Source organism: Gorilla gorilla, chromosome 23 (assembly GCF_029281585.2).
Source record: "Gorilla gorilla gorilla isolate KB3781 chromosome 23, NHGRI_mGorGor1-v2.1_pri, whole genome shotgun sequence".
In the NCBI taxonomy this organism is placed as follows: Eukaryota; Metazoa; Chordata; class Mammalia; order Primates; family Hominidae; genus Gorilla; species Gorilla gorilla.
In genome coordinates, this window is record NC_086018.1 from 6,558,840 (window position 1) to 6,630,928 (window position 72,089).

The 72,089-nt window shown below is 39.7% G+C and overlaps 1 protein-coding gene and 1 pseudogene across 1 annotated transcript; both read left to right on the forward strand.

Annotated features, from left to right (window-relative positions):
• The first annotated feature begins 25,570 nt into the window (after positions 1-25,570).
• On the forward strand, positions 25,571-48,742 carry LOC109028198 (C-terminal-binding protein 2-like; annotated as a pseudogene).
• Positions 48,743-53,116: 4,374 nt separating this feature from the next.
• Positions 53,117-53,668, forward strand: LOC109024802 (protein VCF2-like). The gene has a single exon (XM_055374511.2). The coding sequence runs from the start codon at positions 53,117-53,119 to the stop codon at positions 53,441-53,443; it is 327 nt and encodes a 108-aa protein (XP_055230486.1). The 3' UTR covers positions 53,444-53,668.
• Positions 53,669-72,089: the final 18,421 nt, after the last annotated feature.

Sequence of the window (72,089 nt, forward strand, 5' to 3'; positions counted from 1 at the left end):
CACATTTTTTATTTGCTTATTTATTTAGAGACAGGGTCTCCCTCTGTCACCCAAGCTGGAGTACAGTGGTAGAGTGGTGTGATCATGGCTCATTGCAGCCTCAAACTCTTGTGCTCAAATGATTCTCTCACCTCAGCCTCCTGTGCCACCATGCCCTGCTAGTTGATTTTAATTTGTTATAAAGAAAGTGTCTCATTATGCTGCCCAGGCTGGTCTCAAACTCCTGGGCCCAAGCAATTCTCTCATCTCAGCCTCCCAAAGCACTGGGATTAAAAACATGAGCCACTGTACTGCACTGTGCCTACTTCAAAGGACTGAAAATAAAAACTAAATAAATCTTTGTCAAATTAAAAAACAAAGAAATAGTTTCCAGGTCTTAGATAAAGACAATTCTCTGTCATGAAGAATGACAAAAGGCTTATTTAGCTGTTAAAATGATTTGCTTATATTTCAAAGAAGCAGAGAAAAAAAGGTACATGTAAAAGTTTTCCAGGCTAGGCATGGTGGTTCATGTCTGTAATCTGAACATTTGGGGAGGCCAAGGCAGGAGGATCCCTTGAAGCCAAATGTTTGAGTCCAGTACAGGCAACATGGTGAAATTCTGTCACTACAAAAAAATAAAATAAATATGTCTGGGCATGATGGCTCACACCTGTAATCCCAGCACTTTGGGAGTCGGAGGCAGGTGGATAATGACCAGCCTGGCCAAAATGGTGAAACCTATTCTCTACTAAAAATAATAACAACAAAAATTTAGCCAGGCATGGTGGTGTGCGCCTGTAATCCCAGCTACTCAAAAGGTTGAGAGAGGAGAATTGCTTGAACCTGTGAGGTGGAGGTTGCATTGAGCTAAGATCATGCCACTACACTCCAGCCTGGCCCACAGAGCAAGACACTGTCTTGAAAAAAAAACAAAAATAAATAAAGCTAGCCAGGCATGGTGGTTCATGCCTATAGTCCTAGGTAATTAAGAGGTTGACGCAGGAGGACTGCTCAAACCCAAGAGGTTAAGGTTACAGTGAGCTATGATTATGCCATTGCACTTCAGGCTAAGTAAAAGGTAAGATTCTGTCTCAAAAAATTAATAATAAAAGTTTTCTAGATTGCATTCTTTAAGAAAAGGGAAAAGAAAAAAATATTTTTTTATTTTCAAATGGGAGAATAGAGCCTCTCATTTCTAATTTGTATTTCCTTCTGCAAAAACTTAGTCTAGACCCATGGTCTTGAACTACTTGATATCTGAATTTTGGTAGGTGCTGGATTCAGGCAACTGAGGGGTGGCCTTGGGCACACTGTGTGCACATAAAAGGGTTTGAGGTGTACTAAAAGGTAAAAGAGTGGAAGGTGCTATTAAGGAACCACAAGTGAGAGACAGTACAGGGTTGGTGGAAGGACTGGTTCGTGCTACAGACACCGACCCAGGTGAACCTTTGCTCTGAGTTATTTCTATGTTCATGCAGGAAGACGAGATTATGATCAGGTGGCACGGAAATCTGGGATGGTGAAAAAACCATGTTGCCACTGCAGATTAGGTATCTGAGGTAGAACATATGCCAGGGGTCTTGTAGGCACGTGTGTGGGTTTTTGGTGGGAAAGTCTATGAGGAAAGATAGGATGGGCAACAATCTTGATGCCGAAGCCTTGTCCTGAGAGGGGCTTGACCACATCAACACGCAGTGCGTATGTTCAGTGGGTGAAAAACATGCGGTGGTCTCAGGTTGGCAGGAGGGTAGAAGGCATCTGTTCTGAGAACTTCTTCCCTCAGAGTCGTCGGTCCTTCTTACCATGGGAGGATGCCTGGAACCACAGGGCAGTGCATGGTGTAGCAGCCTGTGTGCAGAGCACAGCCTACCTTCCCCGAGACACCTGGAGTCTCTCTCCAGCAAAGGCCCCCACATTGTCTTTCTCCTTACAAAACTTTTGATCCTAAATGTGTAAAGTTCCCTGAAAACCCACTGATTCTCCAACACCCATTTGTTGCCCAAAAATTTAATTCTGACACAACTTAGAGTTCGCACAGACCCCACAAATTCAGGGCTCAGTCCCACATCACCCCTCTCACTGCAGAAGTTAGTCACGTGTCCCAGAAGCCCATCTATACTTCTGAGCTACCTCCTATAAATCTGTGACTCCCATAAACCCCTTTTCAAGTTAAATAATTTGATAGAATTACTCAAAAAATCTCAACAAATAAGTCTAATTATATTTAGCACTTTATTATAAAAATACAACTCAGAAACTGACAAATGGAAGAGATGTCTAGGACAAGGAACAGTTGTGGGTGAAGGTAATCCTGGAAATAGCTATATTTAAAGAAATTCCCCCATTCTTTGTGTTCTCAAAGAACAGCTTAGTGAAGAGAAACGTGCTTCCCATTATGACTTTGTGGATGTTCCCCCCATTTTTTTAAACCTATCACAAAGATGGACACAGATTACTAATTCCTATTTTTAAAAATGAACAACCATTCTGTAATTTAGACTTCAGTGGTCAAAACAGAGTACTTGTTAACAAAACTTTGCTTGTTCCCCTTCTTCCCTCAGCCCCTGAACTCTGACTCACCCACAGCCTCAGAGAACCTACAACCCATATTTATACATATCCCTCCTAAGAACAGGCTGACTTCAAGATGAAACATTATCTTATCTGGGATCTGATTTTGCTACACTTCATCCTGTGTTTCCTTTCCAACCTTCTTTGTAAACTTGTTTTCTCCTCCCTATGAAATAAAGCCCTTTTCCACCTAACCTTTGAGATCCTCAAAGATCTAATCATTTGTACTTTTTCCTTGTTACAACACTTCTTAAGTAACTTATTAGACAAAGTCTATAAACAGTCTCAGGACAATAACAATTCCATTCTAGAAAGAATATCCCAACATTTCTTCTATCTCAACCTCAACTGCATCTGCCTGTCAACTTCCAGCTTACCAAAGCTCTGTACCTTCTGACAGTGACAAAGGCTCCTTCCATGGTTGGTGTGAGCAGGCTTCGATGCCTGCAGGGCAGACACCCAGGAATAATCAACTGGGCCTTCAGTGGCCCCCTTTTGCAGGGTCAACGTTAGCCTTAGCTTTTAGTCAATGGTCTAAGGCTTCTACTTACCAGTTAAAGTCATTCAGTTAGTTTTCAATTTAAAAAATACCTCATGTTTGAAGAATCCAGCAAAAATCATTCAAATCTAAGGTTTAAAAGGAGGAAATGTTGGCCCGGCATGGTGACTCATGCCTGTAATCCCTGCATTTTGGGAGGCCGAGGCGGGCAGATTACCTGAGGTCAGGAGTTCGAGACCAGCCTCACCAACATGAAGAAACACAGTCTCTACTAAAAATACAAACTTAAACGGGGGTGGTGGTGTATTCCTGTAATCCCAGCTACTTGGGAGGCTGAGGCAGGAGAATTGCTTGAACCCGGGAGGTGGAGGTTGCAGTGAGCCAATATCTTGCCATTGCACTCCAGACTGGGCAACAAGAGTGAAACTAAGTCTAAAAAATAAAATTAAAATTAAAAAAGAAAGTTATAAGGGGCTTACATTTTATAACTCAACAAGAAAAGCCAAAATATCTATCCCTTTCAGAAAATAAACATGTAATTTAATTATGTTCATAACAAATCATTTAGTAAACAATTAATCATATGTGAACACTTCGAGAAGGTGCCAAGTCCCAGCTCCTAAAACTTAGCATTACCCTCAAACACCCAGATAGCAGCATATGGAACAGAGATACTTTCACAAGTTCTCTGTTTTGAAAAAAAGAATAACTGATGTGATAAATTTATGTAATTTAACAATCAATCTACCTCACGTGCTTGTAGGTATGTATTCATTTCCTACCACTGTAGTGGAAGAGAGACTGTCCCTGTCTTTACACCTGGTAACATTTCCAACAGTAAGCTGTGAGATTCTGCTTGAAATCACCTCTCAAACAAATAAAAAACAGTCCTGGGAAATGTGCTAAACTCATTCTGTTAAAGAAATAGGCAAGTAACAATTGTTAACAAGTGAAATATATTACTACTTAGTTTTATTCAAAATTCACCAACTTAATGTGCTTTGTAAATATTTTCATACCTTTCAAGCTCTACTGATAAAACAATTTACAGTTAATTAAAAAGTGAAGTTAAAGTAAGTACAAAAACATTTTCAAGGTGACAAAATTAGAAGGTGACAATTCCGATTGAAACACAGACATATCTGACCCAAGGGTCAAGTCAAGCCATTCTATTACTTGGGATATTTTCCCCAATCACATCTGGTTCAGTGAAGTGGGTCATGACCATCCTACCAAGAGCAGCTACGCTGTGCTCCACCGTGTCTGTGAGGTGCATTTTACTTTGCAGGTTTTTGCACTGCCTCACTAGGTTGGGTTTCTTTGTCCTTTGAAATATTTTCTCTACCTTCACTAATCTGAGAACATTTTTTCCTCAATATCAGCATCCATTTGCCTGGCCTGCAATGTGTCTCTAAGGAATGGAAACTAAGCTTTGGGGTAAGACAATCTTAATGTCCTAAGGAGTTTGCTTTTAGCGCAAGGGTATACCTAGAGATTCCTTCCGGGCACAGATCATCCAACCACTCCACAGGGAGGCTGCATTCCCATACCTTGGGCTGTTCCCTGAGAGGAGATGACACAAGAGATGCTATTTACTAGACACTTCAAGAGTCATGGCCACTGTTGACATCTTGGGGAGTCCTCAAACAGTTTTGAAACTCAAAACCAAGAAAATAACAAGATGGCTGAGGATGTATTGCCCTGTGAAGTTTCCAAAATGAAACCTCAACCCAAAGGCTTTCTGATGGGGTGTCTGTGCCAAGAGAAGTTTAAAGAAAGGAGCACAAAGGTTTTCTGCTTTTTATTTATTTTTTTTACAGTGAGGTGTCAGGGGATTATTCTCTGCTTTCATCTCCTGTAAAATGTTTACAAATGAAAAAAATATTTTTTAAATGACATCCACTGCTTTTTGACAAAAAGAAGAATTGAAATACTGTGTCTGAAATGTATAATAAAGAACAGTTGATAATGTTGTGAATTATGGAAGATTAGTTAGTGTTGGTGAGTGTCAGGAAAGAACTGGAAATTTAAAATCTTATTGCAAGCCAGAGTTAGGCTGGGGCAACAGGGAGGTAGATTTGAGTCTCTGCCTGCCACACATTTGGAAAATGCATGAGAAAACTAGTTCCCTTTTGGAGTGTTAAAATAACTAAAAAACAGGTGATTATGTTGAGGTGGCTCTAGTGTCCTGAGCTCTGAGTGGAGAGACAGGCCAAGGACCCCGTAGTTCCAAAAAGCTGCCCATTCTTCTCCAGCTGTGCACCTGATTAGATAGTTTCCACTCCAACACCCATGATTAGATGTAGTTCAATTCCCTACCCTGCCCCCTCAGGCCATGAGTGACATATGTTATTTGACAATGGGTTGAATAAAGCAAGAATTATAGGTTTTTCCTGGATCCTTTTCTGGCAGGGCTTCCTCTGTGAACTAGAAACTGGCCCTGCTTGTAAAATATTTGCATTTACATTTGTATGTAAGATTATTTGTATTAATGAATAATATATATGTGTTATTCATATATGGAAGCAATATAATGACAATTATTTTAAAATTTCAGATGTTTTACTTTCCTGGCATATCCAGGTTTTAGAGCAGGCAGCCTGAGATTTCAAAAGGGAGGCAATTCTCTAAGAAATAATATGTGAGGCACATGTGAATTTTAAATATTCTAGTAGCTACATTTTAATAAATACACCAGGCATGCTTTCCTTTGCCTGTAGGTCGAACTATTAGGGAGACTGAGGTGGGAGGATCACTTGAGACCAGGAGTTTGAGACCAGCCCAGGCAGCATAGAGAAAGCCATCTCTACAAAAAAACAAAACAAAACAAAAAAATTGAAAAATTAGCCAGGCCTAGTGCTGCATGCCTTCAGTCCCAGCTACTCAGAAGGCTGGAGGTGGAGGATCACTTGAGCCTGGGAGGTCAAGGCTTCAATGAACCATGATCACACAACTGTACTCCAGCCTGGCTGACAGAGCAAAACCCTGTCTCAAAAAACTGATCTCTGGAAAGGCATTTTCTTGTTCTGCAATGTAGCCAAACAGCTAAGTATGTATTGAAGACATCCTTTAATTTTTAACAGTGCAAGAACTTTTTCTAAGACCTCGAACTCCAGATATGCGATGGGGCAAATCCTGAAGTGCACATGGCTATCTCTCACAGCTAAAGCATCGCTCACCCCTATCCAGCACTTCTTACCCCTGGTGAAATAGAATCACTGGCAGGGAGGAAAACTTTCAAAATCCCTTAAACCCAAGTTGTAATCGATCAATTAAATCAGAATTCTCGGAGCTGGATCTGAAAAAAATATGGTTGAAAGTTGTGCAGGTGATTACAGTGTGTAGGCAAGCCACAAAACCATGGCTTTAACCAGCAGCTTTAGTTAGAAATGATTTCTCAAATGAATGTAAAAACGTTTACTGCTGAATTGTGACCTTTCAATTTTACCTGCGTTTCCTGCAAAGTATATTTTGCAGACCCAGGCAGTGCTGCTCGCTCTGTTCCTGATTCATCCAGTGCCATGTGTGCTCAGTGCATCCTGTGCACGGATCACTGTGTGCCCTGGCTTGGGTGAGCATCATTCTTCGGTGAGAACCTTTCTGAAAACAAAGCTGCATTCCAAAAAGTTGAAACCATGCTACTTACTGTGTTGAAGTAAAAGCTGGGGGGCTCACCCAAAAGTTAAAACATAAATAAATAACTTGGAACATTAACATACACCCTATGATGTCCTGAGTGCACACGCCCCACTTTAAAACAAAACAAAACATTGCTATTATTCTAAAATATTAATTTAGGATTGTTATGCAAATATGCACTCTTTACATTTTTATTGATGTATAACATGCATACAGCAATATAGGCACAAAACATTTATGGAATGCTTGATTTTTTATTACTAAATAAGTACACTTGTGTATCTAAGAATCAGATTTGTTCATGCCCCTGACACTTTCTCCTTCCCAAAGGTAACCAAGACCTTAAGAGCTAAGTGTAGATAAACTTTGTCATTTTGTACAAGTGTTTTATTACAGATCATTAAAAACGTATACACAATACAAAAAAAGTATAACAGACCAGTCACCCAGCTTTAACAGCTACTAGTCATGTGTCATTTTTGTTTTATCTATACTTCCAGCCATGCCCGCACCCCCAATTTCATTATTTTTTAGGCTTTTTGGATAAAATGTATATTCATTGCAAGGTACAATGTGAACTGTAAATATTAGAGAGATGGGGTTTTGCCATGTTGGTCAATCTGGACTTGAACTCCTGACCTCAGGTGATCCACTCTCTTCAGCCTTGCAAACTGCTGGGATTACAGGCGTGAGCCAATATACTCGGCTTGAGAATTCATACTTCTAACAAAGTACAAATCCATAGGGCACATGACAACTGCAATGTCTATCTACAGTAAAAACAGTTTGATGAATAAAATGAAAGACAATTGACTTAAGGTGGGAAAAAAACAATCAAAGCATGGGTACTATGTGCCATCTGTAGGAGCATTTGGTTAAGAATAACAAACAAATCAATTTTATTGTTTTAATAACCGAAATTGGCAAAATTTCTAGTTTTTCTTTCATAGGAATGCTCTTAGCAAGAAAAAATCTTCATATGGTGAGAGCAAAAATGGCAACCATTTGCAAGTAAATGTCTTATGAAATTAAGTAGCAGATATCAAGCTCATGACCTTCAGATAGTTACCCCTGACTCAATCATTTACATAGCAAGTGCAGATAATTTTCACAGCTCCCTACTAAAATTATATTTTACCCCCCTTAAAAATTGTGACTGTTTTTAAATCAAGTTCACTAATTAAAATTTTGTATATTACATATGATAAATTCCCCTTCAAGTCACCTTACATTTACTTAATTTTATTAGTCAGTGTCTGTCTACCACCCAATAATACTTGGGGATTCTCCCTCCATTTGCACAGGCATCATACATGGGGAAACAGGGATTCACAAGACCCAGGCTGTTCCCTACATATGTTTCCTCCTCCGACATCAGTTCATCAGTCAATCAAGTCATGTGAGAGTGGAGGCCATGTATTCCCTCTTATTCTTGGGCACTCTCCTCCAAGGAGGAAAATGTCAGGAGGTCCTGTTAGAGGATGCACTCTGAGAGCCCGGGCTCCCTAAGGTGTGAGAGTTCTAACCAGCAGGTGTAGACTTTTCAGGACTGAAGAATGAGGCAGGCAATCCAAACCTGGAGCTTCATCACCTTTTTTTTCATCTCAAGACAATTCTGAGGGGCTGTTTTGGAGCGTGTCTGGAAGGTGAACGTTGAAGAAGAGTGTGGGCTTTGATGTGACTCAGATGAGATCTTTCATGGGGAGTCATGAATTCAATGCCCAGAATCTGGGCTGTTGTCTTTGAGATCAGTAGGTTGCGTCTTTGTATCCAAGTCCATTGTTACTAGGTTGGAGGCTGGAGATTCTAAATGGCTTCCAGACCCTCACTCTGATTCTCTTTGGGAGATGGGGTCTGAAAAAGACAATGTCAGTATTTTTAGGAAATTCTAGAAAGTCTGCTTGGAAACCTGGGAAGACCTCTTGCCTAGTGCCTAAATGCTCAACGTGCAGCTCTAGCCATGTAGATGCTTGGTAGGTATAGAGCTGGGTTTGCATTTATATCAGCAAAACCTATGTCAGAGTTGAAGAAGTATTCAAGACAAAGTGTCTGGGTTGTAGGCCGGGGAACATCTTAAAAGCAAACTTCTAGCCTGCTCACTCTTGGCAATGAGTGTTGGGTCCTGGCCAAAGCGCCTTGAATGCAGCATGAGGCCAATCCATGAATCCAATCTCTAATGGAGAAATGTTAATATTTTTTCAGTTTGAATCAATCAGGGTGAAATTACCTTGCTATTGGTTTGCTTACTTTTTATTATTTTATATAAAATCTAAGACAAAGTACATTAAATGCTTATTGATATATGTATTTATTCTTCACCTGGCTCATAATATTTGCCTAATTTTAAACTTTCTTCTATTTTGTAGGTTTCAACTTATTTCATTGTAAGATATTGTTAAATCTAATACGGCATTGTCACTTATACAAATAATTTTATTTTATTTCATATATTTCCTATTCACTTTTTACATTTAAATTATGGACCATTTCATCACATAAAAAGCTCAATTTCTATTTTAAAAATAAGTCTTTGGGTTTTTTGGCCTTGTAATTTCCATATTACATAGTAATGAGATAAACGTTCATGTTTTCAGGGTATTTTAAATTTTAAATAATTACTCATTGTATCCACGTGAAATTTGTTTTTACTGCATGTGTGAGTTGGAGAACCGTTTTCACTTCTGACTCATCTTTACTGTGATCTCCTCAGAACTCATACCTCTTGTAGTTGGGAGATTGCAGTATATAATTCCAATAAATGGGGCAAATTCAATAATAACATAATACAAATGAGTTTGAAAGCAGGACATGTCTTCAAAGCATACACAACATGGGCCTACATATGTACAACAATAATAATTTATAAGTTACAGTTTGGATGGGAAGCAAAAGTACAGAAAATTTGTTAAAATAAATTAAAATGGAGATCACGTCTCAATAATCTCTGAGCAGACAAAATTAGTTAGGTCTCATAAGTGATCTCAACTTTGCTTGATTTGCAAATACAAGCAAAACTTAAATTATTTCTTGTAGCTGCCTATTTAAAAAAGAGAAATGAAGCTCAACCAATCAGAAGTAGCCAACAACCTTATATAAATAGAAACTGTCCAACAAGGTAAACAGGCGAACAAAAAACAATAAAAAAGTTGTGCTACCACCAATCAAATGATTTCTTTGTTTCTACATTTTTCCAATAAATACTTGCTTTTTACTCTGTCAGTGAAGCACTTAATATCTTTTGGTCTGATATTTTATAATTTATCAATTGCTCTTACTCAAATAAACACTTTACAATTTCATTGTGTCTCAAATCACTTTTTAGCAGAATAAACTAGGAATAAATATTACAAAAATGTGTACAGAGTATGAGAAAAAACATAGAAAGTTCGTGAAATATATGAATGTAGACATAAGCAAATAGACAATTTGTATCATATTTTTAGGCAGAAAAACTCAATATTATCAACATCAATTGTCCTTAAGTTTATTTATGAATTCAATTTTGTTCCTATACAGATACTATTAAATATTGGAAGTACACGTTACTATAAAATATTATATAGATGAAAACACAAATAAGAATAGACAAGAAAACTCTGAAAAAAAAAAGCAAAAAACAAGACTGGCAAGCTCTGTGAAAAATCTTGATTGATTAAAAACTCATATGTCACTGAAACTAAAAATTCAGAAACAGACCAAAGTGCCTAAGAAGGTGTCACAGTGCATCCAGGCTGCTATAACAAAATAACTCAGACTGGGTAAAGGATAAACAACAGAAATGTATTTTTCACAGTCATGGAGGCTGGAAAGTGCAAGATCAAGGCAGCAGCAAATTTAGTATATGGTGAGAGGCCTGTTCCCCATAGATGGTACCATCTCTCACACAGGACAAGGGCATTCCCTTCAACTTCCTTTGAAAGAGCACTGATTCCATTCATGAAGATGAAGAACTCTTGGCTTCACCACTTCCCCAAAGGCCACAGGCCTAAAATTATCCACATAGGAATTTGCAAAGGGACATAAACATTCATGCCATAGCAACAAAAACTACATGGTGGATGGCATCATTAATACTTGAGCTGTAAAAATGTGATGTTCTTAACACAAAGGAAATAAATGATTTATTCTTCATGGCATATAACAAAATAAAGGCCCAAAGAAAATATTTTTTATAAAGATAAATCTATATGGTAAAAAACTATGTTGATAAGGTTAACCCTACAGGCTGCATCAGGATTTTCAAGGTTTCTGGGGATGAGCAAATGTCACTGGAGTTTCGTCCTGTGACATTTTCTTGGAAGTTGCTCATGCTGTTATTCCATGTGAAAGTAGATAATATTGTTTGTTTCTGTTACAATGTTTACTAAATTCAAAATAATATAGGGCTCTTTACTCGTAATTCTCAAACAATCGTTCAGTCAATGGTGCTCTGCTGAGGAAGAGTACAGATACATCCACACACGTATGATGTTCCTCAAATCGAGGACTTCTCCCTGTGAGGGAGCCACCTATGTTGCACGTGATCAGAGTCTTTTCCAGGCGAGCATTTCTCTGCAGCCCTACCACAGACTTAACCCTGAAAATCTGACTCAGAAGGTGAAGGATGAACACCCACGCTAGCGTTCCAATCTAATGGATCCTCTCTTAATCCTTCCAGGGATCTGGGATCTTTCCTGGATTTGTCTGCCACACGCAGCTAGGCTAAAAATTTGGACAGAAGCTTTGATCCTCACTGGCTCTCGTGCCCTGTTCTACCAGCTTCTCTAGAAGTATGCTTCTCTAACTGATCCTGAGAGACCCCATCTAAGGGTATCTCTCTGTGTCAATATAATTGATCTCATAAAGTGAGAAGAGAAATAGGCGAGTGCACCTATGCTAGAAGCTGCGTCTAGGATTCCTTATCTGATTTATGTCTCTGATTTACCTAAATATTGACAAATACAGATTCACCTCTAGGTAGTAGAAAAACTGAAGGAGAAATCCGAGTTCATAGAGGAAGAAGAAAATGCAATCAATGCTGCCTAGAGTCCCCCTTAAGCTCAGCCACAGGGTACTAATTCTCTTCAGGAAAAAACAATGGTTGTCCATCATCTGAAAAACTGTGGCCTTGAACCATGGGCACCGAGAGTGCACACTGCCCACTAGAGTTCCACACCTACATCACAGACAGATAGAATAGTCCCAAAGGATTCTTAAGGGTAATGTGGGGACCAAAAGGAGCTGAATCCACAGCCTCTGCCTTACCATCTGGTCTTACTAGTAGTATTTCCAGACTCTTGTGGGCTGCACCAGGAGTTATTCAGAAAGAAAAAATGTTGTTAATGTCCCACCGTTCCCCGTAGCTACCGAGGTCTAAGTTGTTCACTCCCCAGGTTCCAGGTTGTTGTTCTCCCTCTACCTCCACAGAATCAGTGTGTCTCATTCTGGTACCTATAATCTCACCTTTATTCTAGTCGCCCTCTACTTTTTTCTAGACATTTTATCTAGTAGAGCCAGGTAAAATAGAGAAAAGAATATTTACATAAAACTTAACTAGAACTAAGTTGGAGTCCCATAAATGCTACTAGGCTGGGATGCAACTCAGAGGGTACAAAAGCCAGGCTGGCCTAGAATTGCAGTTATGGGAAAGAAAGACATTTCACCCAGGAATTATTAGCATGAAAGTCCAAGTTTGTGAAATAGATTCCTAGATCCCCCAACCATTTCATCCTTATCTTGGAGGCAATCTGGAAGAGATAGTCCCCTTTTAGAGAAAAACATACCTAATCAACGAATTATCTAACCAACATGTGTGGAAAAGGAGGGAACATCATAGAGTTGGCTCATTTTAGTACATGTGGTGAAAAATGCCACGAAGTCAGAGCTCAATTGGTCTCAAAAGCCTAAAAGATGGCACAGATTAGCTAGATTAGCTTCAAGGGACACATGGTATGGCTGGAGTCAGATGACTATTATGCTGAAGACGTCAAAAGTGGTGACTGATATCTCAAGAAGTGGGCTAAAAGTCCACTTCTGGTTATTCTGCTAGGTATGGTCCAGGAATTGTTCAACCATGAGACAAATAGGTCAACTTTCACCAGCAACCCCGAGTCTGGCTTGCAGTATCAGACTCTGCATTAGACACAAATTTAGGCTCAATCTGCAGCTTGATAGTGGTCACTCTAGAAAACAAACCCTTACCATGGACTTCTAGATGAGTGATCCAGTTAGATCAGCATCTGAGATTGTTTCCGGTTTGCAACCCAAAAGACATTCAGACAGTCTACAGTTTCCATTTTAGATAACCAAACAGATAGAATATGGGCAATTACCCCAAACCCTGAGTTCTGTCCATTGAGAGGAGCAACCACTCATTTCAGGTTCTGTATGGCTGGCACAGGTTGAACAGCCACAGCAGTCCAGTTGACATCATGAGGTTTCAGCTTCCCTGACTCATCTATGAACCAGGACCAGTCATATAGGAAATACCCAGTCAATTGGGGGCCCCAGAGAGACAGTAGCTTTGCTTCAGAGGATAGAAGGAGGCACAAAATTTCAACCGGCTGGGGATGCCCTAGCCCTCTATAGTCAAACTTACTTTGTCAGGAGTTCTGTAGCAAGCTCTTAGCTGACTTTCAAATCAATGTAATGAGTAGTAGTGGCAAGATGGCTCTGAGTCCAGAAGGCCAAAGAACACCTCTAGGAGGAGGCTAGTACTTTACTGGAGGCTCCAAATGTCAAAATCAAGATTTTCTTGACCTCAGGATGAATTGATCAATGCAAATCTCCCCAAATATTTTCACTAAACCTTATTTGGATAGTAAGACTCCAGATTTTTTAACCCTCACTAAAAATAAATATCTGATTTTTTCACCTGGGGTTTATATATGTGCGTTGGAGCATGCCTTTACCAATCAGCATAAAGTTACAACTCTCCTTGCGCCTCTACTTTCTACTTGTGCAGAGTTTAAAATACAGAGGTGAGAGCTTAGGGTTTTCTGGGTCTTTTGCTAAGCATGTATGTGACCCTGAGCATCCCCATTTCCCCATTTCCTTCTTGATCCTGAAGACCATTATCACAGTCCTAATTCCCAGCAGCTTTTCCTCCTAGAGCTTTTTGGTATGATTATTCTTAGACCCAACTGATATCCTTTGCTCCTGGTGGACTGGGTAGTTCATTTCCATTTAAATGCTTTTACAAACAGTAAGCCATTGATTTAAGATGTCTCTGCTTTTTAAATTAAGTAATGCTGCTGTCAGCTTTCCACAGGACTTGAGGGTTATAGAAAAAGGAAGAAAATGATTATTTTACACCAATAGTATGAAAAAGAGACTGGGGATGACTATATTAATAGCAGACAAAATAGACTCTAAAAAGTTACAAGAGACAATAAGACATTATATAGCCATAGAATGTCCATTTGGCAAGAAGATAGACATAGTTTAAACAGATACCTAATAATAAAGCATTTAGATATAGAAAGCATAAGTTGACAGAATTAAAGGGACAAATAGGCTGTTCTAAAATAATAGTTGAAGATGTTAATACTCCACTCTAAGTAATGAATAGAAAAATGAGATAGATGATAAATTAGGAAATAGAGGACTTGACTAACTCAATGAACCAAATTGATCTAACAGATATATACAATATACTCCATCCAACAAAACAGAATACACGCTATTCTCAAATGCACATGGGGAATTCTCCAGGATGGGCTGTATAGTAGATCTCAAATTAAATCAATAACAGATGAAATGCTAGAAAGTTTACAATATTGTATAAATTAAACAACATACCTTTAAACAACAAATAAGTAAAGGAAGAAATCACGGAGGAAATAGGAACATACTACAGAGGAAGAAAAATGAAAACAAAACATATCAAAAGTTATGGGAAACAGCAAAAACAGTGCTAAGATGAAAAGTTTGCAGCTAAAACACATGTAAAAAGAACAAAGATCTCAAATAAATAATAACTTTATCACCAGTAAATTAGAAAAATAACACCAAATTAGATGCAAAGCAAAGAGAAAGAAGAAAATATCAAAAATTTTAGCAGAGACAAATACAATAGAGATTATACAAACAACAGAATTCCAAAAAACCAAAAGTTCATTCTCAGTTCTTCAAAAAATTAACAATTGGCAAACCTTCAGCTACACACACGAGAAATTAACAGCATATTCACATACTAAAATGAGAAATGAAAGTGGGACATTACTACTAATTCAAAGAAACAAAATGTTTAAAAAAGTGTACTGTGAACCATGATAGGATGATAAATTGGAAAACCTAGATAAAGTGGGCAGATAAAGTGGGCAGACTTGATTACAAAGAAATACAAAATCTGAATAGATACAAAACTACTAAGGAAATGGAATCAGTAACTAAAAACCTCTTCATGAAGAAAAGCCCTTGTCTTGTTGGCTTCACTAGTGATTTAGATCAATCATTTATAGAACAAAAATCCTTTCCAAAGTCTACCAAAAAACTGAAGAGAGCAGTTCCAAACTTATTCCATGATGCCAGCATTAGCTCATATCAAAGCCAGAAAAAGAGACTACAAAAACCCATAGACTAAAATCCCTTATGAACACGGATGCAAAACTACTCAGCAACATCCTAGCTAACTACATTCAGCAGCATACTAGCAAGATTACAACCCATGAGCAAGGGGAGTTTATTATTGGAATGCAAGGAAGTTTTAGCATATGGCTGGTTTCAGTGCAGTGGGGTTTAGAACTAATTGATCACAACCAGTATAGATTTCTGTATTCTTTTTCCAGTCTCACTGGTTCACTTAGCTAGCCTTTCTTAACAAAAGTTTTAGCATACGAAAATTAATCAATGCATATGTCACATTAACAACATTTTTAGAAAACATTATCTCGTTAATACGGAAAATGTATTTTACAAAATTCAAAATATTTTATAATAAAACACAATAAATTAGGAATAAAGAAAAACCAACTTTGTAAAATTCACATATAAAAACCCACAGCAAACAACATGTTCTAGAGGAAAAGACCAAAAGTCTTTCCTCCAAACTCTGAAGACAGACAGAATGTCTGCTCTTGCCAACCACTTTTATTCAACACAGTATTACAAGTTTCATTCAGAGAAATTAAAAAAGACAGTGATATAAACTGCATCAAAGTGTGTACAGAAAATATATTCTTATATGTAGAAAATCTTAAAGATTCCACCCAAAAAATGTTAAAACCAATAAATTCAGCAGAGTAGTAGCATACAAAATCAACATAGAAAAATAAACTGTATTTTATGTAGTAATATGAATAATCTGAGAAGAAAACTATGAAAACAATTCAGTTTACAATAGCATCAAAAGAATAAAATACTTAGGATGTAACCAAGAAGTAAAATGCCAATTACTTTTGTGTAGATATCAAAAAATCAATTTTTAAGTTTATGGGGAATCTCAAGGGACACAAAATTGCAAAAATAATTTTGAAAAAAATATCAAAGTTAGAGAAGTCACACTTAATGATTTCAAAACTTACTACAAAATTCCAAAAGAGCATGCTACAAATATACTAATGGAGTCATATAGAAACCCAATATAAATAAATCCTCATATATATGGTCAGATGATTTTTATGGGAAATGAACTGCCTTTACAATTAGTGCTGGGGAAATTGGGTACCCACATGCAAAAGAGTGAAGCTGGGCCCTTAACTTATACCATAAGAAAAAATTAACTAACTGGACCAAAACCTAAATATAAGAGCTAAAACTACAAAATTCTTAGTATAAAATGTAGATAAAACATGTCATAACACTGGATTTGGCAGTGATTTTTTTTAACAGGACACCAAAAACTCAAGAAACAAAAGAAAAATAGATAAATGGACTCTATCCAGAATATACAAAGAACAATTCAGCAATAATAAGACAAATAACTTGTTTAAAATATGGGCAAAATAGTTAAACAGACATTTCTCTAAACATTATGTGAAATGGCTAATAAGTCCATGAAAAGGCGCTCAACAAAACTAATCATTAGTAAAATGCAAATATAACCCAAAATGATATATCACTTAATACGCATCAGCATAGCTACTACCAAAAGAAAAAAAACAAAACAGAAAATCACAAGTGTTGTTGAGGATATGGAGCAATTGGAACCCTTGTACACTGTTGGTGGAAATGTAAAATGCTGCAGCTGCTATAAAATAACAGCATAGTAACCAAAAAATTTACACATAAAACCACCATATGATCCCGCAATTTCACATCTGTGTATGTAGCAAAAGATGTGAAAGCAAAGACACAAAATAATACACGTACACCTAGGCTCATAGCAGCATTACTCACATCACCCAAAAGGTTTTTGAATAACCCGTGTTGTTTGAATTATCATCAATGAATAAATAGATAAAATGTGATTTATACATACATTGGAATGTTATTCAGTTATGTAAAATAAGGAAATTCTGACACATGATACGTCATGCATGAACCTTAAGGCATTGTGCAAAGTGACATGAGCCAGTCATAAAAGGACAAATATTGTATCATTCCACTTATGAGATACTTAGAGTAGGTAAATTCTAGAAACCCAAGTAAAAGAGTTGTTCCTAGGAGCTGGAGGGGGAGTAACAGGGAGCTTTTATTTCATGTGTATTGTATTTTGGTTTTGGAAGTTGAAAGAAGGTCCCTATGAATGGGAATAATAGTTGCAAAACAATGTGTGTGTAGTTAATTTTTGTCAGCTGCACACTTAAAGTAGCTAAAATGGTTAATTTTATGTATACTTTATCGCAATGTAAAAAATATTTTTTAAATAAAAAAACTATGGCTGTCTGCAATAGCATGAATTAATATCATAAATGTAAAGCTGCATAGAAGAAAGTAGATGTAAAAGTACACATGTTGTATAATTTCACTTATATAAAATCCAGAAAGTGAACACAACTGAGGTTCTGGCTTCCAGTAATAATGAAGTAGAGTAGATTGTTGAATAATATTTCACAGATAACTATAATAAAGCTTAATAAGCTTTATTTTTTGCTATATAGAAACGCACACTGTTTAGAAGAACTGAATGAAGATTTTAGCTATGCCACTGTAGAAGAGATAAGGATTGGGGTTTGAATCTATTCAACTTAACTCCCTCTTAAAATATTAATTTTCAAAGAAATACAACAGAATCCAGAGTCCCTGTAGTTCCTATCACACAATTTAAAAATTTATGAGATGGGTGAAGAAGCATGAAACTGTAATCGATTCACAAGATAAAAAGCAGACAATAGAACCTATTCTCAAGAGGTGCAAGATGCTGTAATCGGTAGATAAGATTTGAAAGAAGCTATGGTAAGTATGTTCATGGCGGTGAAGGAAAACAGTCTCATGACAAGTGAACAGAAGTGTAACTGTACACTCCCAGTCCTTTGGTCACAGGGCTGCGGGACTAAGGAAGGAAATTAAAGAAAAATAATATTAAAAAGAAAGAGAAATAAGTTTTCTTGTATTAGGCTGACTTGTCCCAGAGGCAGTAATAGGCACAGCCCAGACCCAGGAATAGTCTTGATAATATTATCTAATGTGCTCTGGAGACTCTCCCAACACTCCCCCAACACAGGGAAAAGAAAAACAAATTTCCTTTGTTTTATGGAATGAGTTTACAGATTCTTGTTCTCTGTAACTAGTGACTTCAAGTATTCTGTTTTATCGAAGAAGTACAATGAAAGCCGTGAGAAGCCTGAGTAGGCTGAACTACAGCTGTTTGGGCACCATAGTGAGGGTTATAGGATAAGCCCATGCCCAGGGAAACCTAGAAAATGGACATGTGGGTTGCTTGGCAACGGTCATGTGCAATCCTGTCTTTGTCCTGCCTCTGTATCCCTGCTTTCACGCCACTGTAAGCTTGCTTCAAGCTAGCCCACCCCCTTTTGTGAAGCGTGTATAAAAGTCAGGTGCTGTCTTTGTTCCGGGCCCAGTCTTTTTGACATGAGTCAGCTGGTCCTGAGTGCACTCAATAAATATTCTCCTGTTTCAACCTGAGGTCTGTCTCATCCTCCTGAATCCCTCAACAGGACAATTCCAGCATGCACCAGGTTCAAGGGACGGTGGGCGGCACTGAAGGAAAAGGGGCGGGGGGTGGGGGGTGTACGGCTGTGAGCACCTCTTGGGCTTGCTGGGAGATGTAGTCTTAAAAAGACTCCCAGCCCCTTGGTCACAGGGCTGCAGCACCACAATCCCAGCATACAACGGAATCAGGCACAGTGCGCGTCGCTAGAGGAAGAGGTAGAGCTGTGCATGACTCGCTGGGCTTGCTGGAAAATGTAATCTCATGAACACTCCTTAGTGAACAGTGCGCGTCACTGGAGGAAAAGGCGGGGCTGTGCAGGCCTTGCTTTACTTGCTGAGAGATGCGGTCTCATAAACACTCCCAGACCTTTGGTCACAGGGCTGCAGGATTACATTTCCATCATGCACAGGGATCAGGGATCGTGCGTGTGCCTGGATGAAGAGGCAAAGCTTTGTGTGCCTCCTTTGGCTTGCTGGGAGATGTAGTTTCATACAGTCACCCAGATCTTTCATTACAGGGCCGCAGAACTACAATCCCAGTCTGCACAAGATCAAGGATAATGCACATTACTGGAGGATGAGGAGGGATTTTCCACGGCTCGCTGGGCTTGGAGGGATATGTATTCTCATAAATACTCCCAACCCTTTGGTCACAGGGCTGCAGGACTACAATCCCAGCCAGCACCGGGCTCAAGGAAATTGCGCGTCACTGGAGGAAGAGGCGGGGTTTTTTGTTGCTTGCTGGGAGATGTATTCTCATAAACCCTCCCAGCCCTTTCGTCACAGGGCTGAAGGACTACACTTCTAGCCCCAGCATACACTGGGCTCAGGGACAGCGCACGTCACTGGAGGAAGAGGGAGGGCTGTGCGCTTCTCACTATGCTTTTTTGGGAGATGCAGTCTCATTAACACTCCTAGCCCTTTGGTCATAGAGCGCCAGGACTGCAATCCCAGCATGCACCCAGCTCAGGGACAGTGCGCTAGTCACTGCAGGAAGAGGCAGGGCTGTGTGCAACTCCTGGGAGTACTGGGAGATGTATTCTCATAAGCACTCCCAGCCCTTTGGTCGCAGAGCTTCAGGACTACAATCTTAGCATGCACCTGTCTCAGGGACAATGAGTGTCACTGGAGGAAGAGGTGGGGCTGTGTGCGCCTCCCTAGGATTGCTGGGAGATGTATTCTCATAAACACTCCTAGCCTTTTGGTCAAAGGGCTACAGGACTACAATCCCAGCATGCGCCAGTCTCCGGGGTAAGTCATAGCCCTGGAAGAAGGGGCAAAGTGGTACATGCCCCCACCAAATATGCTGGGAGCTGTAGTCCGTTAAGTGCTCTCAGCCTATTCATCGGTAGGCTTTAGAACTATAATCCCAGCATGTGGGATCCGGGGTGCGTAGCCCTAGAGGGAGGGACAGAGCGGTGTGGACTTCCCAGTGTCGAAAGCATTGCTGAGTTCTTATGCTATGCCGACTCTTTTCCACTGAGAGTGAGTACAGAGGTGGACCTGGAGGACAGGTCTGGGCCGAGCATTGAGGAGGGCATTACCCTATGTAGGCACCTTACCTTTGCCCAAATCGGGCGGGTTGTCCTCACCCGATTGGCCCTATGCTTCTCGGGTTCCTCTTTCAGCTGCACCCAGGGTTCCTTCCAGAGCATTGCGCCTTCTGCAGCTCATGGCACTGCCTTCCTTCCTAAACTGCTGTGGAAATTGTCCTGATGTCTGAGACACTGTCCATTGTGCTGCAGCCCTCTTTTTTCTCTAGCCAGAGCGCGTGCTCAATCGCTTTTTAGAGAAATCTTCCACCTGGCCTGCTTGTGAACAGCTTCAGAGCTCTGCAGGGGCTGACAAGGGCTGAGCCTTCCTGGAAATGTCACTCTCAAAGTCGCCTTTTTCACAAACGTGAAAGTCGAGGCATCAGGAAGGTTAAATATTGGGTTGCAGAAATTCTAAGAGCAAAGGAGAAAACCCCATTTCCAAGGCATGAGTCTTGTGAGCCATTTTCATCAACCCATTTAAGTGGACAAGCTCCAAAATGCAACCTGAAGTTGCTGACTGTTAGGCATTTTACACTTAAAATCATCGGTCTCATCCCAAGTCGTGCCTGACTTGCCAGTGTCTCAGACACACAAATGGGACCTGATCCCTCAGGAACAGATAGTGTTCCAGCTTCGTGGGAGCGACTTTTAAGTAGTGGAGCACTTGGGGTCATTTGAAACCCACTATCTTCAGTAGGGACTTTTACTTCTACAGAGCATGTGCATTTTGATTTTATCTGTCCTCAAACTGAACCTTTGCTCATTTTAATAGGAAAAACACATTCCTGGGTGGAATGTCATTGCATGTTAATGAGACATGCAACATATGCAAAAATATGTACAGCTACTGCACATGTGCACCCAGAAGACCACTCAAAACATGCCTTCTATAACACTTCTTTCCACCTTCTTATGAATAATCATGTAAAACTCCCAGAAGGAGGGTTTCTCCATTAACAATTAATGCTGTCTCACTCTTATGAGCAGGCTGCCCTGGAATCTCTTTCTCAGACTGTGCCGTCTATTCTGCACTTGATTGTCAATGTATTCTTTTCTTTTTTGTGTGCATTAAATTACTCTATGCTGTACTTCTTTTGCTGCATGTTCCTTATTTAAATTCTTTTAAACTAAGAAGATAAAAACCAAGGTATTACATCAGGCCATCAACATTTCTGATGCCATGGCCCGGAGAGAGCTTTGCCCGCTTCACTAATTTCAGTTTCCCTTTACTTGCAGTGAATACTATGGCACTTCCAGACTACCTGGTGAACCATCGCTGGTTGTTCCAGTGCTGTTTCACTGAATTTCTGGGGGAAACGTGATTAAATCACCTATATTCTCTAGAGAGAGAATATATGTCCGCTCTCTTTTTGGCTGCTGCGTCTGTACTATCCATAAATACACTCACCGCATGGGTTGCTCTCAACATTTCATATTCGGGCTAGTTTGCTGCTTAGTTTCACATCTTTCTGGCCACACTTCAGACTCAGCTTATCGTTTGCTGTCCCTTCAGCAATACTCGATCGCCACCTCGTGGCTATTGTACTTTATTTTCTGGTGAAGTTTTCTGTTTACAATTTTGTTTTGTTTTGTTTTGAGTGGAATATTAAGATAACCCTGTCCCTTCAGGCTTTATGCATTTCCGAGCTCCTTGAAATTGTTCTTCAACAGGTTTTCTTTGCGGAACAAAAGATGCACAGTCATGTAGATGCCCGGTCGTGGGGTTTGAATCTGAGCATTGCACGTGTTATAATTGGGCATCATAAATGGCAAACCAGTCAATTAGGGAAAGGCTTGTCAGCCAGACATCTGTCCCCCAGCCAGCAGTGGCAGTCATCTGGGCAGGGCTGAAGATGTCCACCGCTGGTGAGAGCTAGGACGGTGTATGGCAAATGCCTATGACCTCCTAGAGCTTCAGTTAATGGGGTCTCGAGGGGATGCGCTGGACACCTTGGTGGTTCCACTTGTCCCATTGTGATGCCCATGGCCTCCTGGACTTTAGTACATGTTCTGACGTTGCAAGATTCTCTCGGCACCATGGGAGTCGCTTCCTCTACTGTCACTGAAACACCCCTGGGATGTATATTTAAAAATTGAAACAGCTTTTGGCTAGATGAACCAAAAAAAAAAAAAAAACTTATCTTCTTTGTATTACTATTTAGCTTGCATACAGATTAGCTGACAAAACATGGCTGGAGAATGAGACTGTGAACTTTAACACCCTCCTACAGCTAGATCTTTTCTGTTGAAATCAGGGAAAATGGTCTCAAATATCCTATGTGCAAACCTTTATGGCCTGACAACAAAACCCAGCTCTATGCAACACCTGTGGGCAAAAGCCTAGTAAGCCACAAAGCCCCTCAGAAGCATTAGAAGATCATGTCTTATTAAGGGGAAGGGACCCCAGACCCAATAGCCCAACACCAGCTCCAGACAGGGGCCCTCAGGGGCCTACACCTCCTTTAGGATCCACAGCATCCCCACACTATCAGAGTCTTCTGTAGAATCTAAGCTTGTTTCACCTCCTCCTTACGCTCCTCTCTATCAGCCTTTGGCAGGTACAATAGAGACCAGCCCAGCTGCAATTACTCGGGGTGGAGCTTCACACTATGCAGGGCCAGAGAATTTGATCCCCTTACAGAAAGACTCAAATGGAGAGAGGACCATCAGAGTGCTTGTTCTCTTCTCAATAAATGATCTAATCCAATGCAAGCAACAGCTCTGATGGCTCCCAGAGAACTTCAGCGCATTTACTGAAGCCTTCCAGGCTCTAACTTTGACCACCATTCAACTTCACCATACATAAATGGACCCAGTGACTGCTGACCACTTAGCCACACAAAACTTTGCTTATTGGCAAAAAATAGAAAATACTTAAAACTTTTGCTGCTTTCACCATTTTAATGCAGAATTCCTTTGCAGCACAAATGTCACCATAGGATGGAGCCTTGGGAATCCAGTGGAAACTATTTCAGAAAACCTCAATGGATCACCGACAAGCAGCAGAGGGCCTCAATAGACTTCAACAACGTCTGGACTCCATGGACACTGTAGTCCGACAAAACCAAAGAACCTGGGATCTTCTCCCAGCCAGGCAAAGAGGAACATGTTTATATCTAAAAGAAGAATGCTGTTTTTGAGATCAATCAGTCTGGTTTAGTCCAGGAAAATATTAAAAATATCATCACCCAGGCAGGCAAAACTGAATCCCTAGGAACTTCCATGGGAACATGAAAGCGATGTCCATTGTCTGCCTTGCTCTCTTTAATAGTATCAGCCATTATTATACTTTCAGCTTTTACTTTTGTTCCCATTTTGTTTAAAATGTTAACTGATTTCTTGCTTTCTTGCTTACAGCAACTCCATGTTTGCATGATGGTTTTGCAAGGCTTTCAACCTTTGGTTGCCAACATCTTGCCCACTGGTTCCACGAACGACATGGTTTACACCCTGTTAGATCACACAGGAAGAAACTTTAAGGCCCAGGCTAGGCAGAAGTAACATCCACTCAGCAGGAAACAGCTCCAGAAAAAATGGCCTAACCCCTCAACCTCCAATGTGATTATTGCCCTAAAATCTCTTAGGGGGAAATTGAGGGAGAATAGATAGTCCAGAAAATGACCATGATCTCGGGATATAGAAACCGTGGTGACTGTACAGCCAACACAATAAGCCTTAGCATTCGCATTGTAATTGGGCTTATTCAAGCAAAGCTATCCTCATTAAGGACTTTCTGTTCTAGAGAGCACGTGCATTTTGATTTTACCTGTCCTCAAACTTAACATTTGCTTATTTTAATAGCAAAAAGTACACCGCCTAGCCAGGCATGGTGGCTCATACCTGTACTCCCAGCACTTTGGGAGGCTGAGGAAGATGGATCACTTCAAACCAGAAGCTCGAGACTAGACTGGCCAACATAGTGAAACCCTGTCTCAACTAAAAATACAAAAATTAGCGGGGTACGGTAGTGCATGCCTGTAATCCCAGCTACTCAGGAGGCCGAGGCACGAGCATGGCTTGAATTCAGGAGGCGGAAATTGCAGCAAGCAGAGATCACACCACTGCACTCCAGCCTGGGCAACACGGCGAGACTCTGTCTCAAACAAACAAACAACCAAACAAATAAAAATACACTCCTGGGTGAAGATCTAAGATGTTAATAACCATGCAACATATGAACAAGCATGTACAGCTACAGCGCATGTGCACCCAGAATACCACAGAGAACATGCTTACTAGCAACTCCTCTTCCCTCCTCCTTATTAATAATAATGTAAAACTCCCATAAGGGGATTTTTCCAGCGACAATCCACGCTGTCTCACTCTTATGAGCAGCCGCCCTGGAGTATTTCTCTCAGGGTGTACTGTGTTCTGCACTTAACTTTCAAATATGTTCTTTTCCAATAAATTATGCTGTACTTTTTTCTTTGTGTCTCTTGTTTAAATTCCTAAAAACTAAGAAGACAAGAACAGAGGTATCACATCAGCTGTCAACACAGCAATAAGTCAGCCTCCTTCTTGTAAGCATAGCCCATGCAGAAAAGGAGAGTCGCATCACCTAGGTGCTGGATCCAGAGATGTCACAATTGATCTCATGCACAAAGTTAAGGTCATTGAGGTAAGTCATATTAAATAGTTTATGGGCTCAGGGATATGTCACAATGGCTCCTGTGAGCAGAGATCAGGCAGCATAATCACATAACCGGTGTGCTGGACACAGCGATAAGCCACCCTTTCATCTGTGGGCATGACCCAGGCAAGAAAGAAGAGCCACAGCATTTAGGTGCTTGCTGCAGAGGTACTTAACAATCTCTCTTATGGGCAAAGCTCGGGTAAGAGAGAAGAGTCACATCTCCAAGGTGATTCATGTAGAAATTTGTCACAAGAAACTTTTTAGGCAGGGCCCATGCTGGATCTTCTTATCTTCCAGATGTTAGGTCCAGGGATACGTCAGAATACCCAAAATACACAGGGCTCAGTCAATAAAGGAGAGTCACATCACCCAGGTGCTGGGTCTAGACATATGGCACATCTCTTTTGTGGGGAAAGCTCAGGTAAAAAAGGAAGGTCACATTAAACAGTTGATAGGACCAGAGATATGTCATATTGCCTCCTGCTTGAAGTGTCTAGGCCAAAAACTCACATCACCTTGGTGCTAGGCCCGTGTTCACATATAAACATTCAACCGGAGTTGAAATGTTGGTTCGTTTCTAAACTCAGCTCATAGGTAAGGGAGAACTCTCCTATCCTGACCTAGTTAGTTGTAATGATGTTGACTCTCATCCCTGGGCTTAATGCTACAAGTACGATCATGGGTCCCTACCAGCAGGAAGTTCTCAAAGTTGATTACAACTCTCATGCATACTGTATAGGGCCATTGGGTAGTACACCGAGCGTGCTAACTGGGCCGAGCACACAGGTGAGATTGTGACACTCATATGCACACCCAGCCAACAGTAACTATTGTCATCCTTTCACAGGAACACAGGTCAGTCTGCAGAGGAATTGAGGCTGTCATGCACAAATCCAATCTGCTGTTGAGATGGTTATTCATGGGCTTAGACCCAACATACAGGAGGTGTTGAATGTCATGCCTACAACTGAGACAGCTGTGGGATTGTTAATCTAATTCCTGGACCATTCTGCAGCTTTTTTTGTGAAATTTGCCAGTGCCTCGCACCTGAGTGACTTGACGGGCTGGCATGGACCCAGCCCACAGGATATTAACCTATTGCTGGATCCAGTACATTGAGGATGTAACTCTATTCTTTTTCCTTGGCACTGCCCACAGTGAGCATTTTGACATATCGCTAGACCTTGCACCCAGGTGATGTGGCGCTGCCCACAGGAAGCGTTGTTATAAACAGCTTGGCCTCGCACCGAGATTATGGGACTCTTCTACTGGTTCACTGCCCATATGGGACACTGTGTTATATGGCTGGGTCCACTACTCAGGCGATGTAACTCCCCTGCCTGGGCCCTGCCTTACAGGGGCATTGTGACATATCTCTGTGCTCATCAGCCAGGTGATGTGATTCTCTTCTCCTGCCTGGTCCCTTTACACAGAAGGGATTGTGACACGTTGCTGGGCTTAGCACCAAGTTGATGTTGATGTGAATCTTCTGCCTGGATCGAGTTCACAGAAGGCATCGTGACATACCTCTGGGTCCATCAACTATTTGATATGACTCTCGTCTCTTACCTGAGCGTTGCCCATAAGAGAGATTGCGACATATCCCTAAGTCTAGCACCGGGATGATGTGACTCTTCTGCTTGCCTGGGTCACGCCCACAGAAGGAAGTGTGACTTATAACTGGGCACAGCACACGGGTGATGTGATTCTTCTGCCTGGTCCCTACATACAGGAGTCAGTGTCAAATGCCTCTGGGCCCATCATCTAGACTATGTGATTCTCTACTTCTTCCTAGGGCCTGCTAACAGTAAGAACTGTGACATATTACTTTGCCCAGTACCTACATCATGTGACTTTTCTCTCATGTCTGGGCTCCGTCTTGGAGATGAATGTGACACATAGCTAGGCCTAGCCCCTAGCTTATGTAACTTCTCTTTTTTCAAAATCCTACCCACCAGGGGCATTGAAACATCTCTCTGGGCACTTCACTTAGGTAATGTTACCCTGTTGCCTGGAGCCTCCCCTCAAGGGGTATTGTGACATATTGCTGGACCTAGTACCTATGTGATATTACTCTCCCTTCTTGCCTGGGCCTTGTATACATTGTGTATTATAATATATGGCTGGGTTCAATGACTAGGTGATGCAACTCTCATGCATAGGCCGTACTCACAGGGACATTATGACATTTCTTTAGCTCTGACTCTCCTCTTTTTCCTTAGCCCTGCCAAAAAGAGAGGTGGTGACATATAACTGGACCTAGCAACGAGCTAATATGAGTCTCCTCTTTTGCCTGCACCCAGCATATTTTGGGTATTGTGATGTATCCTTTGTCTCAACACCTGCAGGATGAAAGGCTCCTGCCTGAGCTCAGCCATCTGTCAAAATTGTCATTCTCCCACACGAACATGGAACATAAATGAGGTTCTGAAACTCACACCCAGAGGCAGTCAAAAGTTGGAAAATTGGCTCTTATAAGTGGATATTGTCCTTAAGTGGGTTTGTGACTCCCTGACCAACATCCAAAACACTTCTGAGGCTGTGACTACACTAAGATAACTCAGTTTTCAAAAGGGATTAAGGCTCTCATGGAAAAAACCCATTCCTCCATTGAGATTGTGACTTATGCACATAGATGCAACATACAGGAGGCGTTCACTCTCATATCCAGAGCTGGCACTTATGAGGGATTGTTAATCTCATCCATGGACTTTCCTGCAGGTGTGATTCTGACGTACATCTCTAGCCAGCTCCTGAGTGATTTGACTTTTTTGCCTGGGTGTAGCCCACAGATGAGATTGTGGTATATCCTTGAATCCACCATCTAATTAATATGCTTCTATTCTCCCGTCTTGGCACTGCCCATAAAGGGTATCCTCACCTAACACGGGTCCTGGCACTTTGTTATATGACTCTGTCCTGTGCTTTGCCCACACGAGCCATTGTGACATATTGCTGGGTCCAACACCCAGGTGATGTAACTCTTGTCTAGACTTTGCCTACAGGGGGCATTGTGACATATCTGTGCACTGATCACCCAGGTGATGGGACTCTCTTGTCCTGCCTGATGGCTGTTCACAGCTGGGATTCTTACACATCGCTGGGACAGACTCTAAGTAATGTGACTGTCTTTTTACTGAGCACTACCCACAGGAGGCATTGCAAAATATCGATGGGCCTCTCACTTAAATGATATGACTCTTTTCCTGGGCTCGTTTCTTAGGGGTATTGTGACATATGACTGACTTCAGCATGGAGGTGATGTGAGTTTCTTCTACTGCTAGGGTTCTGACCAAAGAGAGATTACAATATATCACCGGGCCCAGCACCTGGGTGATTTGACTCTCCCCTCTTGGCTGGGCCCTGCATATATTGTGTATTGTGACATATCACTGGGTTCAACAACTAGGTAATGTGACTCAGCTGCATGGGCCATTTCCACCTGGGTATTATGATGTATCTTTTTGTTCATCACTTAGGTGATGCAACTATCCTCTTTGCCTTGGGCCCCGCATAATTTAGTTATTGTGTTGTATCACTGGGCCAGTCGCCTAGACAATAGGAATCTTCTGCCAAGGCCCTGACTACTGGGGACCTTGTGACATAGCTCTGCATTTATCACCTAGAAAATGTGATCCCCCCCATTTCTGCCTAAGGACTGCTCACAAGAAAAATTTAGCATATTTCTGGGCTGCGCAAACAAGTGATGTGTTTCTCCTGCCTGTGCCTTTCTCACAGGGAAAATTGTGACATATCGCTGGGCCCAGAAGCCAGGTGAGGTGACTCTGCTGCATGTGTCGTGCTTTCAGGAGGGAGCACGAAAATATCCCTGGCAGAACACCTAGGGATGTGACTTTCTTGCCTTGTCCTTGTCCTCAGGGGAGAATGTGACATATCCCTGACACAGACCCAGGTGATGAGACCCTCCTGCTTGCTGACTACTCAAATGTGAGATTGTCACATATATTTTGGCCTAGCATGTAGGTGTGATGATGACATTTATACCTTAAACCAACCAATAGGAGAGATACTTTGTCTTATAGCCAGGCTTTACAAAACGTGCAAAATTATGGGTCTTCTCTTACTATGAAGGTCAGAGAAAATAAGCACTCTTGCATATCATGTAAAGCACTCAGATGGTACAGTGTCATCACAGGGCCCAGAACACAGGTGAGATTGTGTTCTCTGTGTGCACACCCACCAATCATCAGAATTGTCACTCTTACACAGGATCAGAGGTGATTGCGGAGGTCTAAATCTCATAATCTCATAGCTGAATGCTGTCCACAGTTGGAATTATAACTTTCATATGTGAACATCCAGTCACAGTTGCGATAGTGACTTATTTCTGAACCCAGTTTACAGCCAATAAAGATCCTCTTATCTGGATCCAGCCAGCTGGAGAGATATTGACTCTCATACCTGGACTTATGGCCACAGGTATGATCATAGGTTCATATCAGCATGAAGACCTCAGAGTGGATTATGTTTAGTGCATACTGTACAAGGCCCATAGGAGGTACATAGTGTCCTAACAGGACCCAGCAAACAGGTGAGATTCTAACACTCATGCACACTCTGGTGACAATAAAAGTTATCCTCAAAAATGAGCACAACCGGCCGGGTGCCGTGGCTGAGGCCTGTAATCGCAGCACTTTGGGAGGCCGAGGCTGGTAGATCACGAGGTCAGGAGATCAAGACCATCCTGGCCAACATGGTGAAACCCCGTCTCTCTACTATTTATTTATTATTATTATTTTGAGACAGAGTCTTGCTCTGTCACCCAGACTGGAGTGCAGTGGCACCATCTAGGCTTACTGCAACCTCCGCCTCCCAGGTTCAAACAATTCTTTTGTCTCAGCTTCCCGAGTAGCTGGGACTACAGGATCATGTCACCATGCCCAGTTAATTTTTATATTTTTGGTAGAGACGGGGTTTCACCATATTGATTAGAATGGTGTCAAACTCCTGACCTCAAGTGATCCACCCACCTCGACCTCCCAAAGTTCTGGGATTACCGGCATGGGACACTGCGCCTGGACACCCCGTCTCTACTAAAAATGCAAAAATTAGCTAGGCATGGTGGCATGTACCTGTAATCCCAGCTACTCAGGAAGCTGAGGCAGGAGAGTCGCTTGAACCCAGGAGGCAGAGGTTGCAGAGAACCGAGATCGTCCCACTGCACTCCAGCCTGGCGATAGAGTGAGACTCCATCTCAAGGGAGAAAAAAAAAAGAAAGCAAAGAAGAAAGAAAGAAAGAAAAAGAAAGAAAGAAAGAAAAAAGAAAGAAAGAGAAAGAAAGAAGGAAGGAAAAGAAAGGGAAAAAGAAAAGAAAGGAAAGAAAGAAAGAAAGAAAGAAAGAAAGAAAGAAAGAAAGAAAGAAAGAAAGAAAGAAAGAGAAAGAAAGAAAAAGAAGAAAATTGACTCTCATATATGGATCTTTTCCACAGGTAGGTGGGTGACTCTCAAACCAAAATTCATTACATCTGTGAGACTGTAACTCTCCTAAGGGGACACGGTCAGCCAGAGAAGACTCATTTATGAATCCAGTTCACTGTTGAGATTGAGACTGGTGTACTTAGGCCCAACATGCAAATTCTCATACCTGGAATCCGGACATGTGTGGAGTTGTTCATCTCATCCCTGTCGCTTTCTGCAGGTGTGATTGTGACATACATCTCTGCCCAGCTCCCGAGTATTTTAGCTCTCTTTCCTATGCCCAGCTCACAGATGGGATTCTGATATATCACTGAAGCCAGCACCTAGGTTATGTGACTCTTATCTCCTGCCTTGGTGCTGCCCACAGGGGACATTGGGACATATCACTTGGCCTTGCACCTAGGTAATGTAAGTTTTCTGTCTTGCATTGGTGCTACTCACCGGGGCGTTGTGATGTATTTCTGGGTCCCACATCCATGTTATGTGACTCTTCTGCCGGTGCCCAGTCCACAATGGCCATTGTGACATACTGTTGCATCCAAAACCTAGATGATCTACCTCTCTTTCCTGAGCTTTGCCTAAGGGGACATTGTGAAATATCTATGTGCCCATCACCCCTGTGGTGTGATTTTCTTCTGCTGCCTAGTCCCTGCTTAAAGAAGGGATTGTGACATATCACTGTGCCCAGCACCTAGCTCATGGTACTCTTCTTTTGTTTTTTAGGATTTGTTTGGAATGAGATTGTGATACATTGGTGGGTCCAACTCCGAGGTGACATTACTCTGTTGACTTTGCCCTGAAAGCAGAAAGCACTGTGACACATTATTAGGCCCATCTCCTGCCTGAACCCTGCCTACAGCAATTTGTAACATATGGCATTGGGACATATCTCTGAGCCCATCAACTATTTGATAAAACTGTTCTTTTTTAACAAAGGCTTTGCCTATAGGAGAGATTGTGACTAATTCTGAGCTCAGAAAATAGGTGATGTTTCTTTAGTTTTTTTGCTTGAGCCCCACACTGTGATGTATTTCTGGTCCCAACAACTGAGGGAAGAGAATCTCCTGTCTGGGTCTTGCCTACAGGGAGCCTTGTGAAATCTTTCCGCGTTCATCACCTTAAATATGTGACCCTCATCTTCTGCGTGGCCATGTTTACAGAAGGGAGAGTGGGTTATTCCTAGACCCAGCACACAGATCATGTGATTCTGCATCCTGGTCTCTTCAGAGGGGTCATTTTGACGTATCTCTAGACTCATCAACTAGATAATGTGACGCTCCTCTTCTCCCTGAAACCTATCCATAGTGGAGATTGTGAAATACAGCCTCGCACAGCACCTACATGATGGTGCTCTCTTCTCATGCCTGGGTGCTGCCCACAGGGGTCATTGAGACTTATAGCTGGGTACAGTCTTCAGGTGATGTAACTCTCCTGTATTTTTGGGCCCACACACACAGGGCATTACCATATAGCTCTGCTCCTCAGACCTAGGTGATGTGACTCTGCTGTCTGTTACCTCCTCTTAGGGGGTATTGTGATATATTGCTGGGCCCAGAACCGAGGTGATGTGGCCTTTTCTGTTGCCTGGGCCCTGCATACATGGTGTGTGGTAACATATATCTGGGTTGAACACATAGGTGATGTGACTCTTCTGCATAGGTCTTGCCAACAGGGGTATTATGACATACCTTTCTATTCATTGCCTAGGCGATGTGACTCTCCACTCTTATCTGGGCCCTTCCAAAAGAGGGGATTGTGACATATCAGTGACCCTACCACCAAGGTGATGTGACTGTTCTCTTTTGCCTGGGTTTGCATATTTTGGGTATTGTGACATATCCCTGGGCCCAACACTTAGGGGATAAAAGGCTTATTCCTCTACCTTATGCACAGAGAAACTTGTGAAGTTTTTCTGCATTCATCAATAAGAAGATGTGACTCTCCTACCTGCATCCTGACCACAGAGAGGATTGTGACATATTGCTAGATCCAGCACCCAGGTGATGTGACTCTGCTGCCTGGTTCCTAATTTAAGGAGTGGATTGCAACATACCCATGCCTGAGCATTCAGGTAATGTGTCTCTGTTCCCTGGTCCCTGTTCTCAGGGAAGCGACATATCACTGGCCCAGCGTCCAACTGATTTTACTCTCCTGCTCTCTTCCTATATGCAGGTGTAATTGTGATATATATCTTGGAACACAACACACAGGTGCAATGATGACATTCATATGTCAAACCAGCCAATAGGAGAAATCCTGCTTCTCCTACTGACACTTAGGGAAATGAAAAAAAATAAAAATCCCTGGGTCTCCTCGTTAAGATCATCCACTCTCTCACATGTTACATAAAGCCCTCAGGTGGTACAGAGTCTCATCACAGGGCCCAGCACACAGGTGAAATTTCTTTCTCATATGCACCCCCTGCACCCTCCTGGCCATTATGATTTTCACCCTCACATATAAACAGAACCCACTGGTGAGGTCCTGGATTTCACACATGAATGCAGTTTATAGTTGGAATTGCGAATCTCATATGTAAAGATCTGGCCACAGTTGGAATGGGAACTTCATTATAAACCCAGCGCATAGAAAGGTGATGATTCTCTGATCTGGACCCCACCAATTGTAAAGATGTTGACTCATATATAGGCTTAGGGCCACAGGTTTGATCATGGGTCCATACCAGCATGAAAATCTCTGAAAGAATTGAGACTGTCATGCATACCATATAAAACCCTCAGGTGCAACACAGAAAGTCCTAATAGGGCTCAGCACACAGTAATATAATGACATTGGGATGCAGACCCAGCCAACATTAAAGATTGTCGTTCTTTCACATGATCATAGTTCACTTTTGAGGCTCTGAATCCCATACCCAAAGGCAGTTTCAAAAGATGAAAAATTGAAATTTTTTTCACGTGCCTTTTAGCTGCATAAATGTCTTCTTTTGAGAACTGTCTGTTCACATCCTCGCCCACTTGTTGATGTGTTTGTTTGCTTTTTTCTGATAAATTTGTTTGAGTTCTTTGTGGATTCTGGGTATTAGCCCTTTGTCAGATGAGTAGATTGAAAAAATTTTCTACCATTCTGTAGGTTGCCTGTTCACTCTGATTGTAGTTTCTTTTGCTGTGCAGAAGCTCTTTAGTTTAATTAGATACCATTTGTCAATTGTGGCTTTTGTCGCCATTGCTTTTGGTGTTTTAGACATGAAGTCCTTGCCCATGCCTATGTCCTGAATGGTATTGCCTAGGTTTTCTTCTAGGGTTTTTATGGTTTTAGGTCTAACATTTAAGTCTTTAATCCATCTTGAATTAACTTTTGTGTAAGGTGTAAGGAAGGGATCCATTTTCAGCTTTCTACATATGGCTAGCCAGTTTTCCCAGCACCACTTATTAAATAGGGAATCATTTCCCCATTTCTTGTTTTTGTCAAGTTTTTTCAAAGATCAGATAGTTGCAGATGTGTGGCACTATTTCTGAGGGCTCTGTTCTGTTCCTTTTGGTACCAGTACCATGCTGTGCTGCTATAAAGACACATGCACACATATGTTCATTGTGGCATTATTCACAATAGCAAAGACTTGGAACCAACCCAAATGTCCAAGAATGATAGACTGGATTAAGAAAATGTGGCACATATGCACCATGGAATACTATGCAACCATAAAAAATGATGAGTTCGTGTCCTTCGTAAGGACATGAATGAAGCTGAAAACCATCATTCTCAGCAAACTATCACAAGAACAAAAAACCAAACACCGCATGTTCTCACTCCTAGGTGGGAATTGAACAATGAGAACACTTGGACACAGGAAGGAGAGCATCACACACCGGGGCCTGTTGTGGGATAGGGGGAGGGGGAAGGAATAGCATTAGGAGGTATACCTAATGTAAATGAGGAGATAATAGGAGCAGAACACCAGCATGGCACATGTATACATATGTAACAAACCTGCACGTTGTGCACATGTACCCTAAAACTTAAAGTACCATTAAAAAAAGTTGAAAAACTGACTCTCATATGTGAGAGTCACAGATGTGTTGATGACTCTCAGATCATGAGTCAGCACACCTGTGAAGCCGTGATTTCAATTAAGGGAGAAAGTCTGCAAGAGAAAATGGGGCTGCCATGCACAAATTTAGTCCACTATTGAGATAGTGACTTGTGTACTTAGATCAAACATACAGAAGGTGTTCACTCTCATGCCTAAAACCAGAATATGTGCGGGATTCATCCCATCTCTGGAACTTCCTGCAGGTGTCATTGTGACAAACATACACATTTGTCCACAACCTGAGTGACTAGACTCTTCTGTTTCAGCCCAGCTCACAAATAAAATTGAGACATATCATTGGACCTAGAATGTAGGTGATGCGACTGTATTCTCTCGCCTTGTGCTGCCCACAGGGAGCATTGTAACATATCACTGAAATTAACAGCTAGGAGATTGGGGGCTCCTGACTGAATTCTGTCCACCGGGAGGCAGAGCATGTTTCTGCCTTGTAGCATATTTCTGCCTCCATCACCAGATGATGTGACTCTCCTTTCTGCCTGCACCTTGCCCACAGGAAAGATCCTGACATATCACTGGGCCCAGTAATCAGTAATCAGGTGATGTGTCTCTCCTGCCATGGCTTTACCCACAGGGAGTGTGGTGACATATCACTGAGCTCAATATTCAGGTGATTTGACTCTGCTGCTTGTACTGATTTCAGGAGGGGATTATAACATATCCCGGGTGAGCACACAAGTGATGGGACTCCCTTCCTAGCCTCCGACCTCATAAAAGATTGTTACATATCCCTGGCCCAGCCTTAGGTATGTGACTCTCCTACTTGGTCCCTGCCATCAGGGAAGATATTGACAGATGTCTGGCCAAGCATCCAGGTGATGCGACTCTCCTGCTCACTCCCTACCCAGAGGAGAGATTAAAACATATATCTTGGCCAGCTCACAGGTTTAATAATGACTCTCATACCTCAAACCTGCCACTAACGGAAATGCTGTTTTTCCTAGTGAGGCTTTGGAAAATCAGTAGGTCCTAAATCTTCTCTTTGTATGAGGGTCTTAGAGGAATACCACTCTCTCTTATACTATATAAAGCCCTTAAATGGTACAAAGAGTGTTATCACAGGGATATGTTGCATATCCTACGGGAGGGGCCTAGTTATATGTCACAATTAGCCCAGGGCGCAGGGCACAGGCATGAGAAGAGAGTCACACCACATATGTGCTGGCCTAAGTGATACACCATCATCCCCACTGTGGACAGGTTGCAGTAAGAACAGGAGAGTCACTTCATTCTAATAATGGTCTCAGAGGTACATCACAATGACTCCACTGGGCAGAAACAAGGGATAAGGGTCACATCACCTGTGGGCTAGGCCCAGAGATGTCACTCTTACTTCTGTGGGCATGTCTTTGGCTGGAGAGGAGAATCACATTACCTAAGCACTGGACCAAGAAATACGTCACAATCTTTGTCATGGGCAAAGTCCAAGTAAGAGAATAGAGACATATCAAATAGTTCATGGGCTCAGAGATATGTCACAATGCTCCCTGTGGGCAGGGTTCAGGTAGGACACTTACATTACCTTGGTGCTGGTTCAGCAATATGTCCCAATGCCTTCTAAGGACAGAACAAACACAAAAGAGTAAAATCATTTTGGTGTCTTACCCATCGATATGTCACAATCTCCCCCGTGGGCAGAACCTGAAAAAAGGGAAAAGTCATATCAGCTAAATGCTGCACCTAGCGATAAGTCACAATTCACCCTGTAAGCAGGGACTAGAGAGAAGATAGAGTTACATCATCTGGTGGCTGGTGCAGGGATACACCACCATGCCCTCTCTAGGCAGGATCCAGACAGGAGAGCTACGTCGCCTGTGTTTTGGACCCAGAAATATGTCACAAAAGCCCATGGACAGAGCACAGGAAAGACAGTCACATAACCTGAATATCAGGTTCAGTGGTATGTCCCAATGCCTCCTGTGAGCATTCCAAGGCAGGAGAGGAGACTCAGATTACCTGTGTGCAAGACCCAGTGATATGTCACACGGAGGAGTACCACTGTCTTGCATATTGTGTAAACTATGGTAGAGAAATGGTCACCAAAGGGCTCAGCACACTGGTGAGATTATGCTTCTCAGATTCACACCCCACCAATATTCAGGATGGTCTCTATCACACGTGGAGAGAGCCCACTCTTGAGGTCCTGAATTACACATGCAGACACAGTCCACAATTGGGATTCTGACTTTCATATGTGAACATCCAGCCACAGGTGGGATGGTGACTCATTTTTAAACGCAGCTCATAGGCAGTTAAGAACTCTTATTTGGACCCATCCAAGTAGAAAGATGTTGACTGTCATACCAGGGCTTAAAGCTAAAGGTACAAGGAGGGGTCTGTGCCTGGTTAAGGTTTCAGAAAGAATTGTTACATTCATGCATACTCTATAAAGGCTTCATGTGGTGAAGAGAGTGTCCTGATAGGGCCCAGAACAAAGGTGAGATTGTGATACTCATATGTACACTGAGCCAAGAGCAAATATTGTCATCTTTTCACATGAACACAGCCCAATGTTAAGGTTCCGAATCTCACACCTGTTGATCTACCTGCTGATGGAATAGTCTGTCAAGAGAAAGCAGAGATGCATGAGCATCAATCTGGAAAACACCAATAATGGTTGTGTGCACCAGGATTCAGATATCTTCCTAGTATTGTTTTCTCTAAATCTCTTTATTCGTAATTCACCATTTGTTTCATTGCCATTCGGGCAACTAGGTAGTAAGACCATTTTCTGCTAAGCAAGAGTAGGTATACAAGTAACAAATCCCTCTGGCCTCCTCCTGTATACTTCAGAGAACAGATTCTAGATCAGCCAGCTGGCTGCTAACACCCCTCCCTTCTTCAGAAATGCTTATGCTTTTAACAGGATTATAAGCCACGGCCTCCCAGCATTGGGTCCCATCAATGTTTTTGGTGGAACCATCAGCAAACCAAGCATGTTTCTGATCCTCTGGGCTTAGTTCTTTAAAGGATTTGCCCCATTGGGCAGGGGAGGTTTCCTTCCCTATCTGCAGGACTTGCTCAGTGGTTTGCTGAACTAGCAAGTTTTGCACATCCTCATTTAAAAATGATACCCGTTTTGGTTCCGGCTTAGCCTGGTCTTGTATGTGCCATTTCCATTTACTTTCTTGAGTGTACCCTATCCAATGAGGTTTGAGGGAGCTCATAACCCAAGTCATAATAGGAATTTGGGGCCTCATAAAAACATCATGATTAAAACAAAGGTGTTCTTCTTCCTGTAAAGCCCAGTAGCAGGCCAACAGCTGCTTCTCAAAGAGTATAAGCTTTGCTAGCCTCTGACAGCTTCTGGGTCTAAAACCCCAAAGGTATCTCTTCCCATCTTGTTTCTACCTAAGGCTCCAATTAGCGTGTTGATCTAGGACAGTTACTTGCAGTTCTACTGGCCCATCCTGTAAGGGCCATACTGTTGCTCTGCTTGTTTGGCTTGTTGAAAAGCCACGCTCTCTTTCTGTCTTCAGTGAAAGTCATAGCGTTTTCTAGTGACTGCATGCAGAGGTTGTAAAATGTTACCCAAGTGGGGAATATGATGTCTCCAGAATCCAAACAAACCAATACAACTTTGGACCTCCTTTTCAGTGGTAGGGCTGCAAATTCTAGTATTTTAGCCTTAGCCTTTGGTAAAATGGACCGTTTCCCTGCATTCCATAGGATGCCAAGGAACTTTACAGTTCGTGCAGGTCCTTGAATTTTACTAGGGTTAACTTCCCATCCTTGAGATAGGATTTGGGTTTTTACCGGCTCCAAGCCCCAGATGACTAGTTCTTCAGTTTTGCCCTGACTGGGCCACTCAGGCAGCTGCTTTTTTCAGCAATAGGCTGATAACTTTGAGGCTGATCAGTCAAGACATAGGCCTGGCCATGGGCCAGGGCCAGCCTGGAAGTCAGATTAGCATTTTCTTTTCTGGCTTACATTTCTGTTGTAGCAGCTGATTCCTATCTTGACACATTAACTTATAAGCAGTAAGCAAGCACCATCCATGCCGGGAAATTCCCTCAGCATCCCATTTACCAACTGGCATTCCCTGCACCTCCTCACACACAGCCAATGATTCAAAATGCACTAACTTAGATTCCCAATTTTTACAAAGGCCAGCTCCCTTGGACCACTGAATGGCCAAGGGGAAGAACTAGGGGAGTTCCCTTCTGAAGATATGGAAAGTCCCCGAGCTCCCAGTCTGGTCCGTGCACCAAAAAAATGGCATGATTTTGCCTTCGCTTTCGGATCCTGTTCATGACACCAAAAATGTTCTGTGCAGGGAATGCTCAAGGTGAGAAGGAAAGACACACACACACAATACCTTTAAGGGTAAACAAACTTTATCCCACGTAAATGGCAATGCAGATATAATAAGCAAATGATATAATAAGCAAGTTGCAATGGGACGGAGAGAAGGGAAAAGAGATATATATACTTACACTCATCAGACTATGGAGGATTCACTACCAGACAGCGAAACAACAGCCTGGGCTCCAGAGTTGGCCACTTGTCCGTGAACAGAAGAGAAGAGATCTCATGAAATTTTGGCACAGTCTGGAACCCTAGCTCTTTTTGTAACGAGTTATCTGGCATGACGTCCAGTCAGGAGGGCCCTTCATTTCTGGGCTCAAGGAAAAGAAAAAGGTCAACTTGTTTTTTGTGATTATCTGTTGCTTTTCAGTAACTAACATATAGGAACAAATTGAAATAGAGATTTATCCGAAACAGCGCTGGATGAAAGCCTGAAGGGGCTCACACAACGTGTTCCAGGACTTGGTGACCATTGTTTGAGTCCAGATTCAATTGAGTTCAAATTTAATATTTAACTTTTACCCCACAAAGTGTCAAAAGTAATTCCTTCAAATGCAGGAAATTATGTAACTACTCTCAAACTAAACTTCTGAACCAAAAGTCATAAATTGAGTATAGGAATTAAAAAAAAAAAGAAAGAAAATCTAACTACATCTGTCTAAAGGGACTCAATTTATTTATTTATTTATTTTAGAGACTTGGTATTTCTTTGTTTCCCAGGCTGGTCTCAAACTCCTGGTCTCAAGTGATCCTCCCACCTCAATCTCCTAAAATGCTAGGATGACAGATATGAGCCATCGTACTCTATAGTAACAAAAACAGACTAAATCTGGCAAGATGCATCCAAAAATTATGCAAATCATAACCAAATGAGGACAGACTATGTCACAATTATAGTATGCAAAATGCTTTTTAAATAACTTAGTTTATAAAATATATTATAAATTCAAATTGTCAAAAAAACAAAGGACAAAATAATAAAAGGGTTTATTCACTGGAAACCTATGACAATTATACACATTTACATAATTGTGTGTATATATCTAATTATGTATACACACAAATATGTATGCCCCTTACATGAGTATTTTTAAACATCAATAATATCTTGACAGAACATAAGCAAAAACAGCAATATACTAAAAGAATAATATTTTAATATGTCAGTTCTGTAATTAATAAAAATCCAGATAGAATATTAAAAAGTAAACAGACGACATGAAAATACTGTAAAGCAATTAGATATAACAGATGCATAGAGAACACTCTACACAAAAACAAAACTCACAATCTTCTCAAAAGCTCATGAAACATTCTCCTAAAAATAACTATTAAGCCAAAAAACCATTCTTAACAGAATTTTTGAAAAATTGAATGTTAAAAAAATTCAAAAAATCAATGAATCCAGGAGCTATTTTTTGAAAAGATCAACAAAATAGACTGCTAGCAAGACTAATAAAGAAAAGAGAAAAGAATCAAAGAGAAGCAATAAAAAATGATAAAGGGGCTATCACCCCTGATCCCACAGAAATACAAACTACCATCAGAGAATATTATAAACACCTCTACGCAAATAAACTAGAAAATCTATAAGAAATGGGTAAATTCCTGGACATATACACCCCCCACAAGACTAAACCAGGAAGAAGTTGAATCTCTGAATAGACCAATAACAGGTTCTGAAATTGAGGCAATAATTAACAGCCTACCAACCAAAAAAAGTCGAGGACCAGATGGATTCACAGATGCATTCTACCAGAGGTACAAAGGAGAGCTGGTACCATCCCTTCTGAAACTATTCCAATCAATGGAAAAAGACGGAATCCTCTCTAACTCATTTCATGAGACCAGCATCATCCTGATACCAAAGTCTGGCAAAGACACAACAAAAAGAGAAAATTTTAAGCCAATATTCCTCATGAACATCGATGCAAACATTCTCAATAAAATACTGGCAAACCGAATCAGGCAGCACTTCAAAAAGCTTAGCCACAAAGATCAAGTGTGTTTAATCCCTGGGATGCAGGTTCAACATATGCATATCAGTAAACATAATCCATCACATAAACAGAACAAATGACGAAAACCACGATTATCTCAATAGATGCAGAAAAGGCCTTCGAAAAAATTCAACAGCCTTTCATGCTAAAAAACGCTCAATAAACTACATATTGATGGAATGTATCTCAAAATAATAGGAGCTATTTACGAGAAACTCACAACCAATATCATACAGAATGGGCAAAAACTGGAAGCACTCCCTTTGAAAACAGGCACAAGACAAGAATGTCATCTCTCATCACTCCTATTCCACATAGTGTTGGAAGTTATGGCCAGGGCAATCAGGCAAGAGAAAGAAATAAAGTATATTCAACTAGGAAAAGAGGAAGCCAAATTGTCCCTGTTTTCAGATGACATGATTGTATATTTAGAAAACTCTGTCGTCTCAGCCAAAAATCTCCTAAGCTGATAAGCAACTTCAACAAAGTCTGAGGATAGAAAATCAACGTCCAAAAATCACAAACATTCCTACAATAACATACAGAGAGTCAAATCATGAGTGAACTCCCATTCACAATTGCTTCAAAGATAATAAAATACCTAGGAATCCAACTTACAAGGGATGTGAAGGACCTCTTCAAGGAGAACTACAAACCACTGCTCAACGAAATAAAAGAGGACACAAACAAATGGAAGAACATTCCGTGCTCATGAAAAGGAAGAATCAATATTGTGAAAATGGCCATGCTGCCTGAGGTAATTTATAGATTCAATGTCATCCCCATCAAGCTACCATTGACTTTCTTCACAGAATTGGAAAAAACTACCTTGAAGTTCATATGGAACCAAAAAAGAGCCCGCATAGTCAAGACAATCCTAAGCAAAAAGAACAAAGATGGAGGCATCACGCTACCTGACTTCAATCTATAATACAAGGCTACAGCAAGGAAAGCAGCATGGTACTGGTACCAAAACAGATACATAGACCAATGGAACAGAACAGAGGCCTCAGAAATAACACCAAACATCTACAACCATCCGATCTTTGAAAAAACTGACAAAAACAAGCAATGGGGAAAGGATTCCTTATTTAATAAATGGTGCTGGGAAAACTGGCTGGCCATATGCAGAAAACTGAAACTGGATCCCTTCCTTACACTGTATACAAAAAGTAGTGAAGATGGATTAAAGACTTAAATGTAAGACCTAAAACCATAAAAACTTAGAAGAAAACCTAGGCAATACCGTAGGCATGGACAAAGATTTCACGACTAAAACACCAAAAGCGATGGCAACAAAGCCAAAATTGACAAACGGGATCTACTTAAACTAAAGAGCTTCTTGTAAAGGGCCCGCTTGGGGTACCCAAAGAGGGCAGAAGGTTCCTAAGGGGAAGGTAAGGTTTGAGGGAGGGCAGGTGAGGCACCTGTGTCAGAAAAAAAAACGCAAAACAAAAAAAAATAACTCGCCGCCAAGAAGCGTTCCTGGTTCCCCCATGGACGAAAGTGCCTTCCCATCAGTCCCTGCACTGGGCCTTGGGGACTCTGGCGTCCCTGGTTCGAACCCAGGGAGCGTCTCGGTCCCGCTATGGGTACCGCAAAGCGGGCAGAAAGCCCCTGAGGGGAAGGTTAGGTTTGAGGGAGGGGAGGTGAATCACATGTGGCAGGGAAAAAAAAAAAAAGAAAAAAACCTCACCGCCGAGAAGCGGGGCCTGTGTCCCCCATGCACGAAAGTGCCTTCCCATCAGCCCTTGCTCACGGCCTCGGGACCCTAGCGTACCTGGTTCGAAACCAGGGTGCAAACAAAACTATTATCAGATTGAACAGGCAACCTACAGAATGGGAGAGAATTTTTGCAATCTACCCATCTGACAAAGGGCTAATATCAAGAATCTACAAATAGCTAAAACAAATTTACAAGAAAAAAAAACCCATCAAAAAGTGGGCAAAGGATATAACAGACACTTTTCAAAGGAAGACATTTATGCAGCCAACAGACATATGAAAAATTGCTCATCATCATTGGTCATCAGAGAAATGCTAATCAAATCCACAATGAGATACCATCTCACGCCAGTTAGAATGGCGATCTTTAAAATTTCAGGAAACAACAGATGCTGGAGAGGATGTGGAAAAATAGAAACACTTTTACACTGTGGGTAGGAGTGTAAATTAGTTCAACCATTGTGGAAGACAGTGTGGTGATTCCTCAGGGATCTAGAACCAGAAATACTTTTTGACTCATCAATCCCATTACTGGGTATATACCCAAAGAGTTATAAATCATGCTACTATAAAGACACACACACGCATATGTTCATTGCGGCATTATTCACAATAGCAAAGTCTTGGAACCAACCCAAATGTCCATCAATGATAGACTGGATTAAGAAATTGTGGAGCATATACAGCATGGAATACTATGCAGCCATAAAAAAGGATGGGTTCATGTCCTTTGCAGGGACATGGATGAAGCTGGAAACCATCATTCTCAGCAAACTATCACAAGGACAGAAAACCAAACACCGCAACCTCTCACTTATAGGTTGGAGTTGAACAATGAGAACACATGGACACAGGGCACGGAACATCTCACATTGGGGCCTGTTTGGGGGTGAGGGACTATGAAAGGAATAGCGTTAGGAGAAATACCTAATGTAAATGATGAGTTGATGGGAGCAGCAAACCAACATGGCACATGTATACCTGTGTAACAAACCTGCACGTTCTGCACATGTACCCTAGAAATTAAAGAATAATAAAAAAATTGAATGTTACATACATAATTTCTGACCAAAAAGGATGAAAACTAGCAATCAATAACAGAAGAAAATTCATAAAATTCACAAATATGTAAAAATTAAGCAATTTACTCTTGAACATGCTTCTGTTCAAGAGTTAGAAAACTTAATATTTTGAACATGTATATAACGCCAAAAGTGACCTACAGATTTAATACAATCCCCATAAAATTCTTAATTTTATTTTTGACAGATACAGAAAATGTGACTCCCGAAAGTATACGGAATTTCAGGAGACCACAAAGAACTCTACAGTTTTCAAAAAGAGAAAAATTTTGGAAACATTACAATTCCTGTTTTCAAAACCTGTTACAAATCTACAGTAATCTAAGTAGTTTGTTACTGGCATAAAGACAGACAAATAGAGTAATAAAACAGAATGCAAAAAAGATGTAAACTCTCACATATTTATTGTAGCTTTACTTACAAAAATCAATAGGTTAAAGCAATCCATACTTCCCTCAACAAACAAATGAATGAGTACAATTTGGAATATAAAAACCATAGAATATTACCCAGCTTTTGAAAAGCAGAAAACCTTTTATCTATAATAAAAATAAAATCTTGATGACATTATGCTAAATAAAATAAGCCAGCTACAAGACAGATACTGAGTGTATCCACATGTATAAAATATATAAAGTAGTAACATCCTTAGAAACAGAGAATAAGATAGCATTTGTAAAGGGCTGAACAAAGGAGAAGACAGGCAGTAGTTTCAGGTGTATTGAGTTTTAGTTTTGTAAGATAAAAATGTTCTAGAGATATGTCGAATAATGTCAATGTGCTGAAAAGTCTAAACTATATAATTATTGTCATTGTAGATTATTGTAAAATTGTAAATAATTGCCAATTTTATATGTTTCTTATAACAATGTAAACAATAATAATATCTAAGTGAGATACCATTTTAATGCATTTCAATAATTATCTTCAGGACCTCGGCAAAACCTGAGTCCTGTCCTCTCGCTTTCCTCCCCGTACACAGCGAGCTTCACCACTTGCTCCACACCTTCTCCATCAGCTACTACCTGTCCCTGGGATCTGTCCAGTCGCCCAGCTAAAGTGCTCAGCAGGTCAGCAGCGTGGCGAGCTTCTATGCAGGCGTGGGGTCTGGGGCTCCTGGATCTCTGTATCCCATTTCACAGAGATTGCCACCTACTGCCGTCTGCTAGAAGATGGGAAGGACTTCAATCTTGGTGGTATTCTGGACAGCAGCAAATACCTGCAAAGCATCCAAAAGACCAACACCCACAGGATAGTGGACGGCAAAATGGTGTCTGAGGCCAACATCACAGACATCTTGAGGTGCTAAGCCAGCAGAAGCAAGGTCCCTTTGCAGAGCAGGAGGGCAATAAAAACTTCTGTGGTCAAAAAAAAAAAATTACCTTCTCATCACAGAAGTGTTTTCCTCACGCAAATGTAATATAGATTCATTAATACATAGCTGTGGAAATTAGGGCAATTTCCACAACTACTCACCCAGAGAGGATTAAAAAAATAATTGACCACCAACTAATTAAATAAATACAGACGTCATAAATAAAGCGTGAGTAATGTTTATACAGTCAAACGAACAGAGAATTATGTTGGCAATACGCATATGGTTGATTCATATTTGACTTTTTTTACACTCTTTTAAAGTGTACACAGTTAAATATAGTCATAAAAAATTATAACATATAAGCAGAAACTAAAAACACAATTAAATGATGTAAGACAGCCTATCCTAACAGGAAAATACAGGAATATAAAATGTTACAAAACAAAATTAGATAAACATTAACCTGTGAAATACTGAATAAACAAATCATGCAACTGAAGAAGACTCTTTCTAGATAACTGCAATATTCAACCGTAACTGGACACTCATAAAGAACAGATTTTGAATTATTAGCATATGGTTAGAGTAACAAAATTTCACAACAAATGCATTATAATCTTCTATAAAGAACATTTAGAAGAAAATTTTAATGAAGATTTCAATGATATTAGAGAACAGAGTCTCGCTCTGTTACACAGGCTGGAGTCTAGTGGCGAGACCTCAGCTCACTGCATCCTCCACCTCCCAGGCTCAAGCAATTCTCTGCCCCAGCCTCCCGAATAGCTGGGATTATAGGCACCCGCCCCCATGCCCTGCTCATTCTTTTTGTGGTTTTAGTGGCGACGGGGTTGCACCATGTTGGCCAGGCTGGTCTTGAACTCCTGACATTGTGATCCACCCACCTCAGCCTCTTAAAGTGCTGGGATTACAAGCGTGAGCCACCGCACTGGCCTATAATTTATTTTTTTTAAGTAAAGAAAAGCTTTACATTTTAAAATATGGGAACAACATGAATATTGAAAAATATGCAATGAAACACTACTATATAATAAGCAATGAGAAATAAATTATACTATCATTCAGATAATGTTGAGGAAAGTAAATAGAAACACTAATGATAAGTTTTTCTATGCAGTAAACTTAGACACACAAACTGAAATTTTATTAATGAGAGGTGCATACTAAGTAATTCACTTTTTATATAACACATAAATTCAAGTATGCTATTCTGAAATCCCTGAAGCTAAAATTATAGGCTAATTTGGGATACATAAAAATCAAAAAGTGAAAACGTGCAGATCACAGTCCCACTAAGCTTTATATAAGATTAAATAATAAAATAACTCAATAAGAAATAATGTAACAATTAAGAATTTATTCTATTCTTGGCAGGTTTCTAAGTTTTTCTATGGCATTAAGGTCTTTAAAAATTCTTTGAGGTGAGTAGATACGATAAACTATTCCACAGGTGAGGTGCTTGGCATAGAGAGTTCACGTTTTTAAGTTAATTTCTACCAAGGAAAAGAAAACTTTTTGACCTACATTACCAGAGATGAAAAAAAGAATAAAGTGAAATAGAAGCTTCACTATATCATATGTGCTGAGGTGCTTTGGGCTCTGATAAAAGTTTTTCCGATTTTTTTGCAGGATCACATTTGAAATCATAGGACTGAAAATTATGAAGCAGAAACATTTGTCCTTGGTGTTTCTGAAATATGTGAACCAAACCCCAATGCCTGCACTTTTACTCTCACAAACTTCTGACATGAGGCACAGATTTTTACAAAATGGCTTAATATAGAAGTCTCGCAAAATGTACAGATTTCCCCAGATCCCCCCAAACAGTGGAAAAGCACTCAGACCACAAGGCCTTCAAGGGAATAACAGAAAGAAGAGGCGAACTTTGGCTGTCACTGTGAATGCCCTGGAATGTTAGTGGAGGAACAGGAGGAGCCTTAGAAGATTTAGGAGAATAATAAGCATAGGCTAGGAAATGTCCATCTGTGGCAGCAAAAGAAGTAAATCTAGGATTTTCCAGAACGAATTTCATTGAAGCAGAACTTCCCACATCACATTTTTAAAGTTTCCTCCTTGGCCTTTGCACCTCTCATCTTTGTTATTTGTTCATTCTTGCCTATTGGGGTGATGCCTATTATTTTCTCTTTTTACATTCCAAAGATATTTCCTTTACTGTAGAACAGGGGCATCCAAGGGAGAATCTCACCACGACCCCAGGTCTAGAGCGCCCGGAGTCCGCGATCCCTGGGGATGGAGGCGTCTTCGGCCTGGGGTCGTGGTGAGATTCGTTGGTGGCTGCGCGATTGTGGCGGAGTTGCAAGCAAACGGGTTTCATCACCTTAAATGGTTTTGAACCAAAGAAGCTGTATTCCCTTAAAAAGACGGACACTCCATCGTGTGAACTCTGGAGTTTGTGAGCAAATTTATATTGGGTTCATAGTGGCGTCATGCAAGCAGACTCCTGCGAGTTCCCCTATGTTCTTAGAGGACTGCTTTGCCTTTTGATCTGAGAGTTGCAAAGTTCCCTAAAGAATGGCCCTTGTGGATAAGCGCTAAGTCAAGAGACAGCGATTGGACAGAATTTGTGAGGAATTCGCCCCCAGATCATGAAAGTCACCCTGAACCCCGCCTCGTGGTTGCTCTGCTGGATGGACGGGACTGCACTGTGGACATGCCTATCCTGAAGGACCTGGCCACCTAGCCTTCTGTGAGGCTCAGTCCATGCAGGAGACCCATGAGAAAGTTCTAAACGAAGTCGTGGGTGACATGATGTACCACACCATCTCCATCACCAGGGAGGACCTGGAAAATTTCAAGGCCCTGAGAATGATCATGCAGGTGGGCAGTGGCTACGACAACGTGGCCATCAAGGCTGCTGGCGAGCTCGAAATTGCTGTGTGCAGCATCCCGTCCGCAGCCGTGGAAGAGACAGCCGACTCCACCACCGGCCACGTCCTCAATCTGTACCGGGGGAACAGGTCTCTGTACCAGGCACTGAGGGAAGGCACGCGAGTTCAGAGCGTGGAGCATTTTGGCGAGGTGGCCTCAGTAAAGGCCCGCATTCATGGGGAGATGTTGGGCCTCATCGGCTTCAGTCGCACCCAGCAGGAGGTTGCAGTTGGAGCCAAGGCCTTTGCAGGATGGGATCGAGTGGTCCCTGGGTGTGCATAGGGTCTACACCCAGCAGGATTTGCTGTATCAGAACGACTGCGTCTCCTTACACTGCAATCTCAACGAACAAAACTACCACCTTATCAATGACTTTACCATAAAGCAGATGAGGCAGGGAGCATTCCTTGTGAGCGCAGCCCGTGGTGGCCTGGTGGACGAGAGAGCCTGAGCACACACCCTCAAGGAGGACAGAATACGAGGGGCAGCCCTCGACGTGAATGAGTCGGAGCCCTTTGGTTTTGCTCAGGGTCTGTTGAAAGATGCCTGGAATCTCATCTGCACTCCTCTCACTGCATGCTACAGCCAGCAGGTGTCACTGGAGATGAGGGAGGCAGTTGCCACTGAGATCCGCCAAGCCATCATAAGTCGCATCCCGGGAAGCTTAAGAAACTGTGTGAACAAGGAATTCTTTGTCACATCAGCGCTTTGGTCCATAATAGACCAGCAAGCAATTAATCCTGAGCTCAGTGGTGCTACCTACAGATATCTGCCAGCCATGGTGGGCGTGGCTCCAGGAGGACTTCTTGCAGCCAGTGAAGGCATTATCCCTGGAGACATCCCAGTGACTGACAACCTCCCAACAGTGGTACATCCTTCCCAAGGGCCCTCTCCCAACAGCCCACAAAACACGGGGACAATCGAGAGCATCCCAACGAGCAACAGCAGAGAATGCCGGAAGGTAATCATTCAGATATATTTGGGAACAATGAAAAATAGATAATCTAAGAGAAAAAGAATCTGACAGCCTTTTTAGCTAATTCTGGACATATGCATCGTTGTTGTTGCAGTGTTAAAACAAGAGCTAGAAAACTGACAATGTCGTCTGCTTACGGAAGCTCTGAAAGACTAGGGTGTGATTTGTTAACGACCAACTTCTATTATTGTGTGTTAAGTTTTTCATCTGTGCATCACATCACAAAGAATAAATAGAACTTTTCCCTTTATCAGTCCCTTAGGCACAACAGGTCCTGAACACCCTGCTTATATGTTGCATCAACAGTTCAAATATCAAAATAAAAACCATGAAGAGGAAATCCGCATCCTGTGACTTGAGTCCCTTCAGTCTACAGGGACTGGTTACCGCTTTTTGCTAATAGGAAGATTACATTACTAAAAAATGTGGAGTAAACTGTTTGCCTGTGGTAGACACCTGCATGCATAGTATTGAAGACAGTACCGGCTCCTGTACAGAGGCGCGTCTCTCACATCTGAGCTGCGTATTGAGCGGCAAGTTGGTTGTAAGTTCAGTAAAAGCCGCTGATGATGCAAAAAAAAAGTATTAAGTTTCACAAGCTGTTAGTAATCAAGTATATTTTGTCAGTTTCAGACCCTCTGCGATTTTATTGAGTGGAAAGTCTTGCAATGAAAGGGTTCAAGAAAAATAATATTGCATTTCCTCATGTTATAGGAAACACTTTTAATGGTAACTTGTCAGACTATGAACAAGCCCACTTTTTAAGATATTGATAAAGTCTTCTTTTCTTCACGTGATATTTTATACAAGAACACTTCAGATGTATTGGATGTGGCTGATTTTAACAAATCCTATTAGATTTGTATCAATTAGTTACATGTTCTATTCATAGTCTTTTGTGAATCATTGCCTTTTTGTTTAAAAAGATGGCCTATTTTGAGCCTTTGTATAAGTACATTCCTGTTTTTGTGACAAAAGAAAAACTTTAAATTTGTCCCAAACAGAAAAATAATGGCTATCAGAAGTATGCTTTGTTTTAGTGCGAGTTACCGTTACTGTATTTGTGTATTGTAAAGGTGGACATTCTAATTACATTAAAATGTAATTAGAAAAAAGTGCTTAATGAACAAAAACAGACCATAGACAACAAAAGAATATTAGAAATGATGCATGAAGAAAACGAGATATCGATAAAAAGATTTTTAAAACCCAAGAAAAATTGTGACTCTGAAGAACACAGTAACTATATTAAAAATTTAATCAACAGTCACAAAAGCAGATTTAATAAAGCAGAAAAAATTAGACAGTTGGTAACATTGCACTTATAAATACTGATTCATGAAAACAATTTTTTAAACAGATTAGAGAAAAAATGAAAATTGGGACTTACTGCGCACCACCAAGTGGACCACCGTATTTATAAAAGGAGTCTTAGAAAAACAATATAGGAGAAAAATAATAAAGAGGATATTTTAAAAAAGTAGCTGAGAACTCCCTAGATGACAAGGTAATTAAACAAGAAGAAATCATGCTAAACAAAAAGCTTCAACTGGAATAATTTCACTTCAGAAAAAAAAGTTAAGCATTTCCAAAACAAATAAAAGTTGAGTGTGTAACTAACCACAGGAACAGTGCTAAAGGAAATGTAAAAGAAAGTCTATCACGTCCAAAAATGACAATATATGCTTCACAGCATCATAAAAGCGTTTGAAAATAGAAAGCTCTCTATTAAAGGTAAATACATAAACAGCTATAGAAATCTCTACTGTCATAACGATGGTGCACAAAACTTTCACGTTATTGCTATGGAATTTAAAAAATGAGGCAGAAAGCTGCATAAATATGTGTTCATAGATACTCAATAAGAAAAGATAACAAGTGATATTATAACAAAGTGTGGGTATAAAGAGGTACAGCTTTGCATTCCATTGAAATATAGTCATTATATATTGTCATAACTTTAAGATGTTTTATGAAGTCTTTATTTCTCAAAATGATTACAAAAAAACCTGCAGATGGTATGCAAAAGCAAATGAGAAATAAATTGAATCATGTCACTACAAAATCAACGAAGAAAAATAAAGCAGTAAGAGAAAAAAATGATAAATAACACATCTACAAGAAACACAGAAGACAATTACAAATAATAATAGTAACTTCATTAACTACAGTAATTACTTCAAATACAAAAAATTAAATACCTTAAAGAAAATGCATAAAATGATTTAATGCATTAAGAACAAAGAAGATCCAGCAATGTACTCTCTTCAAGAGTCACTTTAGCTCTAAGGACTCAAATAAGTTGAAAGTAGCAGTATAAAGAAAATATATTTTATGCAAAGAGTAGCTACAATTGGAGGGGCATGGTCATAGTTATATTAAACAAAATATATTTTAAGTTAAAAATTTTAACAAGAGACAGATTGTTATTAGGTAACGGTGAGATGGATTAACTTGCAAGAAATCCATAATAATAATTTAGAAATCATATATATAATTTGAAAAATCTGCAAAAATATACCATTGGGATTTTGATAAAAATTACATTAAATTTTTATATTACTATAAATAACACTGATATCTTTCTTATTTTTTTTTTTTTTTTGGAGATAGAGTTTCTGTCTCCCAGGCTGGAGGACAATGGCACGATCTCGCGATTGGCTCACTTCAACCTCCGCCTCCCAGGTTCAACTGATTCTCGTCTTTCAAATATGTAAAACAAATATTGACAGAAGTCAAGCAAGAAATATATAGCAACACAACAATTGCGGACTTCAAGACTCCACTTTCAATAATGACTAGAATAGTCAGATGTAATATCAGTAAGAAAGCCAAACCTGAACATTATAGACCTAACCAGCATTTACAGAACTCTGCGATTGAAAGCAGCAAAATATGCAATATTCTCAATCACACATGGTACATTCTGTTAGGATACATGTCTTATTAAATTTAAGAAAACTGAAGTCATGCAATGTAAATGAAACTAGAAATCAAAAGCAAGAAAATGTTTCAGATACGTAAATAAGAGGAAATTAAGCAAAATCTTACATATAGTCTTGCTCAAGTGTCAGGTGATTTAATATTGTTAAGATGTCAGGGCCGGCGCGTGACTCATGCCTGTAATCCCAGGATTTTGGGAGGCCAAAGTGTGTGGATCACTTGAGATCAGAAGTTTGAGACTAGCCTGGCCAACGTGGCAAAACCCTATCTCTACTAAAAATACAAAAGTTAGCTATACGTGTTGGTGCATGACTGTAATCCCAGCTACTCTGGTGGCTGAGACTGGAGAATTGCTTGAACATGGGAAGCAGAGCTTGCAGTGAGCACAGCTCACACCACTGCCCTTCAGCCTGAGTGACTCACTAAAACTCCATCTCCAAAGGAAAAAAAAAAAGTTGTCAGTATTACCCATGATGATATAAAAATGTAATGTAATTTTCATCAAAATCCCAATAGTATTTTTTTTGCAGAATTTTTGTGTATAATTCTAAAAGTTGTTTAGGAACTGTGACTAGGCAAACACCCTTTAAAAACGACAAAGAGTTATTACATTTTCTGATTTAAAATCATGATACAAAGCTACAAAAATAAAAACAATATGGTATTGCCACAAAAACGGATACATAGATGATGAAACAGAATAGACATCCTGGAAATAAACCCTCGCATACGTGATAAAATAATCTTCCATATGCTTTCCATGACCATGCAATAGAAAAATAAGAATCTCTTTAACAAAGAATTTTCAAAATTGAATGTTTACAGAGCAAAAATAAAGTTGGATGCTTCCTTTGTATTATATATAAAAAGGAAAGTTGTTTTTTAATGGATTTAATGCTTAAACCTAAAAACTAACAAAATTCTTAGAAGTAAACATAGGAGAAAAGTTTATGGCATAAGTCTTAAAACTTTGCTTAAGTATGACATCAAATTCATAAGAAACAAGGAAAAGAACAAAAAAGAAAGGAACTACATTAACCTTCAAGTATTCTACACATCAAAGAAAACATTTAGTGGCATACAAATGTCACCTAATAAGTGGGTGAAACCTGGGCATGCTGGCTCATGCCTATAATTCTAGAACTTTAGGAGGCCAAGGCAGAACGATCATTTGAGGCCAAAAGTTTGATACTAGCCATGAAAATATATCAAGACCCTGTCTTGTATAGGGTAATATATGTGCATACATACATACATATAACAAAAAAGTGTAAAAATATTTTCTAATCACATATTTGGTAGGTGTTAATTTCCAAAATATATAAACTCCTAAAATTCAACAACAAAATGTTAATAACTTGATTTAGAATGGTAAATGTTTGAAATGACCTTTCTCCAAAGAAGACATAGAAATGACTAGGTATTTAAAAGGATACTCGTCCGAGGGCAGGACTATGGGAGGCTGCCCTGTACGGAAAAGAAGAAATGGCAGTAAAGAGGACAACCATCATTCCACCCAGCCCAAAAGGAATAAGAGAAACCCTATCTTTCAGGATTCTCAAGATACAGAGTTTTCATGGAGTGACAATGAAAGGAGCAGCAGCCGCCTTAATATCCCAGAGAGAGCAGGTGGACCAGAAGGCAACTTAAACCAGATTGTTACTGAACCCAATGCAAACTTTCCCCAGTTCTTGCATGAGGGGTATGTACCATGCCATGGTCTTTATTCCCATATCAACCAGACCTTGAAGGAGGCTCACTTCAACAGCCTGCAGCAGTGAGGGCAAGCTCCAACATGATGAATTAGGACTTCCTTATTCCAACCTAAACTGTGTTTATAAAAGTAATTGCATACACACCAAAAAAAAGTCTATTGGTTTTTAAGTCTACATTTTAAGTAACAAGTTAATGGGCAGTTGTTTAATTGGGGTTTTACTTCACTGTTGTACTTTTAAAGGGGCTGTGAATAAATGTTTATGAAATTAAAAAAATTAAAAAAAATAAAAGGATACTCGACATCACTCTTCTAGAAAAATGCAAAGCAAAGTCACAATAATCTATGGCCTCAAGCCGATTTTTAAAATAGTATGAAAGCTCTTCAAAAAATTTAAAATGAGATTATTATATAATCCAACAAGCCCCCTTCTGGCTATGTACTGAAAATATACAACGCAGATCTGGAAGAGATATTTGCACAAGCAAATTTATTGCAGTATTATTAACACAAGCCAAAAGGCAGAAACAACCCAGCTGTCCCTTGACCAATGAACAGATTAATAACAAGTGGCACATACACAAAGTCGCATATTATTCAGTCTTTAAAAAGATACATTATATGATAATTGTGGAGAAGATCACGTTAATTGAAATAAGCCAGGAACAAAATGACAGTCCATGATTCCATTCATAATCAGGTATCTTAAGTAGAAAAACTCATAGGAAAAAAAAGTTAGAATGGTGTTTGTCAAGGACTGAAGAGATGGTAAAATGGGCAGTTGTTTTAAAAGGCATTTAATGTTAGTTTTGCAAGACATAGAAGTTCTACAGGTGTTTTGCATAACTATGTGAATGTACTTAACACTAATGAAATATACACTTAAAAATAATTAAAATGGTAAATTTTACATTATGTGTTTTTACCACGATCACATTTTTAAAAGACAAAATATGGAGTTATAAATCTTTCCAAAAATTAAATGTTGTTCACAAAAGATTTTCTCTCACACAAAGGAAGTATAGATTTATAATTAAACACATAGTGAAATTAAGACTATTTCATTGACTCTTCATCCACACAAGATAAGACAACCATTGAAAATCAGCCAAAAAATATGAAGATAAGCCGTGAGCAAAGTTGGGGAAATATTTATAGAAAAACAAACACATATATAATTTAATTTTGAAAACATATGACCGATTTATGTTTTAATTAAACCGAACATTAGCTTCCTGAGTGAAATTTGGTTTTCAATTTGGGCAAATGAAGACCTTTCTGGGGTTAAAAGGATTCTTTCTTCTCCGTTTCCTGATACGGACCTATGCTGGGGACTGGTCAGCTGTTCAAGTGCAATGCATTCAGTTTTGGTTCTGTGCCAGGATTAAACCTAGGATATTTCACATTTCACATATAAACCCCGATGAAGTGTTTCTAGGAGATGGCTGCCCCATAACCTATATTTTGCCAAATGTTTACTATGAATTTCACCACCATCCTCTTGAAGGTGGTATTGTAACTAAAATTCTTCAGGAAATTCTACTTAAAGCTAAAATCAGGTATATCTCAAGAAACTCCTTTCTGATTTGAAATGCATCTGTCACGTGTTGTCTGCAATCAGCATCCTCTTTTAAAGAAAGTAGAAAGGACAGATGAGGAAACTGATAGTGTTACTGACTGGGAGACAGAGGTGAGAATACACATGGTGGACTTCAGGTTGTATTCTCATTTAGCAGAGAGAGGGAGAGACAGCCATCTGCGGTTTCTTTTACAAAACCAGTAATCTCCATCATGAGGGCCTCATTCTTAGGACCTAATTACCTCTGAACTCTTAATGCCATCACACTGGGCATTAAGGTTCTGGAATGTGGAGGGGGGAGGAAATCACATAGTCTGCTGCAACTTCCAAAGTTATATATTTTTAAAAATATTATTTTCCTCCTACTTGCTCTGTCTTGTGCTTCCTCTCTCAATCTCTCTGTCTCCCTTTCTCTCTTTTTCCATGCCTATGTCTGTCTATCTGTGTCATTTTTCATCTCTCTATTGTAATCCTCAAGAGAAGGAAGCGGTCTCCAGTGTCGTAAGATGCTCTAGGTACAGACCCACATGATAGAGAACTGAGGAGATGCCCAGACCCATGGAGAGGAAGGAACTCGGGCTCTCAGTTCACACTGAATCGTGCCAATTTCTATGAGGGAGAGTGGAGGCTGATCTTCCCCAAATCCAGCGTCAGTTGAAATCACAGCCCCAGCCAATTAAGAGACCTTGAGGCAGAGGCACCCAACTAAGCTATATCGAGATTCTGGTTCACAAAATTTGTGAGATAGTATTTGTTGTCGAAAGGTGCTAAAATTCAGGGCAATGTTGTCAGAGAGGTGCAAATGAGTAACCTCCTCTTTCAGGCCCCAGGATCCTCCCTCCCCTCTGTTCCTTTCTTTCTCAGGCTGCCTGCAGCCAAACTGGTCTCTTCCTAACCTCCTCTGCTGAATTCACTTGTGCCTCTGAGTCTCTTCACAAACAGTGGCTTTTCCCTGACTCACTTTCCACACCTGCGCAGTTGTCATTCTTGTCACAACATAATGTCATCTCAGTGAGGCATTCATGTCCCCTCCAGACAACCTCTCCCCAGCCCTCCCTCCCAACATTCTACTTGATTTCCATTATAAAATGCCTTTTCTTTCGCATGTACTTGCTTTAGCGCTTTTGTCCTGCAGTCCTCAGACTGTGGGCTCCCGCCAGGAGGCAGGGATAACATAATCATTTTTGATACCACATGGTGAATCTACCAAGGTAGCTGCCACAGGGTGAGTGCTAGGGGAAGAGTCGCTGAGTAAAATAACATGGAAAATCACAAAGCCCTTCTTCCTGCTTTTGGCCACCCAATAATTTGGAGATCAAGAATGATAACTGGAGGTGCAGGACCTCAGCGTGACTGTCCCCCTGGCTCCAGCTGCTCCAGGAAAGCCCAGCAGGCATAAGAAACACGGGGTCTGCCGCCACCTAGAGGCCTCCACTAGCACTGCAGCCCCAGGCAGAAGCATCGCAAAACAGGTACCTGTACTGGGGGATTCTCAAGGCAGTGGCTCTTCAGGGACCCCTGGGGAAAAGGAGCAGTATCTGAAGGCTCCAAGGGCCATAAAAGTGACCTCGGAAGCCTCCCTTGATTCCTATTTTCCTCAGCCGCCTTGGGTGTGCTGTGCACTCATTAAACACTTTAACAGCATTCGGCGACATTATTTTCTTCCACTTCCGAATGAGGACCTCAAGGACAACCCAAAAAACTAGCATTTTTTCTGGGCCCCACACTCCAGAGCCCAGTGCATTGTCACATTCTGCTTTATTCCAAGTCCTCATCTGCCCAAGTCTCTAGGCCTCTCTCTTCTCTGAAGGACCTCTAGAAACAGAAAAGCCTCTTCCCAGAGTCTCAAAGCACAGTGAGTTACCAATGAAAAGCCAAGGGGAGCAGACACTTATGAGTATCTGGAATCCTTGATATTATTCCCTTCAAGTACCCCTATTTATGAGGGAGAAAACGGATTCTGTCTTTCCCGTAGCCTCTCTTTATATCACATGGGGTGGTGGGGGGAGGGCATAGCTCATTTTAGCTCCAGGTGCCCACAGAGGTGGGAGTCACAACCCCAGTCCTGTCCTCTTGAAACAGCTGCGGAGGTCCCCAGGCCTGGCAGAACCCAGGGAACCTGGAGGATCCTTCATCCCATGCTTTCAGCTCCTGGACATGTAGCTGGGGTAGTGGAGGCCTCTGCCTCGTGGCACAGCTGTCTCTACTATTTCTTCCCCTTTTGTCACTTCTCTGGTTTCCTCCTCCCTAACCTCACCTCCATGATCTCCACTTTAGAAGCTTGTGTGTGTGTGTGGTATTTGCGTGTGCATGCCTGCACACCTATGTGAAAAGTGGAATAGTAGAAAGCCCAGGTAGAAAGTAGAGCACAGGGTTTTCCAGGACTTAGGAGATCTCATTTCAAAAGCAAACCTGACGGGAAGGGTGCATGCAAGGCCTAGAAAGCTGGCTCCCTCCCTAATACTCTGTGTTCTGCCCAGTTTCTGCGATCTGGACAAGTCTTTGGCTTCTTTTGGGCCTCAGTCTTCCTGTTGTAAAATGAGGAGTTGAACACAAAACTGTATAAACACATGTTAAGTGACGACATGGTGTCATGCTCAATACCAGATAGAATATTGGGATGGGGTGAGTTTGGGCAGACTTAGGTGTCCATAGGTGCTCAGGGCTCTGGACATGGTCAATGCAGGTGAGCATAGAGCATGGCGCAGCCAGGTTTTTTTGCAGGGCTAGGGGATGAAACAATGCACCACGGGCTCTGCTCTTGAGGCTGGTCCCACAAGAATTTCTCACGTTCAACCAGCAACTGTTTGATGCATTTCATGTCCTGTGAAGCCCATGTCCACCCCCATTCCAGTGAGGGGCACAGGGCCCTGGACCTGTAAAATAATGTCTTCTGCCTTTTTTTTCTTTTTCTTTTTAACTGCGTGGATATTTCTTTTTTCTCTTTTTCTGTTTTGTTTGTTTTTTAACTAATTTTTAAGACGTCTTTACAGGTCGGCTGTGGTTCCTCAGACCTATAATTTCAGCATTTTGAGACGCGGAGGCAGGTGGATCATTTGAGGTCAGGATTTCAAGACCAACCTGGCCAGCATGGTGAAATTCCGTCTCCACTAAAAATACAAAAAAAAATTAGCCAGACATGGTGGCCCGTGCCAGTACTCCCAGCTACTCAGGAGGCTGAGGCAGAAGAATTGCTGAAACTTGGGAGATGGAGGTTGCAGTGAGCTGAGATTGCACCACTGCACTACAGACTGGGTGGCAGAGCGAGACTCTGTTAAAACAAACAAAAAAAAGAAGATAGAGAGAGAGAGAGAGAGATCTTTGTATAGTGGATGTGTGAGCCCCTTTGTAATTTCATGAGTTGCAAATATTTATTCCAATTTTGGAACTTCTTTTCTTATTGTGGCGTTCTCCTTAAGTTTGGTTTGGAGGTTATCAGTGTTTTGTTTTGCTTTGTTTCTAAGTAACTTCTCTCCAGATTGATTTATAGATTTGTATTTTCACAATACATTATTTTGGCAAAAATCTTGTGGAAACTGTCTAATCAATTTAAAAAATTTAAATACATATAAAAAATCAAATGACTGTAAAAACTGTCCTGAAGAATAACAAAGTTTGTGAGCTTGCAATGGCATATATTCAGACTTAGATTAAAGCTATAGTAATAAAAGCTATGTATGTTAGTAATGCCAACATAGGCACAAAGAAAAGTAGAAAAACTCGAGAGTCCAACTCAGACCCACACATTTGGACATTTTGTATATTACAAAAGAGGCACAGAAGAGCAGTGGAGAGAAGACAGTCTTCTCGGTAAACAGCCTTGGGTCAACTGGTTATTTATGTGAGAAAGAAATACTCGTATCTTACATCATTAACAAATTTCAATGACAAGTGGATTTTAAATTTTAAGGTGAAAGTTGAAAACAATATTTCTAGTAGATAACATAGGTAAATATGTCCATGACCTTGGCACCAGCCAAGATTTCTTAGGACACAAAGTGCATTAACCATCAAGACAAAAATACGACAAATTTGATCTTATTAGAATTAAAACCATCTCTTCATAGAAATTAAACCTTCAGGAGAGTAGAAAACAAGAACAAAGTGGAAGTCTACATTTGCCATATATTTATGTGGCAAAAGCCTTATATCTAGATTATTTAACTAAATCCCATCAATTAACAAAGGAAGATGCATACATTGAACAAAATTGTCAAACATGTGACTAGGCGTTCCACATACAGAACTGAAGGGCCAACAAGTAGATAAACATATCCACAGCCTTATGCATCAGAAAAATACACATTACAATTACAATTTAATACCACTATGCAATAGTTAACATTTTTGAAAACTGATAAAATTAAGTACTAGTGATGATGTCAAGCAACTGGAACTTTCTTATACCATTCTGTGCGTAAACTGTTATAACTGTATTCAAAACCGCTTGGGTAGTATCTCCTAACTTACACGATGTACTTAACCACACTTTGGGACCCAGCACCTCCACTATTAGGTATAATAGAAATGCCAGCATAGTTTGCAATGCAGAAAAGTGCTCGAAGCAGTATTACTTGGTACTTTTCTAAACTGAAAACAAATCAAATGTGCATCAATAATAAAACAACTAAATAAAACAGCTACATATTCCTTTCAGATATAAAATTAATTACAGACATATTAAAATGTACAAAAATCTCTCAAGCACAATTTAATTAGATTTTAAAGTCTTAGCCAGATCAATGATAATAGAAAAAAAAAGCATCCAAATAGAAAAAAAAGTTGAATTCTCGCTCTGTATTTGCAATATGAGTCTCTATGTAGCGAATGCTAAAGCCTCTCCAACACTCCTTTTGGAGAAAACTTGAAAAGCCTCCTGGAATAGATAAGCAAGTAAAGTTTTAGGACACAAAACCAATGTACAAAAATCAGTAGCATTTCTGTGCACCAATAACATGGAATTCCTGAACATCTTCTATTTTTATTGCATTCTCAATTTCTCAGTTACCTACTTTTTTTTGTTTTTTCAGCTAAACTAATTTATTCTTCTGTATAATTTCACCTTCTTAATAAACCCCAGGGCCAAAAAGTGAGAATAAAATACTTGTATGCATCCTGTTTCCTCATTTTGAAAACTTGTCTAGATGAAACCTATACTTGTTCTAGGGAGTTGGCATAGACAGCATTTATTTCTGTTCTCAGCAGGGATGCCAGCCAGAAAGAGGGAGTTCCTGAGAAGGAGGCAGGTGTCCCATACATATGGGGAATTCTCAGCCATGTTAGGTGACAACCACAAGCATTTTCACTCTGGTTAGACAGGACTCTGGATGGTTGTATGGGAAAAGAGCCAAACTCTAAGGGAGTGAAATAAGAGATTGCAAAGATTTATGCATTTACCCAGGGAGGATTTATCGTGTTAAATTATGTGCAAAACACTGCACAAGAGCAATTAAAGTGAAAATTATTAAGGCATTACCTTTACTTCGGGAAACTCACACTTGTTAGATTCTCTGAACCCCAAAACTTAACAACAACCTAGTAAAAGCTTGTTCAGAGTGGAGAGAGGGTGGGGGCAGGAAGGTAATGTTAAAAATCAGGCTGGGTGGATGAGATAATTACCCCTGGTAAAGCAGTGGAAGTATGGATGGGTTTTGCATGCGAGAAGACAAAAGAATCTCAGCAGATGGCGCAGATAAAAAAGGGCAGAAACCCAGAAGGCATATGCAGGAAGAGGAATGAGATTACTGGACTGAGGAGAGTGACAGTAAAAAGCAGGATAGTAGGCCTCTGTGGTCATCTAGGGACTATGGGGTGGGTTAGTTGGAGTTTACAGAATCAGTGAGGTACTTTTGAACGGTAGCGTGGGTAAATAAGAGCTATATTTTGAAATAATTATGTAGCAATGGTGGTTAGGAGCAATAGAAACTCAAAGTATTACATAAATCTGCTTTTTTCTTATTATCCCACACAAGCCTTTAGCCTTTCCTCTTAAACTGAGAAAGGAGTGGTTTTCTAAGATGTTTTAAAATTCCCACTGGCAAGCATTACTCTGTGCTGCCTTTCAGTAAAGGTTTGTTTTAACCAAATCAAAGAACATTGAAAGGATTTTCTTGCTGACAATGGTTTAGTGCAATATCTCATACCTTCTACTAGTTTTCAGAACACTTAATGTGATGCTCCTGACAGCCCAAAAGTATTCCCTTGTGCAGAAAAAAACCAGCATTGATCCAAATAATTGACTGAGTGTCAATACTCCATGGAGGAGTGCTCCACTTGCTAAGGCTCCCTTCTCTGGGCTAGGCCTTCTACACCCATGGGTGTCCTGCTGTGGCTGGAGCTGGAGCTTGGAAGGAGCTCTGTAGGTCTTCCCAGCACACAGTAGGTGCCCAATTAGCACGGCCATAATCAAACTGCTGCCTCTCACCATTTCTTTCTCCATTTGTCCCTTGTTGGGAATGGAGAGTCCTGCAACTGAGTTCAGCTCAGGGTTGAAGTTCAAGTCTTAGCTGATACTTGGTGCATGTTGACTTTTTTGAGAAGAACTTGGGAGAATAAAACATTGAAAAAGCACTGGTCAGGGACGGTGACTCATGCCTCTATTCGTGGCACATTGATAGCCTGAGGAGATAGAATTACTTGAGGACAGGAAATTGATACCAGCCTTGTCAACATAGTGAGACCCCATTTATACAAAAAAACTTTAAACGTTACAAAAATTTAGCCAGGTGTGATAGTTCCCAACTGTAGTCTTAGCTATGTTGGAGTTTGAGGCAGAGGATCACTTGAGCCAGGAGTTCTAGGCTGTAGTGAGCTATGATCTTGCTACTGCACTCCAACCAGGGCAACCATGCAAGATGTTTCAAAAATAAAATCTTTCATTATTGTTCACCTCTATAATCTCTCCAGAATTTGTGCACTATGTAACAGAAAGAAACAAACTCCCCAAGAGTTTGGTTCTTGCTTAAGATTCGGTTTACTACTGCTTGGCTGCACCGTCGTGTCCTCATTTTGTATAAAATAAGAATCCCCAGGTGAAGTAGAGTTTCTCCCCAGCAGAGGGTCTCACCAAGGCCCCAGGACTGGCCCTTTAGGTGGAGGCTTGCCTTTCAACCTCTGAATAATAATTGACACTAAAATTGAGAAAAGTTTTCCGGACACCAGCTTCCTGAAAGGAGCATCCAGTCAGAAGACAAGATGTGGTCAGTGGCGAAGGTGACCCAGGCTGAGTGGGGAAGTCCACCAACATATCTGAGGACTGAGCTAGGCGAGGGTTTCCCTGATGTTCACTCCTTCTGCCCTCCGTACATTCTTCTACTTTTCCCAAACTTCCCTCTGACATCCTCCAAATTTTCTAACCTCCCAGGGCTTTCTCGCCAGGGAGTCTAATGAAGAAAAGTTTTAAAATCGGTTGGATTTTAAAAATAATTTTATTGATTCTTAAAATGTACTGACACAAAATTAGAATATCAATTCTTGAAATGTTTAAAAAGTAAATTAAGTGTAAGTTGACATTTAATTATTTGATTCCTAATTAAAATACAATTTTTTTTTGAAACAAGGTCTTGCTCTGTCACCCAGGCTGGAGTGCAGTGGTGAGATTTTGGGTTATTGCAACCTCCATCTCCTAGGTTCAAGCGTTTCTCATGCCTCAGTCTCCCAAGTAGCTGGGACTACAAGTACACACCACCAACTGGTTAATTTTTGTGGTGTTTGTAGATACGGGGTTTTGCCTTGGTGCCCATACTGGTCTCAAACTCCTTGTCTCAAGTTAAGTCACCCACCTCGGCCTCCCAAAGTGCTGGGATTACAGGCATGAGTCACCGCACCTGGCCTTAAAATTTGAAAAATTATAGGTAAATTTAAATTACTCAGAAATAGCCAGAATTAACCATTGAATACTCTGAATCTTTTTCTCATGCATAAGCCTTTCTAATCTTTCTATTTAAATTTAGGATTTGACTCGGTTCTAGTGTTTTAAAACCTGCTTTTTTCCTTCAAGGAAATGCAGGCCATCTCACAGGACAATGGACATCATGGACTTTCTGATGCTTAGTGGCTGGCTGGTTGTTTATCTATGACCTCCCATAATGTACTTAAGTAACACCCTCTTGATGATGGGGTTAAAGTTGTTGAAATTACCTTCTCCTTTCTGAAGCACTACATGGAAAAAATTAGATCTTAAAAGAAACACACAGAACAATACCACACACTTCCTTTGAAATTCTCTACTGCTTATTTAAAGAGATGCTTATTCCTGACTAACATCCTACATTACACTCTCTGTAGAACTTTTGGAAACTATAAAAGTACAAGAGAATAAATAAGGCAATTCAATTTCTCACAGGATCCTGCTTCCTATAAGAAACACCTCAATTCTTATAATTCGGCATATTTCCTCTCAGTCATTTTTCTGCACATTTCAAATTTTGAACTGTAATGTATAAGATTTGTTATACCTTTTAATGTATGCCTTTCATTAATATGTTTAATGGTATATCATCTCATAAGCACTTCTCCATGTCATAAAAAAATTCTTTGTACATCCCATTTTTAATACATATCTGTAGCCCCAAAGAAGACACATAACTTGTTTACTCTTCTAATCCCCTATTATTGGAAAAATTAGTTTTTCCAATTCTTTGAGATAATAAACTGGTTAGGGTTAGTATTTTGGTCCTCATTTAAATTTTCTAAGAGTTGCCTTTCTACAAGTGGCTAAGTGACTGTTACAAGGAGAAGAGACTTCCTACAGGGGTGTGCCCTGGGGTTGAGGCCTTCCTGCAAAGTGCCTCCCTTGTGGCAGATCCCCATGTGTCTTTCTAACATCAGCACAGCAAGACTGAGGGTGCTTGCAATTCTGCAGCTGTGACCCATCTCGAATCTTCCTTGAATTCAGGTGCAACTAATCTCCTCCATTATGGATACAGGAAGTAGGCTGTAGAGCATTCTGTGACCCTGAAGAATGACACGATGTCCTTGATAAAGAAGATGTAAATTCCTGAAGAAGAAATAATGTTTTCTCAACAGCAGAAGTAGATGAAGAGTCTATTCAATGACTGGGTCATGGAAAACCCTGTTCTCCACAGGTAGATGCTGCCCTCTAGGTAAACCCACACCCTTGGTGTATGCCAGAGGCATCAGAAACACAAAGGAGCTCACACAAGATGAGTGCCAGGTAGCAATGAAGCCTCAAGAACTTCCACTGGGACAGAAGGTAATAACTTGCTCTGCAGAATTTTTTGCATCTCCTTCCCCATCCCCTGGCTACTGACTGCAACTGTGCAGCTCAATTGCATGCAACTATAAATATAACTACAATTATGAAAAGAGCTGAGATTGCAAATCACAATTACAGACAACTATGAATATAGATGAGAACAAAAACCACAAGCCTTCTAAAGGGTGTATAACATGTAACAACAGCTCTCATTAACTCATGTTTAGGTACCAAGGAAATAATAGCAGGAATGTTTTATGTTCACATTCCAAACAAAACCTGTTAACAACCATCATCAATTCATTTAGTTCTATTTTACTCGTATTTGTTTTACTCTATCTTGTAAGCACATATGCTTCTCAGCTAGAATTAGAGAAATAACTTAGTCCACTGATAGTGTCTCAAAGTTATGTAAGTCATTCTATCAGAAGTCTGTTTATAAGAATACTTGGTGCAGTTATTTCTGTGGGTTTCTGAGACATTCTTATTTTGTTGAAGACAAAGCCCTGTGGCCTGGAAGTGATTTGCAAGGACATTTAGAAAAACAGCAGAGTACAACCAAAATTAAATACTAATGAAAAAGTAAGCCATGCCTACAGGAATGTAGTTAGTTGACACCACTAAAATGTTGTTTTATATAATGCAAATGGAATTAACACTTTGGCAAATAGAATTATATTATGTACAGTGAGTTCACTGGACTTTTTAAAAAAAACTTAAAATAATTTCTGGGTTATTTATGTTAATAATGATTATGTAAAAAATTTAACCTAGGGGAAGCTAAGCATATGTCTGATTATTTAAAGTAACAAAATGCAAAATAGGCAGATATCCATTTATGATAGCAGGACATAAACACTTTTTTCTGATACAACTATCAAACAGAAAATGTAAGTAAGAAATGGAAAAAAAGTGACCTGTATATGCTGATTATTTATATGTGTGTATATTACTCTGCAAAATTATATAATTTTTAGTAACTTAGATTACGTAAATATGTATTATATTTTAGGCCGCAGCAAATATTAACACATTTTTTAACGTGCAGCTTAGATAATAGTTGATGATTGCAATTTATTAATATTAGCTTCTTACAAAAAACGGTTATGCAAAAAGAAATTCTAAAATTAATTTTCTATTAACTTTGAAAATTTTAAACTCCTTTCTACAGAAGTTTTTAAATTACAAACAATAAAATAGAAAGTTTATAAAAAAAGAAACGCTATTCAGAAATAGTTGGATTTTGATTCATTAATTTTTCTGAATATTAGTACTTGGAGCTTCACCGTTAATAATTCCAATAGGCCACACAAATTTTCTCCTCAGTTAAATGGCAAAACAGAAGGCATTCAATTTTTAAATATATCATGCAATTTTAATACCGTTTTTTCTATATAAATGACACAAAAGTTAGACCAGTAAAAACGTAATTTCTTCTTTGAAATTTCAAGAGCTGAGCTGAGCTGGGAAGAACTAAACTGCTTGATATCAGAGTTGGAAATTAAAGCAAGAGGCCCACATCAAAGTAATAGTTAATCCTTTTTGTCTTCTTTTGTTTTAAGCAACAGGCAAAATCAGATGAAACACCGACTCCTCATTGTTCCCTTTTTCCCTCATGGAAAAGTACCAGAAAAGGGTCAGATGGATCAGCGCAAACATGGGGAACTGTCTCACTGCCGAGGTGACCCCCTCATAAAAAACAGGCCTTCAATTTTGTGGAAAAGGGGGCACGAGAGCATAGAGGAGAATGTATGAGCAAGAGTAAAAATAATTGAGTATTAATAAGAATGTATAAAAATTATTATCAAAGTTCCATTTCTTCTCCAGAAACAGGGACCCGAACAAAAGTTTCTGAAGAAGGCCTTGACCAAAAGCCGCTCAGGAAGGTGCCCCTGAATCTAGATGCCTGGACTGGGAATGAAAAGCTACATGTGTGCCTCAGAGGCCAAGATGGCCGGTATTGTTTATTTCAACCCCTCAGAGACTGCAAAGCACTGACATTTACATGCTCCTCCTACATGCACATGTCAGTGGGAGTGTGACAACCAATGCTTTCAAAGATATAATGTGGGTATCAGAGATTCTGGCAAAAATTTAGATAATCTCATCTTTTCAACTTCAAATAACAATATATGCTGAGAAACTTCAAAGGCATGTACCTCCACAAATAATTTTTCAGGAAAGAATAAAGAAGCACAGCCGTAGAATAAAAATTAGACTAGAAATTGATGCTACCTTTGGGAAATGCTAATAAATGAAGCACAGGTTGTTAGAATTTAACATGTCTGATTGGTGAATATAATGTAACAGCAGCACAGATGCAGGAGTGTCTGGATCTGACTATGCTATCTAAAGCTAGAATCCTTACATTATCAAAAGTTTAGAAAAAATAGGTTAGAGTAGTTAGTGGAGGTGGTACTTCTCCTCTTTGGTTGATTTGGGAATTAACACCAATCCTCATATGAGTTTCTGGTTCATATGTACACCATGTGTTTTAATCAGGACCATTTAGGTAAATATATTGACTTAATCATTTTCAGGTGTCTGTAAAGGGAGCATTGTTAACATTACAGATATCTTTTCACTGGAATAAAATACCTTGACCCAGAATCTTCAATGACCCCATCAATTGAAGTCCGTCATTTATAATCAAATGTAATCTACCATTCTTTTTAAAATATACAAAGTAAAAGTCATCAAGATCAAAGTTATTCAGAAACAAAATTATAATAAAAACACGGCTGTACCATTAGATCTTAATAAATCCCAAAATTGTATATATAGTGTAGAAATAATATAAGTAGTTATAATGATTAAATATAGTAGATGAAAAGTTTAAAAGTAAGAATAAAATAAAATATATTACAAAAATAATTAGGTAAAAATTTTAAATGTAAAAACCTTTAAATGTAAAGGATAGAATAAATAGAAAAATTACATAAATGAAAAAAGGAATTACAAATTAGAAGGTAGATGAAGTGAATATTTAGAAGTCCCAATAGGGATAAAACAAATAAACAATATGAAAAATTACAATACATAAAATTCTAGAATAAGTCATGTAGTTTAATTCCAAGTTTAAATAAATAAAATGGAGTGAATGTCAAATAGGGAATAAAAATATATAATTATTAAAATAATTAAATATAATAGCTTAAAGGCATACTTATTAAAAGAAAAACAATAGTTGAAAGCATAATACAAAAAGAGAAAATCACGTAAAGCCATCTAAGATAAGATTCAAATTAATTATAAAGCAATGAAAACAAACCTATTTCTCAATATGTGAATAAGATCAAGAATCCAATAGATTATGGTCTTCAAAGTTCTGAGGGAAAAACATGTAAATTTAAAAATTACATATATTTGAAAAGTTATTTTCAGGATTGAGGACAAAATGTAACTTAATACACAAAAGCAGTGTAAACTGAGTATATTTACCTCAAAAAATGCACTTAAAATTTGCTGAAAATTTAGTTTATGAAGACAAATACCCTTTCTGAGAACAAACATTGAGATAAAATAAATGTTCAAACATCTAAATAGGTCAAAACTATATTAACACTGTGTCAAATTATACACAATGTGTGATATATCCATATGAAGCACATTTATGGAAGAATAAAAGAAAATGTTATCCCAAGTGTTATATTAAATAGAGTAAATTTCGTAATAGATGATTAAACAAGAAAAATAATTCTTGCCCTGGTTATGTTTGATTTAGCTTTAGTGGGGTAGAGCAAGTGAATACTAATACAGAAGTTGAGAATCCATGAGAAGAAGAGAACACATAGTGTACAACTAAAATGGTTGTTTTTGAAACGCACCAACCAGTAGGTTCTAGGATTAATGGCAATGGCTTGTAGTATGTTCAAAGAACAGGTGGTGCATGGGAAGAAGCTGCTCATTATCCTGTTAAGGTAGACAGCAGGCTTCTATTTGAGGCCACTCTAGAGAATATCTTCCCAAACTATGTCTGTAGAGAACAAGTTTGTCATGGTAGGAGCGTCACTATTTAGATGAAGGCCTAGTTACTGATGCTCTGGTCACAGGACCTGGGCCTGCAACTCAAAAAGCAGGCAAAAATCCAGAAGACGGGAAGGAACATGACAGAGATTCCAATGCTATGGAATAAAAAGCACTTTTACGGAACTATTATTTGAAGATGTGCTCTTTATCAGAAAAGTAAACGCATATCTGGAAAAACAAACAGGACAACAAACAAAGTCTCTTCTTAGAAAATTTCTATGATTATGTCAACCAAGACCACCACTCTCCTCAGTGCCGACCATCATGGTTTCCTCAATCAAAACGTCCTGAGTTATCCCTAGCAACCCCATATGCACCATCCCCCCAGCCTGCCCTTTCCTTCACTTTCCATAAACACCTTATCTGCCATGATGCCATTGAAGCCCCCTCCTTTTGTACTTTTATTATCTTCACATTTCCTGAACAATTACAAGTGCCATGTGTCCTGGAAATTTTGAGTTTATTTGTATATCTTCTGTTAAATTCCACAAGATCATGGACAATAACTTATGAACATTTGTATCTGCACCCTTGGTGCAGTGTTAGGTTAATGTTTTTTAAAAAGGTGAATGACTGGAGATAAGTAGATAATCCATTGGTCAGTTTTTTTCAGTCTACTACTTAATATGAAATGGAGAGAAGTTATAATGTGTAATTGACCAAACTTTCTTCATCAAACGTTTTAATAAGAGCAGTAATCTATTTATGAGGATAGAGCAGTCCTGACCTAAACACATCCCGAAAGACCACACCTCACAATACTGCTGCTTAGGGGATTAATTTTCAACATAAAGTTTTAAGGGACAAAAACATGAAAACCATCCCTCATGTCCCCAATTTATTTTTAATTCCACGCAAAGTACAATCATTCCATCTACTAGATTCTATAATTCTAAGCTCACTCCAGAATCAACTTTAAAATCTAACTTCAAAGTCTTGTCCAAACCTCATATGGGTGAAAGTCAAGGTATAATTCATTCTAATGAAGGTTTTCTTTAGCTGTGAATCTATGAAATCTAACATGTTATATGTTTTTGAAATACAACGGTGGGAAAGGCAAAGGACAAACATCGCTGTTTCAAAAAGGAGAAATAGGCAAAAAGAGATAAATAACAGGTCCCAAGTGTGTTATTAAAAAAACAAAAGGCAGGCCATGCGTGATGTCTCATACCTGTAATCCCAGCAGTTTGGAAGGCCAAGGCAGGCAGATCACTTGAGGACTAGAGTTCAAGATCCACCTGGCAATATAGTGAAACCCCGTCTCTACTAAAAAAAAGAAAAAAAAAAATTAACCAAGCCTGATGGCACTCACCTTTGGTCCCAGCTACTTGGGAGGCTGAGGCAAGAGAATCACTCTATCCCGTGTGGCAGAGCTCAGCAATGAGCTAAGATCGCACCGCTGCACTCTAGTCTGGGCAACAGAGTGAGAATCCATCTCTAAATAAATAAATAAATAAAATTAATGGACAAAAACTGCTCAAATTTGAAAAAAGAAATGGACAAACAAACTCAGGAACTTTAATGGACTTTGATCAGTATAAATTTAAAGAAAACCAAAGTGAGACACAATATAAAACTGTGAAATAGCTTATAGAAAAAATTTCAAAAATTTCAAGAGAAAAAAGATTAAACACATGCAATTTAGGCCCACTAAAAACAGATGTCTTTAAAGGTATTTTGCAGTTCAGAGTGTGGGATGATATATTCAAGTTCAAAAAAAAAAAGAAAAATTACCAACCAAGAACATTATATATGGCAAAACTGTCATTGAAACATGAAAATGAAATTAAGATTTTTTCAGATAAACTGAAGCTGAAGGAGTTTATGACCACTAGGTTTGTTCTTCAAGAATTGCTAGAAAGTCCTTTGAGACTAAAAAATGAGACTACCAAAAAAGCCATACAATACTATAAACTCTGTTGTAAAGCAAATATATAGACAAATACAGCATTCTGTATTATTGTGATGTTGGTAAGTAATTTTAATTCCCTTATAGAATTTGACACAAAATATGCAAAAATACTTTATATGTCTGTTAAAGAATACACCATATAAGAATGCGTAATTTGTGACATCAAGAACAAAGTATGTGTTGGGAAAGACAGTCACTTAAAGACTGGAGTTTTTATATGTTACTGGAGATAACATCAGATTAAACTAGGTTGTTATAACTTTGAGATTTTTCATGTAATCTGTATAGTAGTCACAAAGATAATACATACAGAATATATACAAAAGAAAAAGAAATAAAAACATATTAGTACAAAAATTAATTAGACAAAAAGGAAGACAGCAGGAAATAAAATAAATAAATAAAAGAACTACAAAAGAAACACAATACAATTAACAAAACGGCGGTAGTCACTCCTTAACTGCAAATAATAACCTTATATGTAACAATATTAAATTCTCCAGTAACAGACACAAGTTCAGTGAAAAAATAAAAATATAAAATCAAATTCTGTTTATAAAAATAAAAATATAAAATCAAATAAATTCTGTTTATTTAAGGATAAACATGGAATGAAAGTGCAGGGATGGAAAATAATATTCTATATGATAACCAAGTCATCCTAAATAGCAACAAGAATAGAACAAAGTTGGTCACATTTACATTAGATGATTAGACTTTAAGCAAAAAACTGTCATAAAGACAAACAAGGACAATATATAATAAAAATAAATCTCCAAGAAGATATCATAATTAAAATATGCACATGTATCAGCAACTATTCCGAACACATAACACAAATAATGACACAATTAAAAGGAGAAATAGGCTGAGTACAGTGGCTCACGCCTGCTTGTAATCCCTACATCTTGGCAGGAGCTGAGGCAGGAGGATGGCTTGAGCCCAGGAGCTGAGACTAACCTGGGCAAGATAGCAACACTTCATCTGTATAAAAAAATAAATAAATAAAAATAAAGGGAGGAATAGAGACCACCACCAAAATGATAGGAGACTTTAATAATGGAGAGGACAACCTGGCAGACCAAAGGAAGACAGAGGATTGAGCAAGGAGTGATTCAACCAAATCCAACAAACTTTTAGAAACGGTCTTCTCAACAACAGAATGCACATGCCTCTGGTGCGCACATGGAACATTCTTGAGACTATATCACAAATCGGACCACAAAGAAATCAATTCAAGAAAATTAAAATCATACGAAGTATCATTTACAACTAAAATGGAATGGAACTAGAAGTGAATACCAGAAGAAAAATTTAAAAATTTGCAAATACATAAAAATCAAGTAACATATTCCTAAGCAGCATTATGGGTTAAAGAAGAAACCACAGTGAAAATTTCAACATAACTGGAGACGAAAAGTATGACAAAATTGTTGAATGCATCTAAAGCTTGTATTCAATTGTAGTAGTAAATGTGCACATTTAAAAATATCTCTCTAAATCAACTAGTAAATGCAACCGAACATCAGTAAAGAATAAAAATTATAGCAGTTATAAATAAATAACAATTAAAAGCCATAGAAAAATCAATTAAAGTTTCGTTTTATTGAAAAGATTAAGAAAACTGACACAGATTAAAAGAAAAAAAGAAAATATCTCAAATAAATAAATTCAGAAATAAAAGAAGGAGCTATTACAACTGATGCCACCAAAGTAGGAAAAGAAGAGATTATAAAAGTTTAATTCAAAATATATGTCAAAAATCATGATAAGCTAAGAGAAATAGACAAATGTCTAGAAATACAGATTATACTGAAAATAAACCATAAAAAATTCTGAATAGGCATATACGTATTAACAACAACCTCCCCTGAAAAAGACCAGGCCAAGATCACTTCATTAAATATTTTTTTTCAAAATGTTAAAGCAGGGTTAACACTAACCCTTCTTAAACTACTTCAGAAAAATGAAAAAGA

Bases quoted from the DNA above. Each gene is read 5' to 3' on its own strand.
- LOC109024802 (XM_055374511.2), top strand. From the start codon at position 53,117: ATGGGAGGCTGCCCTGTACGGAAAAGAAGAAATGGCAGTAAAGAGGAC.